The sequence below is a fragment of the Phallusia mammillata genome, chromosome 8 (assembly GCF_965637545.1).
Source record: "Phallusia mammillata chromosome 8, kaPhaMamm4.hap1.1, whole genome shotgun sequence".
Lineage (NCBI taxonomy): Eukaryota > Metazoa > Chordata > Ascidiacea > Phlebobranchia > Ascidiidae > Phallusia > Phallusia mammillata.
Genome location: NC_137259.1, coordinates 14,618,378 through 14,689,941, shown reverse-complemented (window position 1 = coordinate 14,689,941; position 71,564 = coordinate 14,618,378). Strand labels below are relative to the sequence as shown.

General features: G+C 36.3%; 5 protein-coding genes and 1 pseudogene across 5 annotated transcripts in view; 2 read left to right on the top strand and 4 right to left on the bottom strand.

Moving 5' to 3' along the window:
* The window catches only part of LOC145204673 (importin subunit beta-1-like), a 15,994-nt gene extending 3,230 nt beyond the window's left edge, over positions 1–12,764 (top strand). The window contains exons 6-24 of the mRNA XM_080077267.1: positions 1,930–2,082; positions 2,354–2,413; positions 3,108–3,197; positions 3,814–3,924; positions 4,722–4,823; positions 5,223–5,321; positions 6,025–6,097; positions 6,489–6,618; positions 7,039–7,153; positions 7,228–7,352; positions 7,433–7,580; positions 7,753–7,861; positions 8,869–8,976; positions 9,311–9,393; positions 9,796–10,047; positions 10,755–10,863; positions 10,996–11,110; positions 11,659–11,843; positions 12,164–12,764. Of these exons, the coding sequence (XP_079933393.1) occupies positions 1,930–2,082; positions 2,354–2,413; positions 3,108–3,197; positions 3,814–3,924; positions 4,722–4,823; positions 5,223–5,321; positions 6,025–6,097; positions 6,489–6,618; positions 7,039–7,153; positions 7,228–7,352; positions 7,433–7,580; positions 7,753–7,861; positions 8,869–8,976; positions 9,311–9,393; positions 9,796–10,047; positions 10,755–10,863; positions 10,996–11,110; positions 11,659–11,830 (2,154 nt within the window). The 3' untranslated portion in view covers positions 11,831–11,843; positions 12,164–12,764. The remainder of the gene's footprint in view (positions 1–1,929; positions 2,083–2,353; positions 2,414–3,107; positions 3,198–3,813; positions 3,925–4,721; positions 4,824–5,222; positions 5,322–6,024; positions 6,098–6,488; positions 6,619–7,038; positions 7,154–7,227; positions 7,353–7,432; positions 7,581–7,752; positions 7,862–8,868; positions 8,977–9,310; positions 9,394–9,795; positions 10,048–10,754; positions 10,864–10,995; positions 11,111–11,658; positions 11,844–12,163) is intronic.
* Positions 12,765–18,800: 6,036 nt separating this feature from the next.
* LOC145204864 (carbohydrate sulfotransferase 11-like) lies at positions 18,801–28,556 on the bottom strand. Its single transcript, XM_080077474.1, has 5 exons — positions 28,221–28,556; positions 21,886–22,040; positions 21,351–21,603; positions 20,174–20,345; positions 18,801–19,654 (listed from the first exon to the last, which is right to left on the bottom strand). Exons 1-5 carry the CDS (start codon positions 28,471–28,473, stop codon positions 19,471–19,473), a joined length of 1,017 nt encoding a protein of 338 aa, XP_079933600.1. The 5' UTR covers positions 28,474–28,556; the 3' UTR covers positions 18,801–19,470.
* Positions 28,557–32,438: 3,882 nt separating this feature from the next.
* On the bottom strand, positions 32,439–43,864 carry LOC145205562 (uncharacterized). The gene is made up of 17 exons (XM_080078296.1): positions 43,813–43,864; positions 43,353–43,493; positions 42,491–42,636; positions 42,039–42,192; positions 41,295–41,559; positions 41,053–41,186; positions 40,345–40,546; positions 39,599–39,778; positions 39,135–39,338; positions 38,465–38,623; positions 37,963–38,111; positions 37,410–37,548; positions 37,016–37,116; positions 36,261–36,481; positions 35,607–35,789; positions 33,880–34,471; positions 32,439–33,409 (listed from the first exon to the last, which is right to left on the bottom strand). Exons 1-17 carry the CDS (start codon positions 43,862–43,864, stop codon positions 32,829–32,831), a joined length of 3,603 nt encoding a protein of 1,200 aa, XP_079934422.1. The 3' UTR covers positions 32,439–32,828.
* Positions 43,865–45,819: 1,955 nt separating this feature from the next.
* LOC145205330 (uncharacterized) lies at positions 45,820–57,737 on the bottom strand. The gene is made up of 14 exons (XM_080078018.1): positions 57,628–57,737; positions 56,817–56,985; positions 54,226–54,359; positions 53,278–53,479; positions 52,850–53,086; positions 51,915–52,121; positions 51,628–51,786; positions 50,912–51,060; positions 50,461–50,599; positions 50,005–50,105; positions 48,998–49,218; positions 48,245–48,427; positions 47,139–47,736; positions 45,820–46,589 (listed from the first exon to the last, which is right to left on the bottom strand). Exons 1-14 carry the CDS (start codon positions 57,719–57,721, stop codon positions 46,012–46,014), a joined length of 3,171 nt encoding a protein of 1,056 aa, XP_079934144.1. The 5' UTR covers positions 57,722–57,737; the 3' UTR covers positions 45,820–46,011.
* Positions 57,738–63,045: 5,308 nt separating this feature from the next.
* On the bottom strand, positions 63,046–65,620 carry LOC145205249 (uncharacterized; annotated as a pseudogene).
* Positions 65,621–69,540: 3,920 nt separating this feature from the next.
* Positions 69,541–71,564, top strand: part of LOC145205511 (ras-related protein Rap-1b-like) — a 5,172-nt gene continuing 3,148 nt past the window's right edge. The window contains exon 1 of the mRNA XM_080078254.1: positions 69,541–69,703. Within this exon, the coding sequence (XP_079934380.1) occupies positions 69,612–69,703 (92 nt within the window). The 5' untranslated portion in view covers positions 69,541–69,611. The remainder of the gene's footprint in view (positions 69,704–71,564) is intronic.

Genomic DNA, 71,564 nt, shown 5'->3' with positions numbered 1-71,564 from the left:
ACCACATTAATTTTGTGAAGAATGTGCAAATGTTGGAGTTAAAATGTAAAATAAACTGCAGTTGGTTTGTGTAAATCTAATTTAGTCCCTTTTCTTGAAGAGTACACTGCTTAAAGTTATTTTTTTTTTTTTTTGGCGAAGTTTGCCCATGCACTTTTGGCATGAAATGTTTGATGGATTTGGATGAAATCTTTTTCTTTTTCAGTAGATGTGTTTCTTTTGACTCGATAGCCCCAGCAGTCACCTTGTTGGCTTCCAAATAGTAAAACATTTTTTTATGACGAAAAGTTTTTGGTGTTTAATTTTGATTTGAATGCGTGTTCAATTTCTAGTTTTGATAAAGTGGTAATTTACATTATGATCTAATTTGAAAAACCAAAAACCTAGTTGTCCTATACAAAAGTGTAGTCCAGATTGGCATATCAAACTAACCATAAACATTGTTGTGTCAGCTAAAAAAGGCTAGGTGTTGAAAAATTGAGATAAAAATGGTCAAGATTTTTAAGACCTCTGTGCTAAAAAACAAAACCCTTTGGTTCGCTCATCGAAGAGTTTCATGTTTATATCTGTTTTCAATTATTGCTAAAGTCAATACAAAGGCGCTGCGCATGTCTACAGCATGGAAACTTTTTAAGCATTAGTCAGTCAAGATGCACTGGTTTCGTTGGTAGTTGTAACATCATGAAAGTTGTGTCTATATGCCATAGTTAAATTACCGCCATTGAGTGGGTTTCACCTACTTGTATTACACATAAAAACAACCAGCAATACAAATGAGTTGTCTCGAATGTCATCCGGCCGGTGTACATGTTTCAAGGTATAATAAAAAAATGTGGCCATACAATAAAGCGTAAAACATCTTACTGATGACTATTATTTTTTGCTTGACAACTTTTTGCCAAATTGACTGTATGGGCGTAAATTTTTCATGTGACCATATCTAATTAGTAAGAAGAATATTGATTGTATTGCAATGCTATGTCGTTTTATTAAGTTATCACTCACATTTTTAGTTTTGGCGAAGGTTTTACACCTATGACATGATATAAACCTAATAAGCGTGCTTCGGTTTTGTATATGTCAAGCAAAACTTTGTTAATCAAAGTAAAGATGAAAAAAATAAACTTGACTTTTTTGCAAAATAAATGTTTTTTTAAATGCTCGATGTCAGGTTGGCCGCCGTATGATCACGGGTTACTTAAGGTCAACTAGTAGGTATTACAAACACAGTTCAGAACTTTCTTTCTTCATAACGTAGCGTTTTTTTTTTGACAATCAATTTAGGAATCAATACTCAAGGCATGTATAAATTAGGCTTAACGGTATTGTTGAACACTCAGGACGGCATGCTATTGAAAACGGTGTCAAAAGGTCAAACAGTCGTTTGGCGTGTGCACCCTGAGAGGTTGCTACAGGTCAATGGTACTCGTTTTGCGAAACAAAGTTAAATGAAAAACAATTTGTTATGTATACACTTGTAGCAAATTGCTTTTTAATTTTAAGTGTCTGTAACACAACTGTTACAGCTTTCTAAAAAAATTGTGTTCAAAACCCGACCTTGGACGACAATATCTGGGTCAAAGCAAGAGATTAAATTAAAGTATTTGTTACGTTTTTTTAATGTTTTTGTAATTATATGACAATAATAGTGCAAAAAGAATACAAACAATTTTTTTTATTATTGGGTTAATGTTTTCTAAAAATTTGTCCTTAAGAATCTAAAAAATCACCGCAACATTTGTTTACTGTCAATCCGCACAAACACACATGTGGGGACCCATTTGTTTTTGTTTACAAAAACAATCATACGTGTAGATCAAATGATGTGTATAGTAAATTGGTAAATATCATATAGAATATATATAAAATGGAAGTATATCAGAAAGCCACTCTTCTAGTTAGTTACTGTATCTATTTTAATTTACGCAGGAACCTGAACACCTAGTTTGTCATTCCAATGAAATTCTAACAGCGATTGTCCAAGGAATGCACAAAGATGAACAGAGCAACCATGTAAAACTGGCAGCTGCCAACGCAATGTTAAACACTCTCGAATTTACTAAAGAAAACTTTGAATCTGAGGTATGTTGAATTTTTTATCTGCTATGCTGCACTAGTGTAATAACAGTTTGTCCAGAAATTGTAAAAATAAAAAAATGTTCGGACCAACTTTAAAAAAATCTAAAACAAGCAATAATGCTTTTCCACGATGCCCAGAATATTAGGCATATCTTTTAACATTTTGCAGCACAAGAAGTGTATTACATTATCAGTGTTTTACTTACTTATTGGATATGTCTATTTTTACTATTTAATTTTTTTGTGATTTAATTCACTTTGCAAACATCTACAGACTGAAAGAAACTTTATCATGCAAGTTACATGTGAAGCTACCCAAGTAGAGGACACAAAGGTAACATAGTTTATTCATTTTCTCAGTTGACTGCTTTAAGTTGTACTGTAAACGTCAATTAAACCGGGTTCGATAAATCTGAATCTTCCCATAATTCGGACAAAATTTGAGGTTCAAATAATTTGTAGTAAGGCCTGAAATACTCAACATAATCTGAAAAATGCTTTTTGGTCTTCACAAGTTTGGATTAACCAAGTTTATGGTATTTATGTTTACTAGAATTATTCTGAACAATTTAGTTTACTTTAGTACATAAATTTTCTTTCCTTACGGTCGAGGAAAGAGTCATTTAAACGTTTTTAAATTTACAAAAATGATATGTTGTCCGATATTTTTCCTCCCAAAGTTTAACCCCTTATGACCCAGTGGTTCACCCACAGGCCCCTGAATTGTAAAATTCTATGCTTACTAAAGTGCATAACGCAGGAGATTCATACTTATTTGAATGGTGCAATGCAAAGCATTTAAAAGAAATTGTAACTGTTAGGTGTAATCCAGCCATGGAACAGAAACAAACATAGTGTATCAATATCTCTTATTTGTATTTAATAGTTTATATTAAACAGAAACAACATTTAAACATTCATATAGTAAGGAAACTTACTTCAGTTCATTTTTAAATTCTTATTTCATGTACATTTTCAAACATCAGTAGTGGTTTAATAACATGCTTCAAAAACATGTTTGTTTTCAGATTCAAGTGGTCGCCCTGCAGTGTATGGTAAAGATTATGTCTCTCTACTACAAGTATATGGAAACTTACATGGGCCCTGCACTGTTTGCAGTAAGTTATATGAAATTTTCATACCTTTACTATGGTACGATTTACAACATACATTATCTGTTGCAAACTTATGTTTTTAAAATTATGCTAGGGCTTTGTTAAAAAAACGGTTTGGTGTAGATATTGTAAAGGGAAATATTAGGTCATAAAATTAGCAGATGAAAAGACCTTCAAAATTGAATAATTTTGTGTATATATCTCATTAATGAGACAACCTGGCCAGTACATCATTACATGTGATGAGTAGGTATTTCTGATTATTCAAGATGATCACGATCCTTGTTATTATGCATACTGAATTCCAAAACAAAATATTCTATAAAAAAAAATATATATATATATAGATTAATGACAAAAAACAAATTGGCAACGGGGCTATTAACCAATATTCTATGTTTTTTTTACCATTGTCTCACAAAAAATATATGTATACAATTAAGTTTTTTCAAATAATCCAGGTGAATTGAGTTTAGTTTATTTTGCTTGCTGACACAATTGTATTGAATGTTCACCTCTTCGAAAATAACTGTGCAACAGTAAGATGTTATAAACGTCACAAGGTTTATGTAGTTATCTATTTTGATTAAATTTATTGATTAAACAATTTGGGTTTCAGATAACTGTTGGTGCAATGAAATCCAGCCAAGATGAAGTTTGTCTGCAAGGAATTGAATTCTGGTCAAGTGTTTGTGAAGAAGAAATGGATCTTTCTATTGAGCTGAACGAGGTAGTGCTTTTTTGTTTTATAACAGCACAAATTATTTTACCTGTCTGCCACTTACATTGACATGGCACCAGTGGTAGGATTCACATTTTTGTCGGCCGGTTCTATCACAAAAGTCATATTTTTCAGCCAGTTCTGTTACAAAAAGTCCATTGACAGTAATGCTAACTGGTCCGCTGATCTCAAAAAATTTTGTGAGACTGTTCTATAGAACCGGTGCGAACCAACTGAATAACACCACTGTATGGACCAACAATAAACCCATCTAAAGATTCGGTTAAAAAAAATTGGTCTCAATATCTAGTGGTCATGGATTTGAGTTCCACCTGAAGATATACATTATCTTGCTGTGTTGCAATGTTTCAAAACATTGTTCAAGATTTATTAGCTTTTATAGCTTTTTAGACTACAGTTGTAAGTTGGACTGGACATTTCATGGTGCTGGGTTCTAGCTTAGTTGCAACAAACTGGACTTGGTTTTGGCCTGAATTTACACATGTTAAGTTGTGCTACAATTTCACCAACTGAACTTAATCCAAAGTTTTTTTGTTTAAGGTTGGATTTTGGGCTAGTATTTTTATGTTTGAGTCCCAGTATTAGGTCCACTAGATACTTTGCCTTAGACTTTTCTATTATCTTCTGACAATGGACTAAAACAAAAAGTGCAAATAGAAGGAAAATCTTGTAAAAAGAACCTTGCCTGTGAGACTCTGGGTTAGCAAAAGACGTTGAGACAGTATTCATTTCCTTGTGATATTGAGTCATACAATATGTAAATGACCAATATTTTGACTGTTTAGGCTGCAGAGGCTGGACGGCCACCAGAGAATATCAGCAAGTTTTATGCAAAAGGTGCATTGCAATATCTTATTCCAATCCTCACCAGTATACTTGCACGACAGGTGAGATAATGCTCTTGTGTTTTGTAGTTCCTGTTGCAAATTGTTTCTGAATTTTAAAGAATCTATCTTACAAATGCCCCTTTGTCAAAGACATAATGAAATCCTTGAGTTTTTTAAACAAAAAATGTTATTTAAGTTACTCTAACTTATATATATATAAAAGCATAAAAGCCAACCGCTTAGCCCAAGAGAACGCAATCAGTTTAAACCATTTGTACAAAATACGGTTGGCAACCACTTCAATACTCATTTTAGGTGTTGTAATTGTAACATTTATATATGTGGAAAATCGAATGATTAAATTATTTAATGCTCATTAATATTATGATTGTGCAATTCATGCTGCCTGCAATACTAAATAGCTTTTCCACCATGATCTCTGGTTTTGCTTTAATGCAGGAAGAATTAGATGATGAAGATGACTGGAATCCATCGAAAGCAGCAGGAGTTTGTCTTATGCTCCTTACAACCCTTTGTGAAGATGATGTGTTGCCACTGGTAACTTCATATTGTACAATATTGATATCAACAACATTCTATCAGTGCAGAAATATACTGAGACAATATATTGACTTAAGCTGTACAGGCACCAGAAGTATGCGCTTTTCTACCATCTAACGCATTTTACGACTGTCATTTTCGGCCCATCCCTAGTTATTATGGAACCAACTCAGTAGGGGTCACACTAAGAGCCGAGTCAAGTTTATTTATTTGCATAGTCACTTCCTCAGACATATCCATATTATACCGTTTTGTAAAAACGCAAGGACACCCAAAATAACATGAGTTATCAAGTCAAGTGTCCTATTATTTAAGTGATGCTTGAAGTGTACTGGGTATGTTTGTCCACAGGATTTGTAACCGAACGCAAAAAAAGATATGAGGCAAAACTTTTGTACCATAAGTAGTTTTGGAACAGTTAATTATTGTGCAGTTGACATATTGCCATCAATTGCAAAAAAACAGCAAACCTTAAATTAGCTGTGTTGACAGTCTTGATTAAAACCAATTTACTTGCAGTGAGTAAAGTTCATTTTTTACCAAGACTTGGCATATTTCAAGTCATAAACCATTGAAACTCTGACTTACACCTGTTGTGTAAAATATATTTAAAATGAGTTGTGACTTGAAAATTAAGCTGAAAATGTTTTTTTGCAATGCTGTATTCAGATGAATGAATTATTGTGTTTGTGATTTTTAGGTTGTGCCTTTTGTTACCGAACACATAACAAATACTGATTGGAGGTTTCGAGATGCTGCTGTCATGGCATTCGGTAAGAAAATTTATTCAGCTTGTTGATAGTTGTAAACCATGCTACTTGCTTTATTAAGCACAATTGTATTACAGTAGAAACAGAAATAACTAAATCACACTTCGTTTTAGAGATACTAAATCACACCAGATGTTTTAAGCGCAATGATTTATGCCTACCTTTGTCGGGAATAAACATACACTACATTGTGGAGGTTTTGAATGTTGCGCATACTAATGTATTGTTACATGAATATATGTATGTTGTGAAATTCATTGGTGCAGCTAATATTTGAATAAACATAACATTCAAATACAACCCTACAACCCTACAACCCAGTTTTGTTGCACTTCTGCCAACCAAGCATGTTAACAGTTTTAATTACCATTTGTACTAATTTTTTTGTGTGTAGGATCCATATTGGAAGGGCCGTCCACTGAGAAACTAACAAGTATTGTTGAGCAAGGAATGCCAATGTTTATATCACTGTTGAAAGATGAAAGCGTTGTTGTACGCGATACAACTGCATGGGCCGTGGGAAGGTTTGTAATATTGCTGGTAGCATAAATATAAAGTTAAGCACAGAAATCATGCTTCTGAAAATTCTGACAAGACATGTTATAGCTATTTTCTTTGAGTAAAATATTCTTAAACTCGGACAGTGACAAAGGTTGCAGAAATGTTGAAAAATTATGAAATTCTTTTCTGAGTATGTTTAATGTTTTACTTGTCCTGGATAATAATGGTTGCAATCTTTGTTGGTGACAGTCATATTTTTGAAAGTTTTTTGAAAATTATACCTTTTTGATCTTTTAAAAGTAGTGTATGTTTCAATTTTCTGGTAAAATTTTTAAAAGTTGATTTTAATTTGGAATTAAAAATAATTCCTCATATTTTGGAAGTTTTTTCAAAAAAAGTGAACCATTTAGTTGTGAGGGTTTTGACAATTTTTCTTACAACAGGATTTGTGAACTGATTCCTGAAGCTGCTTTGAAAGAAACTTTCTTGATGCCTTTGCTGGCAGCAATGACAGAAAGTCTTACAGCTGAACCAAGAGTAGCAACTAATATATGCTGGGTAAGTAAAAAGTACAAGAAATATCCATTCAGCAAACATGATGTGGTCATTATTGGAACACTGTATATGTTCAGGCATTTTCATCCCTTGCTGAGTCAGCATATGATGTAGCTGATGTTGGTGATGAGGACCCAGAAACTTACTGTATGTCACAAGTTTATGAAAAGGTTGTAGAAAAACTGCTGCAGACAACTGACAGGTAAAATCAAAAATCATATTTCCACAACTAAACTGTCTTTATCCAGTAACAACTGCAAACTTCTGATTTTCCTTCTGTAGGAGTGATGGACATCAGAACAATCTAAGAAGTGCAGCATATGAAGCTGTTATGGAAATGATTAAAAACAGTCCGAAAGATTGCTATGAGACTGTGCTAAAAACCACTGGAGTAATTATGGAAAGAATTCATGCTCTACTTCAAATGGAGGTAAATGCCAATTTTAAACATATAATTAGACAGATTTTTAAATTCTTTTTTTTAACATGGCCATTGCCAATACTTCGCTTTTGGGCCAGATTGTTTCATAAAATTTTGTTTACATACCATTGAAATAGGCTCAATATTACTGTCAGAGAAATACTTATACTTCAATTTTTAGTCCCACATTCAGTCAACAAGTGATCGTTCTCATTACAATGATTTACAATCCCTTCTTTGTGCAACTCTTCAAAGTGTTTTGCGAAAGGTCAAAGAAGAACATATTGCAGGTATTGTTCAAAGATAAAAAACTGTACCCTAAAGTATGAACGAATAATATCTAGTCGTTTATTTGTTAGTGGTTCGTACCAGCAGATATCAATAATAAAGAAAAAGCAGAGTGTTTTGTGCATGTAAAGCTGAATTTTAGCACAATGACATGGTAAAAACTGTAAACAAGCAGTGTAATAGGTTAAATTGTCACTTCAATATAAACACGCAAATTGTTTGGCATTCCATGAAAAACCACCTCTTGCCAGGGGTTGCCGACCCTTGATCTAGATCAGTGGTCTTCAACCTGTGGGTCGCGACCCCAAGTGGGGTCGCCTAAACGTTTTGGGGGGTCGTTATATTCAATTTATTGGCGTTTACATTTATTAGCAAAAAACGGTACGTTTTTGTTCTAGTTCCCTGCCTTTGCTCATGTTTTGCTGTACAGCTTGGTACCTCATGTCCCAATCTAATCATTGTGGTGCAATAATGTATATAAACCACAAGTTGTCCAACCCTTTGTTACGCGATAGAGCCATATGAATGACATATTGTGTCCAAAATAATACAACGGGTACAGGGAAAAATACATAAATTTACTGATTTCTGCAAACTGGTGGGCTTTAACGCAAATTAGCTTGGCTAATTTAAACAAAATTTTAGGATCTAACATTGATCGTAATAATGCACTCGGAATTCTAATGTCTAAAGTCTACTTGAAAATTAAGCGGCCATATTTGCATGAAAATAGGAATAGTATGGGGTCCCTATCGGAAAAAATAGGGTCGCATGTAAATGCTGATTTTACTTTCTTTTAAATTGGGGTCGCTTTAAAAAAGGTTGAAGACCACTGATCTATATTATATTACTTGTGGTCTCTTATCAAGGCACTAATTGAGTGCTTCTATGAAGTTTTAGACACAGAAAAAGCAAACAATTCTAACTTTACCAATCACTTTTTGTTTGGTTTAACCTGTTGGTATGGATTGTAATTTATCTACTTGGTGCAACCTTCATATATTTTCAGATATTGCTGACAATGTAATGGCCTCCCTTCTTCAAATGTTGAAATCCAGTACAGGATCTGGTGGTGTGCAGGAAGATGCACTCATGGCAGTGGGAACTCTAACTGAAGGTACAGTTCCTTACATACTTAAAGTTTGCTAAGTCTGGAGAGGACTATATCACCAGTCTTGTAGGTCGGTGACTCATGAGTAGTTTTTGCGGAGATAATAGACTCTTTTTAAGTTGTGGTACACTTTACAACCTATAGCTACAGATTTCTGTCATTAAACACTATCTTTTATACTGCGGTTTATTGTGCATTTTGTTCAATAAGTTTAGCCACAAAGAACATGGAAATGATAGAAAATGTTTTTATAGTCTGATTCAAGCATGTTCTGAAATTTTTTGTAAGCTTCAACAATTGTGTCCATTTTGTGATATTATAAACGAAATTGTAATTACAGTTGTCAAAGATGGATTTATGAAATATGCTGATGCCTTTAAGGAGTTTCTCATTGCTGGCCTCAAGAACAAAGCAGAATACCAGGTAAAATAATCTCAACTTGAAAAATCTGTTTCGCCGAGTTGCAGCAAATTGCAAAACCAGAGCCTGTCCGTGTTGTTGAATAATGGGGCCAAGTTGCCAATACCAAACACTGCCATTTTTGACACTCAAAAGTGATGGTTGATTTTGGAGATTTCCAAGCATAACATTATGTAGAAAATCTTAAGTCATGATCAAACTTGTCTACAACCTTTGAGCATCGTGACACGAACCTGTATTGTTACGTTGTGAATGTGTGACATCATAATATTCAAACACACAAGGCCGAACGACGAATAACATGAGATGTTCGTTTTTCGCTCAAACAGAACATTTCGATCCCTTGCTAGCAAATCCCATAATGTGTAAATATACATCCTGTTTTAACTTTATTACGTCACACAGGTATGCATAGCAGCAGTTGGAGTGGTTGGTGACATCTGTCGTGCAGTGGGTCGCCAGGTCTTGCCCTATTGTGACGAAATAATGACTGAACTGCTGACGAACCTATCAGATGCCAGCGTACATCGGAGTGTAAAGCCACATATTCTTTCTGTGTTTGGCGACATTGCTCTCGCTGTAGGAGGAAAATTCTCGAAGTACTTAGACATTGTGATGCAGACACTGCAACAGGCCGCCAGTGCTCATGTTGATAAGGTAACCTTATGCGTTCATATCAAATTTTAGATCTTTGTTTCTCACCTGATCCGCGAACTTGATTAAGCCTCCAACCGCCTGATCACACACAATACACACTTTATTATTTAACATTTTCATTTAGTCCTTGAATAAAAATAAACTGTTTCAAGGCCTGTAGTAGACTGTAGATCAGGGGTCGGCAACCCCTGGCTAGAGGTGGTTTTTCATGGCACGCCAACCGATTTGCGTGTTAATATTGAAGCAACGATTTAACCTGTTACACTGCTTGTTTATAGTTTTTTGCCTTTGTCTTAAAATTTTGCCTTACATGCACAAAACGCTCTACTTTCTCTTTATTATTGATATTTGCTGGCACGAACCACTATTATTTAGAAAAACGTTGGCACGCGAGGTCATTAACACATGGAAATAACAAGTACATTGGCACGCGTCGCCTCAAAGGTTGCCGACCCCTGCTGTAGAGGCTGGCACACAGTGGTACAGAAGGAATTCTAGTACTGAATATTATTTCACGTCATACACTCGTGTCGTCATAGTCTGTAGTGAATTAGCTGTTAAACAGAATACTTTTAACCTGCGTTTCTTAAACAACAAACTATGTAGTTCACGACCAAACTCTTTGAAAACGAACACCAATTTCTACTTGATTCCTGTAGATTCCCTTGCGTTAATAGTGCAAAACATTATTTTTTTACTATTCTCAGACGGACTATGACATGGTTGATTACCTCAATGAGCTAAGGGAGAGCTGCCTGGAAGCTTACACAGGAATTATCCAAGGACTAAAAGGGGACAACGAGAAGGAAATTAGCGGTGTGTAGCATTAAAGTCTGACCCCATATCATTTCCTCAAAGATAGACATCAATATTGACTGAGCACCCGAAAACCACTCTACAAAAACACTGTAGTCAGATTTAAACTGTTACTTTGTTTTTGTGTTGCAGAGGACGTAGCCTTGGTGAACGATCACATTGTCTTTATTCTGTCGTTTATCGAGAGCATCGCCAAAGACGAGGATCACTCGGAGGGGACTGTTGCTGCAGCCTCTGGTCTGCTCGGGTACCGTGAATTTATTTCATACAATGTTGCTTCTGCTTTAACCTACAATTGCTATGTATAAACTACTGTTAATTTGCAGTCACAGTGTTTGGTATTCGTGTTTTGCAAGAAGTCATGGTTGACGAAATCGCCGTATAACCGCTAGATTATAAGTTGTAATCTTGTGCCGCCCGTTTGAACTAAAAGCATTATTGTCATTGCTTAAAACCACTGGAAACAGATAAAATAAAATTTTGGTTTGCGAGAATGCTAATGTCGAAAAACATTCTGATATTAGCGCCCTAAATACTTAACTTATTTGTCCCTATTAACCATTATAAAAGAAAAAAACCCAAAAATATGCTATATTTCTCAAAGTAAAAATAATGCCTTAAATTTGTGACCTGTTGGTTTTACAGTTGCTGTTCTGTAAATTGTCCGTATGTAACACAATTTCATTATTGTTTGATGAAGGTACTTCTTTACTGAAGTATCATTCTTTAAAAGCCTTTTCTGAGACAACAAACTTTCTGGCAATACGTTTTTTGACCTCCTTTGCTTATTTGTAGTGATCTGTGCGTTGCGTTTGGACCATCTGCTGGAGCAAACCTATCCAAGTTGATTCAATCAAAAACAGCCATAGCTGACTTGTTGACTGAGGGACGTCGTTCAAAAACGTCGAAAACGAAGAGCTTGGCAATTTGGGGAACAAAGGAAATAAGAAAGTTAAACAGGGAATGACCAAAACTTAAAGGTTGGGCGCTAATTTTTATCCTGTTATCACCAGTAAAAGTATTCAAATTTTATATTGTCCTTACACATTTTCTGCTGAGTTAGATGTATTACGTTTAATTGCAGAAATGTGTTTTACACTTTTTTTGGTCTAAAAAAACACTTTATTTTAAAACCTACCTCTAAAAGCGATATTATAAATTACAAATGTTTTATTGATTGTTAGATACAGTCAAATCGAAAAATTGTAACAATACGTTGTCCAAAATAAGTTTCTTGATTTCATTGTATATTTCCACTTGTAAAAATCATATCCATTTTTTAACACACACTTTTTTTCAGACAGCAAAAGCAGCGACTGTTCGCCCTTTCTTCGGCTGTGCGTGCGTTTGTGTTAAATGCCTGACGCGTGACCAAAATGTGACATCACAATTGCGTGTGTGACCCCGGCTGTGACGCAACAAACCCCCTTTCTGTGGCAAATGCGTGAGTGTGTATGTTAGCGGTATGCTGGTATGATTGACACTGTGCCTTAAGAGTATGTGAACCCCGTCTGCAATAAACTGCAGTCTCAATGGTGTTTCACCGAATAATGCGAGTGCTTGCTGTTTTGAATGCATTGAATGCGAATCTTACAAATGCCCAGTTGACTGCCATAAACCGACTTTTCTGTGTTAAAAAAAGAGTTTGTATCATCTTGAATGGGTGCTACTGTAAAATCCAACTTCAAGTGTGGATATATATCTTTTGAGTTCAGTGAAAATTGATGTCAAATGTACAAGTTCGTCAAAGTTCAAATCCTACTGATCCAACCATCTTTGTGTCTGTGTGAAAGAATGCGGCCCCAAATCCCCCGGTCAAAAGAGTTTCTCTCCTATTTGTCTGTTGTGTATGATGTACTTTTCATTTATGCGCCCTTTAATGAAGTAAATCCAAAACCTAAGTTTGTGGAATTTTAGCTTTGCAGCAAATCGCAATACTTCAGGCTGAAGAATATTTTTCATAGTTTTTTAAGAGCAAAAACGTTCGGTTCCTTGAAGACCATGGTGTCCTAAACCGGCTGTAACAAATACAATAATTATTTAACATGCCCCCTTCTTCAGAAATTGCAATTTATTCATAATTTCATTGCACAAATTTTAATTTTATCATTTTTTTGGTCAAAACTGATGCCGAAACCGGTACTGAAAAAGTCTCAAAATAAGAAACAGACAAAAAAGAACGAGACAGCGAAGAATATACGTCTTATTGTTTTGACCCAGTTGGATATATTTTTTTGTTGCCAAAAAATCGCCGTTTAGTTGTGATATACAAACTGGAAAAGTAGGTAGGTCGAGAGAGAGCAGCCAAAACCAGACATTTTAAGTTGTTGTCTCATGTGTAGCCTACAGAGCGTAGGCCTACAGATGTTTCGAAGAACTTGGAGAATGTTATATAAAAGTAAGGTTGCGGACTAAAAAGTGTAGATAGCCGTTACGTAACTAATTGATTTATAATACCTAATTAAGGTTTACAAACAGACCAGAAATGTTAATCTGGAATAGCTCAGGGTTTTTAATCGGGATTAATTTTGACTTTTATTGGCGGTGAAGGTAAAAAAATGCGTGCGGGACAAATAATTCGTGAAATTGTTGTCCAGGACCAAGTACAGTTAATGTTTGGTCAAGCAACCAGCTTGAAATGCTCGGTACTAATCATTCACCAAAGCAGAGCTTGACCAATTCCCGAGAGCATCCCAACTGTCACTCACTTCTTTCTTGGCCTATAATCAAGCAGTGTGCATAAAAATAACAACAACCAAAAATTGACAGCAGAAGTAATAATGCTAAAAACACAAATAAAACGGTGCGGTATTTAACATTTGAAATATTTTTTTATATTTGTGTTTCAAAGTCGCTGTAGCGATTGGATAAAAATATTTTGGGCGCGATAACTAGATAGCCAACCTCCAATCTTGATTTCGTTTTTGGAAGTTGTTTTTTAAAAAGCAAGCATTTTTGAAAGGTAAGTGAACAAATGCAATGTTACAAAACAAACATTTCTCTGAATAAAGTTTAGTTTAGATGCACACAACAGTTAATCTACTGTTTGATTTACATTTGGACCAGCTCCATCCTAAATGTCAATATGTGTTGCAAATATGAAAATTTGTGGTCATTGTCCTTTCTCAAACAAACCGAAAATTGCAAAAAGTAAGTCAAACAAGGTATCAGTTATTTAAGCTACATGTTTTGAGTTGTATATTGTTTAAAATACTTTTAAAACATAAAATACAAAGTAACTATAATATCATGTTTGATTTTGCCAAATCATGGAGGAAAATCACTATGAAGTCTTAAAATTCTCCAGATAAAATATTTTGCTTCACATGTGGATTGGATGCAAAACTATTAAAATGTTTACAAGATTTGTTTACAAGAAAAATGTTTACAAGATCCAAGGTTCACCTTCAACAAGCATCAACATAATCCATATGTGTGTTTTTACAGCAGTATGTTTAAACAATTTAAAACAAACATTTTTCTCACATTCAGTGAAAAAGGTAATGTAAACAAAACAACTTTTAGTTGTTCTTTAATACTATGAATTTGACATAATCTACATCTGTGTGTTTTTTTACAACACCAGTTTGCACACCCTGTGTTGCAATTTGAAAAAAAGCATGCTTCTAACATTCAGTGAGGGGTACTGTGGACGGAAATCTTGATGGTTCTGGAGTACCACGAATTTGTTTTTATTCTTGAAAGGCAATGTGGACAAAACTAAAACTTCTGTAAATAAAAGACGGGTAATATAAGATATCATACAAGGTTAATATAACCAAAATAGGCCTAAGCAATACAAATTTTTATCAAATGGTTGCATTGCATCATCTGCAAAAAACGGTTTGTCAAACTCGGAGATACGCCAGCTCATTGCTATTACTGTTTGTATCACTGGATCCTAAATTTTGCTTTTTTGTGTGTGAATTATTATGAATCTATCAGAAGCAAAATATTCGACATATTTTTTTGCTTGCAAACACTCGTTGGTGTTTATTTATTATTGGTCAGAACATAGTCCATATCGCTTGCAAAGCAAATATAAAACACAGACTTTGATCGCATGTAGTGGCTCTGGTCAGACAACCAATGATCACCCACCAGAGTAGTTGCAAATTAAGATTTGTTTTGCTGCGAGAAGCCGATTTACTTTGTTATTGCGCTGCTGGCTTAAAAAATTGAAAACTACTGTTATGAGTTGGTTGATAAAATTAACAACATGTTTTCCCGCTTCCTTTTAACTATTTATGACGTCACTACACTTGTTGTGCTTTGTGTCGTCTGATTTTTGGGCTTCACCCACCTCAATCCCAAAGTTTACAAAGGCGAGTATCATTAGTTCTGTCATCCATAAAACGTTTATAAGAACCCAACTTAGTTTATAGGCGACAGGACAATGTTTTAACCTAAAACGCTGTAACCGACATACAACTTTAGTTTTATTTCGATGGTCTTACAAAATCTGTTTCACTTGGATCGATGCGTTTCACGACGGTCAAACGACAGTTGTTTAAACAAGAATTTTACAGTAAAAATCCCCCGTATTTATGTTTTTAGTCCCTTGGTGAAACTGAAGGTATTGACTCTTTTTTCCGTTTCGTATTGAAACATTTGGAAGTCAGTTTGATAAACTTGGTAAAGCATTTTGATCTGCTCCTGGTTTAAAGTTGGGATCCACTTGAACAGGGGTCACCAAACTACGGCCCGCGACCACATTTTTTGGTTTGTCAAATCGCATTGATAACTTTGTTTGTACATTTAAAAATTGATCTACTTCTTACGAAAGTTTTCCTGTCGCGATATGTAGAATTGATATTACCTTGTTTCATGGGATTACAACACCCAGGATTGACCCAAAGCCAGTTTGTTACGTCACAAACAAGACTAAAAGTGTTAATTGTGCGCAAACGATTGCTTTCTTTGGTCACTTGTGACGTAATATACAAGCGTTGCTTTTAAGATGAGACTAACTATGCAATTTAATAGTCGCATCACCAGATTTTAATGAGATTATAGAAAGACCATATCTTGGCGCCCCTATCAAAATCGCCTTGCGGTCTAAGTTCGCAAAGACGGCGCTAGGGCATGTAAACTATCCGGCTTGCACGAATTATTATTAAACTATTATTAAACTTATCCGGCCCGCAGTGAAAAAAGTTTGGTGACCCCTGCACTTGAATATCAGTTTCGCTTTTTGAATAACTTTTCTGTATCCCGAGGCTGTCTGGTGCACCGTGTAGCTTCAGTAAATACCTGAATATTGAAACAAAAGTGTGAATAACAAAAAAATAACCGAAAAAAATTTTTTTTTAGGGAGCCTCGCCTTGTGAATTCTTTTATTACTAGGACCTATAAACCTGATCAGAGTGATTTTTTTACCGGGCCTACAACATCAAAATTGGCTGTGCAATGGGACCATAAGCCTACAGAAATTGTCCTGATCCACGGATGCTCTACGGACTATTCCAGTTACACATAGGCAACAATTTCAGTACACCCAAATCAGTCTGTGTGTCAGCCTTTCGTTAACAAAGCAATAAGCCACTTTTGTTGAAGCGATTTGCTAAAACATTGATGGCGTTTTTTTTGTAGTGATTGGACGAGGTAGCCTACTCGTATCGAACGATTTCAGTGGTATCGAAATATTTTGTCTCAGTTTTCGATACCAACGTGCGAGTAGCCTACCGAAGGCCGATGTACACCATAAGAATACGGGCAACTTTACGCCAATATTTGCTTCGGACAGCACAAAATTGGAAAAAAGTTCCGCCAGGTTACGTATATCTTTTTCGCTATCACGTGGAGATTACATTTTTGTGAGTGTGCATGCCTGTACCCGGACCATGGCATGTGAGTGTGCATGCCTGTACCCGGACCATGGCAAATAAATTAGCCAGTGATATACAACTAAGTGCAGCACTACACTTAAGTACTCGGTAATCGTACTCGATATCGAAGGTAGCCTATATACATATGGTAGCCTACTCGGTATCGGTACTCGCTTGAAAACCTGGTATCGTCCCATCACTAGTTTTTTGTTGGATTAAAATTCCGCACACATACCGTAACGCGTTCTAGATATCTCCCTAAGTCAGCGCTCAGATTTACCACAAGTTATCTTAGCGAGATGTTTAAAACACTAACCCCAAGACCTAGACTGGGCGCGAATCATAGTTTTCGATCATTACAATGTCGTACCGCTACCTGGCGGTGTGCGGTTTTAGAATTTACGAGTAGCCTACGCTTTAGCCTGATCGTATAATATACTACAAAAGCTTTCTAGATATCAAAAGTCAGTGATTTAGCACAAGTTATGTTAGCGATACGTTTAAAACACTAACCCCAATTTTTCGCCTAATGGCATCTTCATTTCCTATAAAACTAAAGATAAAACATCAATAAAGGAAGAATAAAAGTATCTAAAACACAACAAAGTGATACGAAAACACTAAACTGAAGCAAAGCACTGGAGACTTTGCTAACACTAGTTTGACAAACAACATCTGACCCAAAAGTAACTTCTTATCATTTAAAGGCGCGCACGTCAAAGCTTTTGGCACAAAAACCCAGATTAAACAGACGAAACACCGGGCTAAAGAAAATAAGCAATCAATAATACAACATGTATACAAGTCGTACATCAGCATATTTGGGGCAATAACATTTTCTTGATGTTAATTGAAGTACTGGTAATTTTAAGCTATTTCGCTTCGGCCTGATCTGATAGATCCACGTCAGGGCTTTCGACGTAGGTCACTCGAAGCACTCTGCATGGACGTTTTTTTTTTGTATAAATGGCGGAATGCTTTAAAGCGAAATGTTGGCACAGCGATGCGTTATCACTGTGATGGTTTAAATTGTTCGATTGAATTAAGTGTTCCAGATGGTACGGTGAATTGACCAACGCGCACATTTTTTTGTTTGTTTCTCCAATGTACTGGTACTTAGACAACAAACAGGTTGATTGCTTTAGTTCAGGGGTGGGCAACCTGCGGCCCGCAGAGACACTTGGATTTCAAATGTACTGGCAAACAAGTCCAACTATTACATTTTTTTGAGCAGATTAGTGCGCCCGATGCTGTTTTTCTGCGACCCGACAATATGCAGTTAGAATCAAATGCGAATGTTTCTTGTAGCCAGGCATTTTTGGTATGCAACAAAGTAAAATCACCTTGTGCTATATAAAGTTGCGGCCCGCGATTCAATCATAGCAATTGTATTTTGCCCCACAGTGACAAAGGTTGCCCACCCCTGCTTTAGTTGAATGATTTACCCCAGCTGGGCCTTGATCTGTTCATGTACGGGCACAATAGGTATCTTTTTGCCGTAATGTCCACACAGAACGCACTTTCCACTAGGGGAGATATGCCGCTGTGGCTTCCAGCATTAAGTGCGATTCGCTTGTAGTTCGTTAGTGTGTTCTCAAGCGTGATTGTCCAACTAAATCAAACATTGGACTGTAAATCCTTATGGGATGTACGTCGCCACCTGTTTACTGTGCAAGTGGCAGTACGTTGGACAAACAAATACATAAATTCGTACGCGTTGGTCGGGTCATCGTACCATTTGAAACTCTTTTCATCTGGTCAATTTTAGCCAACACAGCGATAACGCATCGCTGTGCCAACATATCTCTTTCAAGCATTCCGCGAAAAAATCTTGCAGAATGCTTTGGGGTGACCTTCGCCGAAAGCCCTGACGTTGATTTATTACATCAGGCTGAAGCGAAATCGCTTAAAATTATACTACATCATCAACCGACATCCAGAAAATGTTATTATTCCTAACCCGCTGATATACGACTTGTTGTATGTGTTGCATTAATGACTGCCCGGTTTCATTTGTTGTTTGCTATTTTCATTTTGTATAAATTCCAAGATACTCATCGACTGATTTTGTTACTAAAAAACTGTGATCGTCGATGACCATGCTGTCTGTTGAAGGGCCCGATACTGTTTTATTTAAACACCTTCAGTTCAAATAATCAACGCATAACTTTAATAACAATAATCAGGAAAGACTAGAATTTGTGAAAATCTCATTGTTGTAACTACATCTGAAGTTATTCAACGAATGTTAAATAACAAGTAAGTGTCTACTGAGATGCAATTAATATTTCTTTGTCTACTTGTTTTTGTAAAAAAGTGTTATTATGTGTGTCCGTAGTTGACTTTGTATTTCTTTTTAAATGTTTTTCTGGAAACAATTACACCACTTGAAAATTAAAGTGAAAATTCTCTTGGTTGCTTAACGCGATTACTTACAGCAAGTTTATACACGGACTGCCATCACATATATTTAAACTTCAATAAAGCTCACATTTTCGTTGTTGATGAACTTAAGTAATGAGTGTTTCATTGACAACCACCAAATAAAATAGCAACTAAACCGATTTTATAAATATTTTGAGCATATATGTTTCAATAAGGCACTACAAAATATCATCAGCAGAAACAATACTGTGGTATTCGATTTTCTCAATTCAAGAAGGGCAAGCGAAAATGTTTTCCATTCAATATCATTTCACAGTGATTTTTTCAAGACTCTCCTGGTACGCTTAAAGTCTCTTTGAGAAGCTGGAGGCACCGATCGTCTTTTAGACATATTTTACGTTTCGTATTGAAACATTTTGAAGTCAGTTTGGTAAACTTGGTAAAGCATTTTGATCTGCTCCTGATTTAAACGTTTGAAGTTGGGATCCACTTGGATATCAGTTCCACTTTTTCCGCTTTTTGAATAACCTTTCGGCATTCCAAGGCTGTCTGGTGCACCTAGTAGCTTCAGTAAATACCTGAATATTTGAAAACAAGCGCAAATAAAAAACAGTGACAAATTAAAAACAATAAATAAGGACAAGTGTAATGTCATGACAGATTACAGGAATTAGCCTGTGTAACAGGGTGGTGACCGACAGATCTGTCTTCACGTATCAAATACAAGTCGGGCCGGGTTCGGGCTTTCAGTATTTTTTAATTAAATTTATCTAGCTAAGTAACCAGTTGCTGGACCTGACCTAATTTCAAACAGCCCTAAAACGCCTTGTTCAAGACCAATTGCTTATTGTGTTTGTTGTCATGGTCTTTCCTGGTGCTTCAATGTATAGGTCTGTCAATCAAACAGGCCTAAACGGTCTTCTCAAAAACGAATCAGGTTCGGGCCGGGTTCCGATGCCCGTTTACAATTTTGGGTCAATTGATGGCCCATTTCAAGTTGAGCAAAATCCAAATTTTGAAATCTCGTTTTTGTTTTATATGGGCCAGTCTATTCGTCACAAAACAATACTAAAAGGCTTAGAAACGTGTAGTCTTACCGTAAATCTTCCTCTATTGTTTCGATCTTCGCTATAACGTCAAACTGATTCTGGCAGGGAAAGCAAATAACGTTAACGCTGTTCCAGTGGTTGTCCTCTCCATTAATGTTGGTGTTGTTTGCGTCGTAAAGATATTTAACGAATTCTTCAAATGTTGGACTTTTCTCGGTTGCTGTGAAAAAAAAACAGACTTATAGATAGTCATGCAGTAGCAGGCTGTGCACTCCTGGTGTAGTGTAGAATAAGTAAGCTTTATCCAAGATAGCAACCTCCAAACCATTTGCGGATCTTAAGTTAATGATTTACAGATCTAGGACAAAGATCATGTAAGCGCTAAATTTCATACCTATATGCTAACATCCAAACCGCAGTAAACGTATGTATTGTGTTGGGTGATGCCAGTTTTGCTAAGCCTAAACCATGAGATGCTCATAAGCAGAACTATTAACCATCATGAGCAATAAACACTACTGGAAACAAATTGAGTAGTTTTGACTAAAATTACACAAATAGCATATGTGGAAAACAGAGATTTTTCACACTGAAACCAAGCACTTCTTAAAATAAATAAAGTGTTTAGACAAATATTTTTGTTTTGCTCAAATTAGATGAAATTATACCCTAAGATTTCCAGACAAATAAATATCCTTGGTGTCTCACTTTGCTAGCAATGTTTTGTTTTGTGAATATACATATGACATGATAAAGTTTTTATTCATTGTGGCAAAACTCCTGCAGTAAAATATAAAATTGCTATTTAACGGTATTGACAAAAAAATATTTAACGAAAAAATAAATAAAAACGAAAGTTAAAAAGGTGGTTTTGTATTTCTTCGATGAGTTCATTTTTGAAGCACTACACACGGATTTGTTCATCAGTTTAATGACGACCTCTTTATCAATCTGTTAAATGGCTCAAGTGGTTATAAACGGATGTAACTAAAAACGGATGTAAAAGTGGCTCTTTATATCACTGATGGTGGCATTAGCATTTGCCGAAACGTTTGAATAATAAAGCATGTCGCTTTTAGGGTCTATTTGAGATGTTGTTTTCCTCAATTCTTTTTTGATGGCTTACTTTCGAACTCAGAACAGTATGGAACTTGTTTACAAGTAAAATAACAATCAATGATCAAAAATATAAAATGTAGTGTTAGTAAACCAATACGAGCTTTACCGTTCTTTCTTTCTGGACTCCCAAAACGGAGCTTTATGTGATCAGCCTTTTTCATGAACTGGGGTGGTTCTCCGTTCCATTGTTTCGTCAACTTATTCTTGTATGCAGAAAGCGCGCGTTCAAATGGGTGACGAACAACAATGAACGTGGTGTATTGATGCTCCACAACGAATGGTGGGAACCCAGTACTTCGCATTGTTAAATTCTGACTTATGGCTTTGTGTAGGAGGTTTGTCTGGCCGATAACGTTTTTCTGCGAAAAAATGCTGAATTACACGTACAGTTCGACTTATTGACTTACACAGCATTTTAAAAATCACTTGTTTTTTAAATGGGTTTGACTTACACAAGCATTCATTTTGTCCTCGACGTTCAAGAATATATACAGTATATTTGGGCCACTACATTATTTGTGGAAAAAATCCCTATCAATTTTCAAAATAGCAAACACAACATTGCAATCTTTCTCCTTTGTAAGAAAAAAACCCGACAGTTCTAATACTTAAAATGTCAATAACGGATACAACACACTCACTGGAAATATTTGCTCTGTGTCATTTCCGTATCCGTTCAGTCCAAGCATAACCCGTTTCATGTTGGAGCAGCCTGTTTTCGGCACAGGACAATATGCCAAGCGATATTTCTTTGACGTTATCAACTCGATTCGGTCGAGAGGTTCGGTTGGCAAGCCTGTAAAAAAACAACGAGGGTATATTATTACTTTTATAAACCAGGTTTTAAAACATTGCCACTTGGAAATCAGGTACCAACTAGCGATAGGCTATATGTGCACTAAATATGGGTAAAAATAATGTTAATTCTAAAAGACTTTTACTGTTCATGTAAGCATTCAAAACATTTATTAGGTATCAATATATTACTTTTGTTTCTCGTTTATTATGTTTTATCCTGTGGTTTTGTAGCAACTAAAGATACTAGTTAGGCTAAATATATATATTCCATGTAAATTCATTGACTGATTCTGTTACTTGGAAATCATTTTGCATTCTCAGTTATTTATTAGGCATATATGTATTGAGTTTTGTATCAACTATAACGAAATATTCACTTCTGTATGTCATAGTTGCAAAGTGATAGTACTATAGCACCAATAAGGTTGGAAACAAGCAGTGCCGGATTAACCATTAGGCAAAGTAGTCATGAACGTGCCTACAGGCCAGTCAACATTCCAGGTCACTTTAAAATCAGTAGAATGATTTGGCAACACTGATAATTCTAATTTTTTAGTTGGCAATCCCGATTTTCGGGCCACTTATAAATTGTGCCTACAGGCCAACAGACCCTTAATCCAGCACTGGAAACAAGTGGTCTAACTGTATTGTTCACTTAAATATTGTTCACTATAAATTTTGGGCATTTTGTAATATTGCTTTTAGTATAGGGCATGTGCCTTTCCTTAAAATTGTCCTACTCTTTTTGTATTGCTTTTTCGATTGAGTTTGGCTCAATGCTTAGTAGTCGATTTGATTTAAACTGCATTTGTTGTAAAGGGGGTCCCACTTTTAGGTTGGGCTCGAGTTTTATCCGGCTTAGGATTAGATAACAAAACAAATGTTTGTCTGTAGAATTGGGTCTGGCACAGTTTGGACGTCATTTTACTCTCTCTATACATCAGTTGCCGTTATCATTTTACATTCCCACTCTTTCGTCTGTATACTCATAATGCCAATATGATGACATACGAAATTCACAGAAAAAAGAATTAGTATGAAAGAAAACAGACAAAAGACAGATTTGTGTTGATTTGTTGCCTACATCTTAACATTCCATTGATTTGTTTGTATTGATTTGCTGCGTTTGGTCGCACATTTTATTGATCTTCAGGTACGCCGCCCTCCTTGGAACATGGTATCTTTTGTAGTTTTACATTTCGGGTTTGACAAGGCTTTACGAAAATTGTGCCCTTGAATGTGCGGCCCTGCTGGGCATGTTTGTAAGTTTTACTCTTACATTTCATTTTAACAAGGTTTGTTGTATTCCTTGACACACTTTTTAATCAACATAAACGCAAAATACAAAATATGCGTACACAAAACGGTAATTACATTTTAGTCTAATTTCAGTTTACTTGTCGAACAGACACTTTACTGGAAAACAAAACAAGCTCTATCTGTCGTGATATCGGATACCCACAAACAACATTTGATACTATGAATAGATGGTACCGAAGCTAAGTGGGAGTCACGTAAAATGCGTGGAGTTTGTAATTGCAACTGGATTAGGTTGGTTTTTGTCCTAAATATAACTGAATTGGATTGGTTGGGATAAATTAGTGAGTCAAGCCATTGCTATTCAACATACATTATGAAAATTTCCACAGTTTGTCAATTTCAATTTTGAAATGGTAAAATTAACTAAAAAAAACTCAATTCGAACGAGGTTATAAGAAATCATAAATCATCCAATTTTATGGTCAGTATTTTTGTCTATCCTTAAAAATATGTGTACTGTACACCAACGCAACAGCAGTACTTATGATAAAACTGGTTCTAAATTATAGAAAACTGGATAATCATGGCGTTCGTGGATAGGACCAATAGTTTTAATTAGAGCCCTACCCGACCTAAAAGTATGTTGTAGCCTTACTCATGAAGACCCCGTTTTGAATTTCAAGCCTGCTTGGACCTTTTTTCGAAAAAAACCCTGAAGAATGCGAAAGTTTCATGCTATAAGAAGTGGATTCGAAAAAGTCAGTGAAAATCTCAACAACGAGTTTAACGATGTGTGCCTTATTTACGTATCTGGTGTTGTTTGATAACCTCTGCCGTTTTGCTGCTTTTCCAACAGAAAAAACGGTACATGTGATATGTACATGGCTGTGTGGGGATTTTTACATTGTGGACGCTCTTCTACTGCATATATTTTATGTCTACATGTACATACAGTCAAATTTCGATACTATGCCACCTTGCTGTTATGCCACCCTCGCTACTATACCATTTTTGATCGTCACAACTAAATTCAATAGAAAATATATTTACTATGCCAACCCTTACCCTTGATACTATGACACATGAGAGAACAGTACTGTATTTACGTACTAACGGTCTGGTTATAGATTGAAAAATTGGGCCTTCTGACAACTTTCGGTTTGAGCTCATGAAAAAACAGAGAAAACACGAAAAACAAATCGTTGAATAAACTAACTTGGTCATGTTAAGAGGTTTCACGGATTTGCAGCGAGTAATGTAAACGCCGTTCTGTGCTTGTGTCACGGCAAAACTAACAGATCTTGTCTGTTCTAGGCACGATATATTCGTATTTTTGTAATAAATCATACTGTACTGTAATAAATTACAATCGTACAACACAACGTGGCGTTACAGTACATTGTCACGTCACAAGGCTATGTTTAAAAACAACCCTCGCTATTATGCCACCCTTGCTATTGTGCCACTTTCTCTCGATCCCAAAGGGTCGCATAGTATCGAAGTTTGACTGTAATTACTTAAAATATATAAATCCTTCCATGTTAATATGTATTTGTCAAAACTTGACCGCTCTTGCAAAATTTCTGCCAGAGCCCATGCCCCTACTGGCTTACACTCCCAAACTACTTTGTTTGCATTTCGGTAAACTCAGTCATAACAGTTTGGAGAGCATGCCTCCCAGCTCTTAAACATGACCTTTGCAACAAAGATTTTCAACAACTCTTAAACGTTTTGTTGAAGAACATTAAAAAATATGACCAGGTTTTTGTAAGTTGCTAAATCAATTCTAAATCATTGCATCAAAGTTAAATCGGTTAGTGTTGAAAAATTAAAAAAAGACATTTTAGTTTGTTTGTTTTTTCAGAAAAACGCACGTTTACACACATGTTACTGGCTTTTGGCGCACATTTGCACCTACAGTTGTATTAGAGGTTAGAAATTTTATGCTTGTAGTTTTCCAAGAAAACTTCCTGTTGTGCGGTTTCATATTAGGGCCTAGTTGTATACACGTTTACAAATCGACATTGGCAAGTTAGTTTCGTCGTTCTAACAATGTTTTTTTCATTCACTGCAGTGAATGCAGTACATGTTACAAACAAGGTGATAAACTATAATTTACATGCAAAACATGGTGTAATGAACATTTTTTTAGCTCTCAATAATTATACCTACTATAGATCGCTAATCACTGTATAACAACTAATAACTTATCTAGTAGAACGGCACGTTTTTTCAGACATGTGATAAGAGAGGCAAAAAGCGTTCAATTTTCGCCTTATGTATTTGCAGAGGTTCAAATGTTTTTGTGTCACTTCCATGAGCAAAATCTATATTAATTATATTGTTGGAAGGCTAAATTGTACAAATGATGCAGCCGGCTTAGAATACAAAATTTCGGAGACGAATTTTTGACAAAAACTTAAGTTGGAACCCTATGCCACAGCTTGATTAATAACAAAACTTCCATTGAGAAGTTTGGTGTAATATGCATTGTCAATGTTTGCTAAAAAACGCGACTAAACAGTCTACTATTCCACTTTTTGCCTTTCATTGGGGTCACATTGGGACTTCTGATCAAACCAAGCTAAAATCAATAAATGACAAAGCTGACAAAATTGTTTAGTTTTTATCAATGGCAGAAAAGTCGCATATTTAATGTTTAACAAACTTTAATGAATAATAAAAGCGTCGTCTTTTAACTGCTATTTGTAAAAGACTTAAAATCAAAACAAAAAACAAGCTAAACAAAATACAAAACTACCATTAATATGTTGTGCACAGTAAACTCATTTGGCAATGCCAGTTGTAAAAACGTTTGCAGTAGAGAGTATTCACTATTGACATGCTTTATCTGGCAGATTTGTTTTTCTTCAAACTATTAGGGAAAAAGTTGGCGACACAATATATTATCAATGTTTGCTTCAAAACCGCTATAGACTGATATGAGCTTTTCGTAACATTGTTTACTACACAGTAACTTTCCTTCCCTACGTTTTTGTGAGGGTCATATTGGGTCTTCAGATCAAAAGTACGGTTAAAATCAATTAATAACAAAGCCGTCTAATCGTTGTACAATTTTTTACCTTTTTCCACCTTTTAGGCTTTAATCAACCCTATGTATTAGTAACACTGATTACAAAATATAAACAAAAGTATTGAAATTTTAATAATGTCCACACTAAGTTAGTTAAAAATCCAAAAATATATTTAGTTTTTAATGTATACCAAGTGTTTTAATAATATATCTGTGAATTTATAGCCATTGTCGTGATTAAATAGAGACTACTTGAAGCAATGATTCGCAAACTATGTGCCGCGCACACTAGTGTGCCGTGAGAGATTAAAGCGCGTGGGCAACAATTGAGTAGATGAAAAACGGAAACTGACTGGCACCAATTAAGTTACGAAAGGTGATAGGCCGGTAATAGTTCAAACAGTTTGTTTTCCAACTAGATTGTAAGTTTTGTTTGTCCTCTAGGTTTTAAATTAAAAACATCATTACTTTCGTCGTTTCAAAGTAGACAACATAAGACTTTTGTTGGATTTTGCACTAAACATAATCATTGATAGGTAAAATGCGCCGGGTGTTTTGCATGCTTATAGATAGTGAAATATACACATCTCAAAATCTTAGAGCCAGAATCCATGACTGACTTCACTACAGTCTTCATTCTCTTAGCCAGTGGTTCCCAAATTTTTGGACGCGACCCAATAAATACTTCTAAAAAAAATCTTTTGGGGTTTCTCGCCACTCATGGATGTGTATTATCACTATTTTAGTTGTATTGTTGACTGGTTTTAATGAAAATTGCTACGACAGATATTTTTGGTATTTTCGACCAAACATTCTTTCCCATTTAAACCGAACTTTAGAGCGGGTTTGATGTATTATAGTACATTAATTATGTAATAATTATCAGCTAGACCAGGGGTGTGCAACCTTTTTCACCGTGGGGCCAAATACAATTACCATGATCAGATCGCGGGCCGCACCCCAAGCTGATTTTAATTTGTTTCATACCAAATATGCTTATATTGAGTTAACAAGTAAAAGTCGCATTTATTTATAGTCACATTATTGCCAGGTCGCATAGAAATACCACCGGGCGCACTAATGAGCTCAAAAATATATGAGAATTGGACTCTTTTGCCAGTAAATTAGAAAATTCCAGCGTCTCCGCGGGCCGCACGAACTTTATCAACGGGCCGCATTTGGCCCGCGGTCCGCAGGTTGCACACCCCTGAGCTAGACAACAAACAAAACAAGCCAATAGTACGTCATACGCCACGATAAGTCAGTTGTCATGTAATTAGTTTTGCGCAACAGTCTGAAGTGGCATAAGAATGCTACGAAACGAAGTTAAGAAGTAGATGCTCTTGCTACAAAAACAGGCGACCCAACTTTAGGTCGCGACCCATAATTTAGGAAACACTGCTTAGCTAAGCCACGTTGTTGGTGAATCTGTTTTGAAGTTTGAAGTACAAGTACGGTCGTTTTTTTATGGTCATTTTAACCAAGGGCAACGGTAATACGACATAATGTTTAATAAGACAAAAACATTCCATTTTTGTGTCATATTGGCCAACCTAACTATTCTCTGTATCGCTATGGGGATTTTCTCCAGTGGACTATAATGTAAACTGTTTATCCAGGACTGGATATTGCTTTTGCGTCAATCGTCAGTTATTCTGGCTACCGCAACTCACACATTTCCTTATTCATGACACAAGTCAGACAAAGCAGGCAGGCTTTGTGCTGGCCGTTTTAAACGTTTTAGATTTTCCACTAATTTTGTCAACTTTTGGACAACATAAAAACCCGAAAGAGCTGTTTTTTCTCTTAAAAATAATAAAACTAAGAAAAACCAAACAAAACAACGCATATAGTTCTCAGTTACATAACACAACATAAACTCACCCATTTTTCTGCAAGCATCTTTGACACTTCTTCTCCTTGACGCCATTCTTTCTTTCATTCTTTCCATAAAATCCAATTCCATTTCCACAGGGGCATTTAACTGAGAGCTAAGATCCACAACATTGTTCTGGTCCTTTGTGTTCGCAATTTTGGCATGTTGAACAATTGAAAGGCGATAATGCAGGACTGCTGCAGTTATAACCAAAGATACCAGCAGAAAAATCCGGCCCTTTCGAAAAGCCGCCATGACCATAGCTATCTACTTACAAGTTTGATTTTAACACCTTACTGCACCAAGCGTATATAACCCTGTTGAACACTGAACGGTTAGTTCACATCGATTGTTAGCTTAGGGAAACACATTTAAACATGACGCCTGTAGGTTATTTCAGTTAGGTCATACACAGCCAAGGCTCTTTCAAAAAAGCATGTTAATTTTATTGACTTAACCAAGTCACTTCGCCTGTCTCATGTATCTTCGAACTAAGTTACAATCATGTTACAAACCGATAAACCAACTTCTACGTTATCGAAAAACAGTAACCAATTGGCACACAATTCACGATTTTGAAATTCTAACAAAAAACAAACAAGACAATATTTTTGTATGGAACATGTAGTTTCGACAGCAACTTGTGACATTTTCACTTGCTGCTTAGTATTTACATTCATTTCAAAATGACACAAGTTGCTGTCCAAACGCCATGTTTTATACAAATATATCGGCTTGTTTATTTCTCAGTAAGCTATCCTTCCGAACAACTACTAGTTCATTTCTTTTTGTTCTTCGACGTTTTCAAATGTTGATCAAAATCTACCAAGAAAAATGTATGGTTTACACCGATGTTACTCGTTACTGCTTTAAAATCAGCCTAAATACCAGAGAAACCGTCTAAAGCAGTGGTTCGAGGGCTCGCGGTCCCTGAACCTGAATGTGTATTTCAGAATAACGAAAGTTGATTGCAGAATTTTAGCTATAGTTATGCAAAACTGCGCATAACGATGATCCAAAGACAGCTTGTGACATCACAGACAAGACGCGAGCAATTGCATTTTTCTTAGTTGTCATACAATAAAGCGTATTGTTTAGCAATGAAAACAGTCGATTCTCAATTCTACTTTGATTTAAACTGATTCAGTGGCACAAACTGACGCCAAATAAGATTATAGAAGTACGTCAACTTTTTCGCGGTCCCCCAAAATTGCCTCACGGACCCCTGACGTAGCAGCACCCTTAACAAGCTCACTCAATCATCTACGACCAGTTACCGCAGCATTAGTTCTTCGACCAAGCTTGAAAAAGCTGGATGACAGAAGGCACAGCAAACTGATGAAATACTTGCACCTAAAACTCATTGATAGGGTGCTATTTATTTCCGCCAACATGTCAATTACCTTTCAAGTCCAAACTGGCTGACTTTACGCTCATAGAGTAAAGCTTAGTATATTGAACTAATAAGAATTGATGAACTGGTTTATGAGGTCATTTTCCTTTATTTTTTGACCGCACTCTGTACGGGAGATGTTCACTATTACATACCGTTTTAAAAGTTAAAATAGAGCAGTGTTTCTTAACCAAATGGCTATTGAGATAAGTTTAGCCACTTAGATAAAGTCCCGCAGAAAACTATGACCTTAACTCTGACTTTACCTGTTATTTTACTTTGCTAGTGGACAGACAATGCAGCAAAGATTCTTTAAAGTGAGCAGACCAGTTTACAAAAAGACAAGTCCTGCGGCAGTTGCATATGTGGCAGTCTTTATATCTTTGTTTGTGCTAGGGGTGCCCAACCTTTTCGCTACGATGGCCACATCGCAAAAAAGTCTGACGCATAGGGCTACAAGGCTGGTAATACACATTTCAGCCCAACAAAATAGGTTCAGAGCTGTTTTCAAGTCCAAATATTTAGCAAAAAGAGTTATATTTACGTCATAGAGTCGCAAGCACCATTGTGCTAGCGCCTTTGCCAATTGAGTTGGTGAAGCACATATTTTCGGCGCAAGTGGATCAGCCGCGGCCAAATAGGTTGATCGCATGCTGAACATTTAATATTGCAATCCTTATTAGGCACTATCGCCTTGCTATGCAAACTCTGGACAAAGTGCTGATTCTGCGATCATCAATTGAGCGATCATAAATGGGCATGTAGGTGAAATAAGAACGTCTCAATTGTCTTGGCTAGGCGTGAAAGGATTTTTAACAAAATGAGCCTAAGTGGCTTCTAGTCCTGACATATGCATTAAGTACGAAAAGACTTATAGAAAGGTAAAGTTAGACCGTATGTGCTCTTAAACATTTTGGAACGCTACCAAGCTGTTAAAGAATTTTTACACCCCTTATCTAAACACAATGGGTTGACTCTATAACAATTGTCGCAAATACTTGATATCATGTTACACGTCAGAAACTTCTTAAAGAAAAGAATTGAACCGAACGCTTTTAGTTGCTAATGTTCCAATTACAATAGTAACACAAAAATGTTGCACCTTATGATATTAAAAGTGCCTATTTAGTTCTTTTCCTTTAGAGAATAGATATAATATTAACATAACAACTCAGTTTGTTGGTGGTAGGTGGGTTTTAGTATTGTGTTAAGCCTTTGTCGTTATCTTCACAAACAAACAAACAAAACCGTATGCTTTTCAGGACGCTAAATAGAGATCTGTTTATAATTCCTATGCTGCATCATATCATGCAGACATATCTCGTGGTAATGTTTAAGCAGCCTGGAGAGTTCTCACCAAACTAGCTGATCTATGCTCTGAGACGCTTTTAATAGTCACAATTCTTTTTTATCTAATTTTGAAAAATAACGTTGTAACCCAATTGCATCACAAGTAATGCCAAAACACGTTTGTGTGCCGTTAATGCAGTCAGTTTATTGATTATGGGAGCAAGTGCTAGTTGTTTCGTGTGTAATTGTATTACATCTTAACAAAAAACACTTTTTCCAACTGTGTTAAATAATTCAGTGTTGTTGGAATTAGTTCATACATGGGCAGTTACACCTGTTTCATCGCTATTGTTAACGCATAAAGCGTAAAGGTGCTCGTTCAATAACAGTTACTGACATTGTACCCAAACAGTTTGAAAGATTCAGACATTGTACCCATACAGTTCGAAAAGCCTACATCATTAAACGTTGTGCTGACCAAAACCAGTACTTGCAGCATCTACAAATCCTGTGTTTTTGCCACGTTTACTTTCTGTCCTGTAGCATGACAGACTGACTACACCGTGACCCATACTTTAATCAGACTACCTACTCAAAAAAATATACTTGCGTGTATCACGCAATACCACATAGTGACTTCATACGCCTTACAAGCGGCAATGTACCACTTTCATGCCCAAAGGCATTATCAGCCCATTGTTCATTTCTGGTCAAAACTCGCATCTAAAGAAGTGTATGCGTCCGATCTGGATCAAAATTGCCACTTACGTTTCAAAATGTTCAAAATGCGCTCACAACTGAAATCAACCTTGAATTTAACAAAAGCTTGTCACATTGAGAGTGAGACTCTATAACATCCATCACCTTAGTGAACTGGTCATAAAACCCATGACTTCAACAGCTACTGGTCACGGTTCGATGAGTCGTCATAATTGCTCTTTTCATTACTGCTACCTAGCGGTTGAACAATATAGAATACTTGTACGTTAGGTAACAAAATAAGACTTTGACCCTTTTGTATACTGCACCTGTTGGCTAGCTAGTTTTACACATTGGTACGTGGAAAACCATTGGATGTTAGTTTTTGTTGGCTATATTTTGTAATCTTAAAACACAATTCAAAAACTCAATACTCAATATAACCATTTTGCAGTTCTGGAGTACCATGATTCATATATAACTGGTCTACATTAACGTTTAAGGGCTAAGTCATGAAATATGTTATCTCACATAGAGTGCTAGCGGTGTATACGTTTCTGTCTTGGGTTAAAATTTCATCTAAATTTCGTTTAATTTTAATAACCTGCGGCCTGCTGCATCGAAAACCAACTTTAAAAACCTCTCATAAACCCCAAAGACCCGGAGTACTGCGTTTAAACTTGTTGAATATACCCTATAACATATATTACATGTTGAGGCTTTTTGCTGAAACAGACAACTGCTTTTTTACCCAGAAATGCCGCCTTGATTTGTCCACTAAAACTGTTGAAGTCTGTCAGTGCGACAATTTGTAAAAACAGATTTTATACGATTTAACCCGCTTCTGTGGTGTAAAATAACAAACAGTGTAGGTCATGCGTTCGAAGAAAAAAGTTATTTGCAAACTGAAATTGGTTTGTTGTTAACATGCTGTTATCAACGTGCACTGATAAAAGTTAGTTTGCAAACTGAAATTGATTCGTTGTTTACATGTTGTTATCAACGACCATTGATAAAAATTGGTTTGCAAACTGAAATTGATTTGCTTTGAACATGCTGTTATCAACGACCATTGATAAAAGTTAGTTTGCAAACTAAAATTAATTTGTTTTTACATGACTTGTTTGATTTTGAAATCTTTTCAAGAAATTACCCTCGAAAAATCATGGAATAACTTTTTTAACATAAAACAATGAAGTTTTACCTGTACAACAAACGTACCACAAAAACACGATTAAGTATCTAAGTGTAATCCGGCGCGGTAGTCTAAGTCTCGCGTAAATATCCAGGACGGTGCAGCATGACATTGTTGACAGCTTACTCTCATATCGGTATAGGTCGTTGAACTTCGTTTTAACGGTGTTGCGACCAATTTCTTTCCTGTGATGATCAAGTCGTACATGACACTCATACACGTTTTCATGATCTGCTTATTTCCACTGAAAACGTCTTGAAGACACCAAAGCAACCTTGTGTACTGTAGGTTAAACTGTCGGTCTAAAACATATGCATCAGTGTTCTTGTCATAGCTATGGGGGCCAGGGTTAGGAATAATGGGCCAAACACCGTCTATGTCAAATGGAACTTCATCTCCAACGAAGCAATGTGCTTGGTTACTTATGGTGTCGTTTGGTGAGCATTTGAATTCGGTGTAATCAATGCAAGTTGGAGGGTTTGCGTAGGAAGAAAGGTTTACTAGTTCTAATTCGCGACCTCTTACAATCTCCCAGAACTGAGCGTAATGTGAATTGTCGAAACTGAGGAATTCACCGATGGGGGATTTTCGGAAAGCTGAACAAGCACTTCCACCTTCACCTAAACATAGAAAAGCAAACGTGTAGTCCAATGGCGTAAAATCATTTTACTATCCCAGTGTTTTCAACATAACTTTTGAATGTGACATGAAACTATCAGAATGTGAAAGTTTTAGTTGTTGTGAATTGTGCAACTAACGGTTAAACTTGTACGTTTCGATAAAGTTGATCTCATATGACCATCAGTGACTTTCATACTATTCTTTTTCTTACCAAGAAATACCGAAAATCAGTAACAAAAGGATATCATCGCAAATGCTGTTTCGCCACATAATATTTTAAATTTTACCGTGTTATGTTTTGCTAATGTTTTCGCCACATAGACAAGTTTATATTCGCAAACCTTTCAAGGACCTTGTCGATCCCTTCCGAAAACACTGCTTTATTTGTTTTGCCTCCCAGAACGAATTAGCTTAGCGTTTTGAAAATTAGCGATGATATATAGTTAATTAACGTCGCGTTTTTACTTACCTTGATAAACAATTTCCATGACGGCTTGTATTGCAGTTTTAAGATCGACCACTTCAAACAACGGTTTTGTTAGATTTGTTTTTATGGGAAACTTTCGCTCTTTGAATTCCTGCACCACAAAACTGGACTTTGACTTGCTTAAAACCAATGTCTCTTCTTTCATTTGCCTTTGTATCATGTCCACGTTTTCTTTTAAGGCATATTTTTGAGCAGGGTCATACCACTGACTCATATTTAGCTGTTTTTTAACATCACCGGTGAAGACAGTGCCGCCATCTATGTTTCCTTCTAATGTCTTGATTTGAAGGCAGGATTCCAGGTATGCAGTGTGAGTTAGGACTTTGCTGTACAAACCACCAATTGTGGTAACTATGTTACTTTGGGGTCGCATATGTTTGCGTGCAAATGCATTGATGGCTTTCCACATTTTTAGCTTTCCGCCTGCACCCGAAAAGTGCTCGATGTCAGGAAATGTTTTGCTTTCGCCCCCAGTTGCTGCTTGTTCATCCAAAAGCATTTGCATATTGGGGGACGTTGCTACTTCTCCAGGTTTCGAAAGCAATTTCCAGAGCTCGGCCATTTCCAAGTAAATCTGTAACAGTAATTTGAATAGGAAATTTAAATACGCTATATTCAATACTATAGTAATGGTTCGCACTGTCTCCTCAGTGTTATGCATGTTGGTGTCATGTTTAACGATCGCTGAGTTTGACTGATAAAAAAGGTAATAGCAATTTAATGCTTCCGACTCAAAATCCTCCAACAAACAAAAGATAAATAAATACTTTAAAAATGAATTTACAGAGAGTGACGACGCCCTCAGCGCTTGGTTAACATACACCAAAAATTGTTTTTTAGACACAAAGTTTTTTAGACAAAAGCACCATGTTTAAAAAAATAAAATTCAAAAAGAATAGTGTCGGGAGGGAAAGCTGGACTGGTGGGATTCTATTACTTTTTAAACTATGGAACCTTAAGCACGGTATAAAACAGGGCTTCTCAGGGCTATAAAACAGGAATATAATTTTGGGGTCGCGAAACATTTTGCGTTATTGTGTCAGTCACAATAAATGGCATACGTGCGTACATTTATTGTTTAAACATTATCCCCGTGTAGAGGCTATACCAGGGATGTACAACCTTGTACAACCTGGCCGTACAGAGACCAGTTTGTGCGGCCGTGAACATGTTTATTAGAATATATGCACTGGCGGCCGTGACCTAAATAAAAACTCTTTAGCCAAATATTTTGATTTTCAAACTGCTCTAAACACATTCTGTGGTACTTAAAAGAGTGTGGGCCAGACTTTTTTATGCCTATTGTGTGCAAATAAAGCGAAAAAGCAGATACCACAATCGTCACAATATATATCATAAAAGCTAAGACTGTCAATTTGTGTATCAAGTTAATAATACAAGTATTTCTTTACATCAGTTATTTTAAAACACAAGCAAGCAGGCATTAAGCGGCCGTTGGTGAAATAAAGATCTGTGATGCGGCCGTCATAGCGAAAAGGTTGTGCATCCCTGGGCTATACCCATCAAGGGGTCGCGTAGAAATCTCTGTTTTAAAAAGGTTCGCAGAGCAATAAAGTTTGAGTAGCCCTGGTATACAAAACAATACTGCCAAAGAGTTTAATGGAAATATATGTGTTATAATATATTAAATATATACAACCACAAGGCAATTTTGTTGTTGATCAACATTAAAAGTCCGGAAACATTACCTTACGCTCCTTCGCCGAACTTGGCGACTCAATCCGTGTGAAAACTTCGCGAACGAGTCCAATAGAAAATCGTTCCAATGGGACCAAGATATTGCTCAACAAGTTGTAAAACGCACCACTGCCTAACTGTGTTGGATAAGTTGGTAAGTGGTTCATGTTTGTAAGATTCACAGTTCCTCCAACCTGCAGGTAACAATAATTTTGCAAGTTATATATTCGCCTTAAGAAATTGTGGTAATACACACAAATTATTACTTCAATAAGAGGGAAATATTTCGAATCCAAGTATTGGTTTGTACTGAACCATTACAAAATAGTTTGGTAAAAAGCTTAGTATACCTGGTGGATACCCTTGTTAAAAATCAACAACATTTTAAGAAGACTTAAGACTTTTAAAACAGAAAAATTACAAAAACAAGTAGACAGAAAAGGCTTAATGTGTTTTTTTTAACCCCAATCAGTTTTTAACAACCTCAAAGAGAAAGCACAAAAACAACCAACCAAAATAGAAGTCCTAACAAAAGATTACAGACAAAAACGTAAACCACTCAAAATCAAAGTTTACAGAAACAAATCATACAAACTACAAACAGACACGATAGCACTAACAACCAAACACACAACAACAATTTTATCAGCATATTGTTATATTACCGCGTTGAGTAAGTTTGCAGCTAGTGACATATGCAACATCTCCTCGGTGTAAATGGTTTTGATAACACGGGCAATGCGTAAGTTCCGAGCATCTTCTGTCTTGAGGCTCAGCCATGCTGTGAAGTAAGGTGGAATTGTGGCCCACTCCACAATGACGGCGTTTAGCAAAAGGTCTTGTACCTTCTTTTTCATGGTTTTTATCTCGCTTGCTGAACATGTGTCTGCAAAAAAAAAATGTTGCGTTTGAATGTTAATACTTACACACTTACGACGTTTTTTATGTCTTCTGGCCACAACGCGATGCAAAAATTGGGTAAAAACTATCAAAATAGAAAACAAACACAAGGCACGCCGGTGAAAAGTAGCTTTAAAAACAAAAACTGTGCATAAGAGTCTGCAAAAAGTCAATGCATGTCATCAACAAAAGTTTTTTAGCTTCCAAAAAGTGTGTTTGGTTTGAGCAGTTTTAAGTTTCTTTGGAAATTTTTGGGAATATTTTTGCGAAACGTTTTACATTTAAATTTGTGCTACAAATTTGTTCTACATGTTTACACGTTTCAGCTGATACGTTGTTCATCAAACCTAAATAAATTTGGATTCTGGTCATGTATTATGCTTGTTAAAGGGGTGAAGGAGAATTAAAGCCAAAAAATCACATCTGCGGTGAGATTTGAACCCACAAACTAAGGCTTAAATGAAACCTCTGACATAAAAAGCGGTTAAACACAAATAAAAGTTTGAAGGAAATATCTTGCCTTGCTTAGGACGTGAGGTGTCAAATTTCATTCCACATTCCATCCAGTTCCATATCAGCTGTTGTTTGCTTAACGACAGATCACGTGACGCAGGCATATATCTAAAAAAGGGCGTTACGTGACAATTGCATACGACGGTTAATAAACTACGATATAATGTTAATTTAACAAGTCGATGACAGTATTTTAAGAATACGGGCCTTTATTTTGCTATTTTATCCCTCATACAATGAAATAATGAACCACACTTTGTTCTGATAAACACATCGTGAACCACTAAAGGTAAACACAATGCATAGCTTAGCATAACCCGCATATACTGAGAATGAACTATTTCCAACGCAGTAACTTTTTGTTTCAAATATTTCTTTTACAGTAATAAGCTGCTACCTACTTTGCGTGGCTAAAGTCGGTTTCAAACATGGCAGTTTTAAGAAGTCTAGCTTTCTGCTTGACTTCCTCGTATGAATGCATGTCGATAATTCCGTTTCTCCACATTACAGGATACAAGTTGTAATACTGCTCAAATATATCTGCAAAATTGTAAACAGCTTTTGATTAGTACTTCTCGCACCATAGGGGTCTGCAAATTAATTTGGGCAATATTAAAAATACCCCCGATTCTATATCGAAATAGTTTTGGGGTGTCGGCAAATACAGTCCCCCGTTTAAGCGGGATCCGTAATTCGAGAGGTTTGTTTTCACTGGTCTTTACTGCAAGTTTGTAAAATCAATAGACATAAGGTTCATTATAGCTTTCATAAACCAAACAACGAGCCGGGTGACTCTTCTTTAGGTTTGATGTATCTTTGCTTATATTATTAGGTATTGAAACGCAAAGGACTTTTAATCAGTTTGGAGGCTTCATTTTTATGTTTTAGCCAGCTTACCAAGTTCAATAATGTCTTACCAAGTTCAATAATGATGCCTAGTGGTAAAATATTCACCTTCTATGTCCAGCCACCCTGGACATTTTTTCACAGTAATTTGGTTGTAGATTCGAGCAAGAGGGCGAACCGTGCTAACTGGAAAATCCGCGGGTAAATGCGACGAGTCAGTATTTGTAAAAGTGAAAATTGTTCCTCCCACGTGATACCTGTGAACAGGAAAAGACTGGTTTGAATATTTACATAATTTGTTTTTTTTAAAGAAAATTATTATTTTTTATTTCAATGCCTTCGAACGCAACCATCACCAAAACGAGACTGAATAATCGCCTACTACAGCTTTGTACTTAAAAAGCAGTAGTAGAATTGCAAGTTAGCTTTTGGCTTTCGCTTTCTGTACAGTCTTTGAGTACAGATTTAACAACTTAGGTTTTGTTTGTTTGTGTGACCAGTCGTTAGTTGTTTAAGACGAGTTTTTTTTACAAATTTGCAGTTTGTTGAGTTTGTTGTCTTTTAGGTATATAAGATGGATATTATATATGGGTTAAACTCGTATTCTTACTTTAGTTGTACGGCAAATACGTAGAGTTGTCCATCGACCCCGCATCTCAGATAACCTGGATCTTTTACAGCTGTGAGTTTAAACGAGTTCATACCCGATGCATTTGTGTGTTGATGTTTGTTTCTGATAAGCAGGGCGTCCTTTGGTTCCGAAAGAATGCTATTAGAACAATATTGTGTAAGTGTATAAATAAAAACATGCTGAGTGCCTTCTAAAGTATAATGTATTTGTTGAACGCAGTCCATCGTTGGGTCAAAATTGGATTTTATTATTAGGTTAGAATTTTTAATGTGAAAAAGGTCCATAATGGCTGAAAGGAAAACATACGTTAAATGAAATTACATATCATGCTTCTAGAGTCGTAGACACTGACATGTAATGGCCTTAAGAGGTATTTCTATTTGTTCCGAATTTTTTTAAAAAAATTAAGAAACATTTTCTTTATTGTTTAACGTATTTATGTCCTAATTATGTCGTTTTATTTAGTTCAAAGGTATAACAATTTTGTTTATTTTTTTCTTATTTATTATTTCTTGTATGGTCTATACATAAAGATAAATTTTATTTATTTATTTGAAACTTTTGGCTCGCAAGCCTATGCAAACATGTGTACAACTAGGCTAAATATTTGATTTGTATAGATTTTAGAAACTTTCACACAGCAGCTTACGTGCTACAATTCAAGTTGCAGTCTAATGTTGCTCTGTCTGGAGCGATCACCATTTGTAAATCCGCTCCAACTAACGGATGTCCGTATTTGGAAACAAAAGGCGTGTAGGTCTCTGATTGGCGAACGTTGAGACGCTTCACAAGAGCACCCATCACTCCAATGTTGATTCCAAACTTCAGTTCTTGCAGATGGACTTTGTAAGTTCTGTGAATTGCGAAAAAATTATATTTTGTGTAGTGGAATGTGGACTAGTTATGGTAACTATGCACTTGTAGCGATAAAATATGACTATGTTTACTGAAAAAGTAAAACACAAAATCATAAATAGTTTACATATTATTATTTTTCACAGATATATCTTGTTGCGTTCTTGGTTTTCTGACTTACACAATGCTACTTCAACTTACGTGTACGTTGTATATCTCACGCTCTTCAATACCGCAATCCTGTGATTGCTAAGTAACCTAGCGACGGCCTTTGGGACATGGGATACATCAACGTCCACAACTCCACCCAAAACTTTAAACCAAGTTTCCATAAAATCAAGATACTTCAATGAAATGTTTTCCAGGATGTAAAAAGTTTGACCAGACGTTGAGGTAACAACATTGGAGCAAATCTTGGACTGGTAAATATGAGGGAATCTGAAAATCATTTCAGTTTTGTGTCGGTTTAAACATGTTACCTAAATCGTGTAGTGGCGCCTTTTTGCTACCAAGAACAGTGTTTGAAATAAGGTTATACATATGGGCAGGAACTTGGCCGAATGGCCTGGCGCGCATAAAAACCTTATTTCATAAAAAAACTGATCGGAATTCGTCCCCGGGAGGTTCCTGGGTTCGAACCCCGTGAAGAAGAAAAAAAAAGTAAGGTTATAAAATACATCTTGGAAATGTTAAAATTGTTGCAAAGATATTTTTAAGGACTTTTTGAGGCTTTACTAAAACCAAAATTGCCAGCCATGTAGAATAAAACGTAGACATTTTTTTAAGCGAACACTTTGACAAAAAAATTTCATCATCAGTGATAAATGAATAAATGATGCTATATAAAAAAAATATAATGTGTTAACTAATTCTTATTGGTATTTTTATGAACAAAACTAGTGTCAATATCAGTACCACAACTATCTAAATTAAAATTAGGAAGTTGGTCCAAAAGACAAAGTTCACCGTAGCTGGTCTAACGTCCCTGTATGTTATTGTGTTACCTGCAGTTGACTGTTACTGCCAGCCATAAATTTTTCGCTTTTAATGTTCCGTTAAAATACGATTTGACGCTTCCCGAAAGATCCAGTGTGATAACGTTCTTGTCGCTGTGTAGATATATTGGTGCGTGAAGAAGACTGCTACCGGATGCTTTCAAAATTCTCGTGGCTGTTTGTTCCACAGGGTCGTCACTAGATGTCGGACCTGAGCAGTAAATTGCTGATAATTTGTTGTTGTTTTTCAGCTGACAAAAGTGCGATGGTCCGTGTATTCAACTTTTTTTTAAGTTCTATAGGTTTTTAGACCAGAAGTGCCTCTGAATTTCCCACTGCGTCACAGGTTGTAATTTGTTTCTTTTGATGTTACTTAGCTGGCAAATTCAGCACCTTAATCAGTGTATTTTTTATAACGAACCACTGCGGACATCAATTTCCCCTATAGAATTTTGTTTCTTTTGATGCTTTAACCTTGTGCATAATAGCGCTCCATTACAACGTTTAACGCTTACGGCACCAGCAACAACCATTTTTTTCTGCGTCCTAAATCACAGGGTAAAACACAAGTAGTTTTTAGAGGGCTTTTTGTCTGTAATGCGTGGGGCACCAAGCAAGATAAAAAGTGGTATTGCCATACATACCCGCATTTATTATCAAACCGTGAGTTTAAAGTTGCAGTATACTCTTTCTTGAATGTTCGTTGATGTTACTTACCTATCGTCCCAGTCAGTCTCCCAGTCCTGGCGATCTGGTTGTATTTATCCATCACAAACGTCATACTGAGTGACGTTACATTTTTGAAAAGCTTTTGGTGGTGTGAGCTGTACCATGTTATGTTCTCTAATTTGCTGTCAAAAAGTAACTTGATTACTTGTCAATATATGCAGCTAAGCATAGACAACACTCATGTAAGTATATTACCAGAAGGCAAAAATATTTACAGCAGCTTGTTCTACCTTTTGAATCTTCCCACTTGTCCGTAGGCATAACCCTTGGCTTCAGATCTCGGTATAGCGTTCCTATGGCCGTCTTGCTGACTGCCTGACACCCTGTAGTTTGCTTGCAACACACCCGGCATGTGCACAACCAGTCCCCAAATCTCGCAAGCCGATTGTTTGTCAGGGTCTGGTGTTGCCATCTGTGCTCGATCGTTTTCTGTTGTACAAGTAGGATCAGATAGATTTGAACCCATGCTCACCGAGTACGAATCCCGACCAGGTTAAAGGTTAGGCGACCAAGACCTTTAGTCTGTTGTGTACGAATTTGGCTAATGGGTGTCTAAGTAAAGCGCTACGCACCCTGGGGGATTTGCATTAGGTTCAGTTGATTGATACGACCAATTAGCGCTTTTAATACCCAATACAATGATATGGTCAAATGGTTTTGTTTTGTGGTATTGACCATTTCTAACATGAAACGCTGTACTGACATACGGGTCATAAATTTTGCAAAAAGTGTTTTGTTTTGCTTAAAAAATTCACAGAACTATTCCACGTTTTGGCAAAAATTAGGCGTCTGATTTTCAATCCCCAGCAAATACATAAGTTTTAGTTTGTTCGGAAAGTTGTTTTAATGGGCTTAACCTAAAAAAATGTCAATGTACTGCAAAATCGGCAAATTTTAGTGGACTAGAAAATGTTACATTTGATTTATTGTCATTTGTGATTGAAATATTTCTACAAAACCCCACTATTGCTTACCTCGAACCACTGTTTCAGTTATAGTGGTGGAACTATCACAATTGTTGTATGCAGTACAAAACGAGGACAAAAAAGTGTCAAGAAAGTATACGTGTCCACTTCCCATTGGATTCCAATTATACTGAGCGTTCTTGTACCGAAGTATGTCGATTTTCTAAAACATAAGATAGGAAAATACTGCTAAAATTGTAACTTATAAAGTGTTGAAAGTGTAAATCTCAAAGTCGGGAAACTTAAATAACCACATGAAACGAAACTCAATCTTAATATAACATAGAGTTATTAGTCGGGCCGTGCTTTGCATTCGGGGATTTGCTTAAGTTGCAGTGAAACGGTTATTGGCCTGAAATACACTCGGCTTCATTTGTACCGCAATTTCCTTTGGGTGTCAAATTCAGATTTTGTTTAAAAGTAATTTGAGTCCATGGAAGGATTTCTTAGTAGATTGTCACCTGTTTTGCCACTTCTGATGTAGTAAATCGGGAAAGGTCAGTTGTGGTAAAGACGCGACTGTTGTAGTTACATCTGATATTGTTCAGTGTGCTGGAATCAACCACTATATTTCCACTGAAATGAAATCTTGGCCAGTCCATATAACCTGTCAAATGATACACGTTAAGACTAAACATTTTCAACATTTACGGTTTACGGTTATATTCCGTTTCCATAGCCGTTTCAAATGGTGAAAAACGGCAGGACCGGGCAAACTGTTCGTTTTAACGGATCTCCTCTCGAAAGAGTTAAGATACATGTTTGCTTTTTGTTTGTATCAAAAGCTTTTGCAGGGCGTCTGTTTGCAACCGTAATTACTACAGATATCTTAAAAACGAACTCTGGAATTAGATTACTGCATGCAAATATGAAAATACCATTTTGTATTTTCTTCTCATGCAAGGTAATTTAACTGGCATCTGTTCGCGACGGCAACTGTATGGGCCTAAACTACCACCCAGTCGCCCCAAATACGTGTTTAGAAGCATTGCATGGGACCACAACAAAAATGAAATGCTTATTTGGTGTTTTTCGATAGGATCTTAACTAGTTAAAAGTCCGATCATACCAAAGCCCTGTTACTTTACCTTTTATGTAAGTCTCTGGTAGGCTTTTATGCTGTAACTAATTTCGCGAATACGTGTAACTTATTGTATTTATTTAGTTTCCGACGTCTTTCTCAAACCAAATAAGTGGTATAGTACCATTTCTGATCGTATGGATCGTTGAGCGAGTTGGTTTGCAAATACACAGGCATCGTAATAAACCTATCACTAATCATGTAAATTTGAATATTTATTTTAAACCGCAAATTTAACTAACTTGGACAAAATTTTCTGAAGCAAATTCTCGTTTCCACGCTTGACTTATCACGAACACGTGACTGCATTCCTTGTCCACACGTCACGCTGCAAGTAGACCACGTGGTCCAATCGTTGACGTCATTTCTCGAGTGGGAATACCCTACAATGGGACAGTTACAGCACTGACTAGAGATTTTGAACAAACGTTAAAAGTGCAATAAAGCATCTCGAGTCGAAACTTAAGTGTTTTCAGCATAGGTTGATAGGATACTAATGAGAGATAAAAAAAAATTCTTACTTTCATTTGCGCAAAAAGTTGTATAGAAAATTGTTTTTAGGATTATATTTTAAGTGGTGATGGTCAGATTTAACACTTTTTTCGACAACTTCAGTGCGTTTCACCACGTTACTCTGTACTTGACATAAAACAAGAAAATGGCATTTATTGTAATTGAACTACAACATGGTGGTATACTTACCTAAACAGCATGGCAACATCATACAAATTAAGACAACGTCAAGCGAAATCATCGTGGCAAACATTTTTGGCACCAAAATTATATAATCAGCTAACAAAGACACAGTCAGAAAGTTTTTATTAGTATATACTGTCTTTGCTGTATATAATTTACATAACAGTATAAGTTTTTGTATGTAACCTTAATTGCTGACACAATATATTTCTTGCACTTGAAAATATCTTGACTTTTATTTACTGTTCTTATACAACAACTCAAAAAAGCATACTGCTAATAAGTTATATTTTCCCAATAGTGTGTTGAGTAAAAACTAAGCTTGCGATCTTTGTGCTGTATTATGCCTTTTCTTACAGTTCTTGCACAAACTAACTTTACAAAAAAACATACACAGCTTAGACTACATACATCTGTGTAATTGTATTTAGAAAAATCTTCAAAATGGTTTTGCGCAGTGATAAACGACTGATGCTACAACGCGCTTGTTAGGTTCTCCCTCTAAATCGGTGCTTGCAGTTTGTGACTGTGGAAATTGGAATATTGCTTCCGTTTGTGTCATTCTTCCCATGGTTTCGTTTAAATTCCAAAGGACGCGACTCCAAGCCCAATCGAGCTAACAATCACTCATTCGGTGAATTATTTTCGCAAAATCTGATAGTGCTACATACGATTATGGTTAATTTATGGGACAATACTTCTGATGTACGAAAAACATTAGCAGTTTTTTTTCAAACTGTTTTGTTAATGCCGGATTCTACTAAAGAAGGATATGTGTATGTGTTCTATTCAGTTTTCAAATGCTGGTTTCCCAACAAGCTAAATTCAGTTTCAAGCATTGTAGGTCGTTCTGGTTTTTTAAAAATGGTAAAAATGCACGACTTAGTAACTACTGCGTGCCATTTAGGACTCGTGTGTTATTTGTTGGTGAGCAAACGTTTTCACTTTACTTGCTTGCTTAGGACGACCATTGTTTTGCGATCAAGCTTTGTAGTTCAACGAATGTTCTTATTTGAGATGTATGGGTTCTTTTACCAAGTATAATTAAATCCTTGCAATTCTGCACTTCTGGTGTCATTTTCGAACATAGCTCAAAAATTCATGCTTAATTACATTTTTTACTTGCCTAATTACAATTTTGACGGATTGGACTGGCATCTAAACTTTATCCGTGGGTTCTATACTCTTTACGTAATTTCCTTTGAATTGTGTTGGATTGAACCGGGTTTAAATGTTCGTTTACTGCGGATGTGTGTATTATACAGAGCTTTCCAAGCACACTATTTTGTTTTGTGCTTCGAAATATTTCTTGAAATCAACTTTTGACTTCTGAGGCCAAAAGGGGCAAACAAAACAAGCTACTCTTTATTTTACCTTAAAATAAACACAACTTTGGGTTATACTGTGTACGCCTATGTAGTTTATTGCACTTAAGGCTTCAAACAACAACAATTTCCAATCCCAAACTTGCAATACAAAATAAATATAGTGTAAAATAAATAAAACGGTTTGCAGTGCAACAATAATATCTCACAAATAAATGGTTAACAAAAACAATATAACAGATTCTGAGTAATAACCGACAAATTAAACCCTAAATAAAACAAAAGAATAGCAAAATGAGCAGTATCTCTTTGATAAGCTACATATTCATTAATGATCGCTTGTTGTAGTTTTAGTTTTTTTCTTATTTTTGATTTGTTTTTTCACTTATGTTTTTTACATACGATGACATTAAGCATATGTTTCAAAGTTTCCAATCAAATCGTTTTGTTTTTTGGAAACGTGTCACCATGTAGAGCCCAACAAAACAAAACAAATTACGCTTCTATTCAGAAACACTTTAATCGGTAACAAGTAAGCGCATTAAAATAGCATTTTGAGGTTATGTATAAGTTGTCATTCGAAGTTTGTTTAAAATAACATGCATCATATCGTGCATATATAAAGTTTCTAATGTAGGCCTACCATGAAGGACTACACAATGTACTTTATATCAATTTGTTAACTTTCTATGTGTGTTTTTTTTGTCATTTCAAATTTTGCAATTGTTTAAATCTGCCTCTGCGATAAAAATGATCCTTTTTTGTTCAGACATTTAGTGGCAGAAGATCAGAAAACTGCATTTAAAAACCTAATAGTTAAAAATAGGTGGGAAAATGAAGGAAGGTTTAAAAATTTTGTTGGATCACACAAAAAATTATTTTACTCCCAATCTATACATAATCCGGACGTATAGGCTGCGTCGCGGACGAAAGTCCAAGACGGTGTGGCATGAAAGACATTAGCTTGTGTAAACTCGTCTTTTAGGGGCCAGACAGGTCTGATTGGGGTCGCGACCAGTTTTTTTCCGGCAATAACTAAATCGTACATATTGCTCATGCAGGTCTTCATTCTATGTGGTCTTCCGCCGAAAACGTCTTGCAAACACCAAAGCAGTCGCGTGTATTGTATATTGAACTGCTTGTTTAAAGTGTATGCTGCTGAGTTTTTAGAATAAACGAGGTCGCCTGGGTTAGAGATTATGGGCCAAACGCCATCTTCGTCAAATGGAACTTGCTCCCCAACGAAACAGAACTGCTTGTCTAAACCTTGTTTTTCATGGCATCCAAAATCGGAGTGGTTTAGGCAATCTGGTAAGTGCGAAAACGTTGTAATGTCAACCGCCTTGACCTTTCGCCCGTGGACGATTTCCAAAAACTTGGCGTAATGTGAGTTCTCGTAGCTCAAGTCGGTACCAATGGAAGATTTTCGAAACACTGAACAGGGACTCCCTCCTTCACCTGAAAAATAATGCCATAGCTTGATGATTTTTCGCTTTTTCAAGTGTGTCCATGTAAAGCTTTAAACATACAAACTCAATAGCTTATATACGCATGCTGGATTCCTAACCTAGTCATAGTTGTTATAGTCCGGTCGGTATGTTTAAACGCGTTCAGATTGGGGTAAAGACTTAAGTTTGCATAAAACTGACTTAATTTGGGCCTGACTTTCAACTCGGCTATATTTATAAATTTTTTGGCTCAGTTTCAGGCCTAATTCGAGCTTTATGTAAAAGCTTGTTGCAAGCTCGGATCGGGTTCGGAGCCTATAATTTCGGATCCGCTACAACTATAAAACTAAGACACTGGTCTAAAGTGCCTGGTAATATTATGGCAGTATATTCATCCATTCAAGTCCTAAACCCAGTGTTATTTTATCTCAAATATGCGTGTATATGCTTTTACATTTTTACAGTATTTCTACCCGATAATTATAGCCATTTTGGCATCCATGAGATTTGGTTTCTGCCTATCTTTCGTCTTTGCCAAAACTTGTGAAAAGAAACTTACCTTGGTATACGATTTCTATAACGGCTTGAATAGCTGATTTCAGATCTACCACTGGAAACAAGGGGTTCGTCAAATTAAGGTGTTTTGAATATTTTGGTTTTTTCGTCTTTTTTACAGTAAAACTTGTGCCAGCTTCGGTCATAATCAATTCTTCGGAGTTCATTTCCTCGGTGATGGTTTCGACATTTACATCAACGTTGCTACTTTTTGATGGGTTATACCAATGACTCATGTTTAACTGGTGGGTAACGTCACCAACAAATAGAGTTTTTCGGGTTTTGTCGCCTGAGTCCAATCGTTGCAGTTGCAGGCACGACTCTAGATAAGCAATGTTGGTAAGAATTTTTGCATATAAACTCCCTATCGTTTTTGTAAGCTTCGACACAGGTTGCAAAAGGTTGTGTGAGAACGATTTTACGGCTTTCCACTTTTCAGCTTCTCCTTTGACGTTTTTTAAGACCTTTGTGTCCAACAATTCATCTTGATCGTTTCCAATTGCATCGTATTCATCCATAAGCAACTTCATTTTTGAACCTTGCGGCGGTGGTTCTCCGTTTTTGGACAACGTTTTCCAGAGCGCGGCCATTTTGAGAAAAATCTGGCAACACAATCGGTTTCAAAAGTGTTTCACCTCGACTGGTTTAACTTTAGCAACTTGGACTTAGTAAAAATTGGTTGGCTGTGTTGAGACTCAACCTACTTTTGACTTGGCTTAACTTTATTCCATGTATGGACCTCTAAATTGTTTATCTGACTTAAAGGCTTAATTTATACCATGTAAGACATGACATATTACCCAATAACTGTGACTTGTTAGCATCTTATACTCATTACAGAGGTGTAAGTTGGATCTGGCCAACAAAGTGGGCTAGATTCGGGCCTGACTTTACAGCGCCTACATTTTTGTCCTAACTTTATAGTGTAAACATAAAAATTCCCAATGGGCTAAATTCGCACAGGTTTTGGCCCAGAACAATGTTGTATTTAATTAAAAGTCGAATGTACTGTTTTAACGTGTTTTAATTGTACAAATTCCGTTAAATTTTCTTACCCACATCACTAACACAGTTTACTGCAACTGTGAATTCCTAATCTAGATATTTTACCTTTTGTACTTCCGGTGGACTTGGGTTCTCAACTTTGGTGAAAACATCACGCACAAGACTAATAGAGAACTTTTCGAGTGGTAGTAAAACGTTAAGGGCCAAGTTGTAGAAGGATCCGGTTCCGAGTGACGTAGGATATGCGGGTAGTTGACTCATGTCAGTTAAATTCACAGTTCCTCCAACCTGAAAAGACATCACACTTTCATGCATGTCTTATAAAATTTGAGATCTTGCAATATGCAATTCTTTTCATTACCAGACATCACACAAAAGTGTTCAGACCGCGCTAGGGTTACGGCTGTGAAGTTACAATAAAAAACAATGATTTGGTTTTAAATGTTGTAAAAAGTATATCTTTAGTAAACGTTCTTATGCTCTTTAATAGTATAGCAATGCTTGTGGAAATTTACAGTGGAATACAGTGAAAATTTGTGGCACTGAATCAAATCAATCGATCCTTACTGTTGTGATTAGGCGGACAAAATAACATGAAACAAAGAATTTTAACATTTTGTTGGATTATACCTTTTTTGGTTCCAATCCACGCACAATACATTTACGGAATATGCCTATCCTTCAATAGACTAGCAGTGTTTTAATTTAAAACATTTTTTAAATAAATAAAAAACTTGAGAACTGACTACTGCTAATTTCCATTGCGTTTTTGCACCTGGTTCAAACAGTGTTAAAACATGGTCAACCCGCAACTGGCGAAGAAAAAATATTCTGTCAAAACTATTTGTAGTTGCTTACTGAGTTAAGTAAGTTTCCAGCCAGTGACATGTGCAGCATCTCTTCCGTGTAGATCGACTTAATAAGACTTGCAATTTCTAAATTGCGAGATTGCCCTGTCTTCAAACTGAGCCATGCAGTGAAGTAAGGAGGTATTGTGGCCAACTCGACTTGAACGGCCGCCTCAAGCAGTTTTTGAACCCGAACTTTTCCATCTTCTATGCCATTGACTGAACAGGTTTCTGAAACGAAATATGATGATCACAAGTTTATAGAGCTCTTTTGGCAAATGTATGTTTATTCCGACGTTCCCACGTTCGATGCTTTCAGCGTGCTACAGGCACCTGCTAAAAGATTAGAGACCCAATCATTCGTTATCGCGCGGTGTTTTCGTTGCGTTGTGACGTGCTTGCGTTTCATTCTTTTTTCCTTTGTTTATGGTGCACTGTAGTGATGCACCGAAGGTGCGCCATCAATCAGTTCATTCGCATTAACGACACAAGGTTCAGTTGAAAACATCCATCAGAACGGAAATTTTAGGTTCTCATGGCCGAATATTCGGTTTCGGCTCGAACCTTTTGAGGCGGGTTCGGTGCATCACTAGTGCACTGTACTAGTCCCATTCAGTGTTATTTACCCTGATGAAGGCGGCCTGTATGGGACGTCGAAACGGCGGAATAAAAATACATTTGCCAGAAGTGCTCTACAAACTTGATATTATGCCTGGCAGTATAATAGCTGATACATGATAATCACGTTTCAGTTATTGCACATTACTGGGTTGAAACAAGTTTTTTTTTAACTTTGTGGTGCAGCAAAGAAATGTGACTACAGAATAGCTCTTGGTCTACAAGTGGCTGAAGGCCTTCTAAAGCAGTTCAATATGGTTTTTGGTAAAAACATCCGCTAGAGGCGGAAACAAATATTTTTATTTTTTAGCAATGACACAGACAAAAACCGGTTGTTGCTAGGTGAAAAATCGTAAGAAGCTGATTTGAATAAACACACGTTACGCAAAATTGATTTACCCTGTTTGGCGGGTGAGGTGTCAAATTTCATTCCGCATTCCATCCAGTTCCATATCAGCTCCTGTTTGCTTAGCGACAGATCACGTGACACCGGCATGTATCTAGGCATAAGTGTCACGCGATTTAATTTTTTTACCAACAATTTATGTTGATAACTATCCATTATGACTTTTTTAGAAGTATTTTGGGGTTTTTAGATCATTTTTTTTGGAAATATAAATGGTTATGTATATAATTCACGGTTTTAAAAATCCTCACCAGGAACAAACAAGCCCGTATATTAGCGTAAAACATACCGTTCGACAGCAACTTTATTTGAGAATGACATAAGTTGCTGCCGAAACGTTATGTTTTGAACTAATATGCTGGCTTGTTTGTTTCTGGGTATGAATGGTTATTTTTGACTGTTTACAAAGTAACATGTTTTCTATTTGTGGTTTTGTGTTGCTCACTTACTGCGGGTGTCTAAAATCAGTTTCAAACATTGCAGTTTTCAGCATCTTCGCTTTTTTCCTAACGTCGGTGTAAGAATGGAGATCTATGATTCCGTTTCTCCACATCACAGGGTAAAGGTTATAGTACTGGATAAAAATATCTGCAGCGCCAAAAAACAAGATTCTTTAGAACCAATTAGTCGAGGCAACAACGTAATTTTGGGTTTCGATGGTGACTAATTTTACTGCAGTCAGTTTAGTTTGGACTTATACCACTGTAATTCAAACATCCGTTGATCTTCTGAAGTCACAGAGTTTCAATTTTTCATGTTCTTAAGTAAAATTGAGCTACTAACTGTTATATACTCGCATATAGTTAATGCAGTGATCCCAAAAAATCTTGTATTTTGACTACAACAATAACTTAGGTACAATTTCGTTTAAATGCACATCGCAATACACTTAATTGGCACCTTGTATGTCCAGCCATCCGGGACATTTCTTCACTGGAACCTTGTTGTATATTCTGGTCACAGGCCTGACAGTCCGTACACTGACATTTGTGTCTTTGAGTGGCAGGTCAGAATTTGTAAAAACATATCGCTTTCCTGCCACGTTGTATCTGAAAAATATCATAATTTGCAAGAAATCACTTAATAACATCAAACCAACCAAACAACGCATGGCCATGCCGCCAAACCATTCGGTTGTACCATCCAATCCAACACACCATTGCAAACAGCATGTTTGAAGTACCATAACCACTTTAAACCAAACAGCCTTAGCAAAACTAAGTTAAAGTAATCAAATCGCACAACAATTAAAAGTTCTTCCAGCCAAATACCATTGTACCATCTAATCGAAATACCATTACACAACCACTCAAAATACCATTGCACCATCTCACCAAAATACCATAATACAACCAACCAAAATACCATTGCACCCTCTTACCAAAATACCATAATACAACCAGATAAGATACCATTGCACTCTCTAATCAAAACACCATTACACAACCAACCAATATACCATTGCACCATCTAATCGAAAAACCATAACACAACCAGACAAAATACCGTTGTGCTATCTAAATCGAATCACATTGCATGACTGGTCAAAATGCCATTATTTTACCACATCATATGTTGTTGCAACTTTATAGAATTAAAGTGAAGTAAATAATTACGTTAAATGTACAGCCATGACGTAAAGTTGACCATCGATTCCACATCTTGGGTATTCTGGATCTTTTAAAGCTGTCAGATAGAACTCGTTTAATCCTGATAAGTTCGAGAAAGGTTGTCTTGCTTTGACAAGAAGAGCGTCTCTTGGCACGGAAAGATTTCTACAACAGGTAAACATGTGTCCATATTTCTTCACTACAGGTCAACACCATTTGATGCGATAAATTTACTATGGTTTATGTACTACAAACTTTGTTACAACTAGTTTGCAGTGTTTGAAGTTACTTACAGATTGCAATGTTTGAAGTTACATTGGACAGATGCATTGGCTGGAGCCACGACCATTTTTAGGTCAGCACCAGAAACGGGTTTTCCATATTTGGAGACAAAAGGTGTGTATGAAGTTGATTGTCCGACGTTTAACCTTTTCACTGCTGTGTCAATCACTCCGATGTTAATTCCAAACAGTAGCTCGTGAAGAACAATTTTAAATGTTCTGGAAAGTAACACATTGTTACATGCTGGATAAAAATTCTGTTGTAAATAAATTGCTTGTGTTTTTCTAATAAAGAAGCAATTCTTCTCATCTCAAAATCAATCAACTAAAAGTTTGATAAAACGGAATATACATCACGTTAATCTCTACAAAAACTTATTCAAATAGAATCGATATTGTGTTGTGGGAAATGTTACAGTTATTGATCTTCATGCGTTTTAAAGGCAATATTCATATTGATCTTAAGTAAACCAATATGGACGTTTTGGTAACATCATTAATTAATGACAAAAATTTAGTAGTTTTACAAGTGATTTTGCAAAGTGTTATATACTGCCCTATCCACATTATAGGCCGTGTTCCTTTGTTAGTCACAACAGAGTTGTAAGTCGGGCCGGGCTTTTCGGGACGGGTTCAGGTTTAGGCTTTAGGTATTTTTTTAGAAAACGGACTTAAATCGGGCCTGACTTATAGTTTTTAATGTTTTTTTCTTTTTATTATTATACTCTGTACGTTTCGCAGGTTTTCGTGTAAACGCCTGTCAATCAAACTTTCGGGTCTAAACGGGCTTCTCAAAAACGTTTCGGGTTAGGGCCGGCTTCAGACTTGTACTTTTGGGTTCGGCCTTGTACTTTCGCGTTCAGGCGGGTTTGAGCTAGGGATTGAATTTCGGATCCGCTTACAACTCTGGGTCACAGGTTAACCATCCTTATTAATATTCCACTTACTTGATTGAGCTGTGTTCCACCATTCGTAACACTGCTATTCTGTGGTTATTAATCAACCTGGTGACACATTTTGGCAGGTGAGCAACATCTACGTCTACGACTCCCCCTAGTACTTTGTACCAACTTTCTTGTAGGTCAAAGTATTTTGATGAAAGTGCTTCCAAGATAAAGAAGGTATGACCACTTGTCGAGGTGATGACGTTGTTGCAGATGATGTCAGGATAAATATACGGAAATCTGTTGTTAAAAAACCACTTTTGTTTTAAATTTAATTTAAAAGACCAAAGTTGTTTCAAAAGTGTTTAAATTAACAGTTGTGGTGGTATATTTCTTCATTGTAACTCAATGCGTTTAAAGCATTTAAAGAACTACAAGTTTTCTAATAATTTCAACAAATATTGCTTATTTTAAATATCTTTTCCACACACCTACAGTTTATAGTAATAGCAAGGTATAGATTCCTGACTTTCAGTGTTTTGTTTTTGAATGCAGGTAAGCTTGCAGATAAGTCAAGGCTGATCAGTTGTTTCTTGTCGTGGTAGTACATCGGAGCGTTCAAACCTCCAGCGTTTTTCGATCTCATGATTCGTGTTGATGTGTGTTCCAATGGATCGTCGCTAGATGTCAGGCCTGAGCAAAAGTTTGGATTAAACTGATAAAAAAGCAACAGATGACAGTACTTTCATCTACAATTACTTTAACAACAGAAAAATCGAATCTCTCTCAAGCAGGGAGTCGAACCGGAACTGAACCCGAACCCGCGAACCGGTTTGAGCGGTTAATTTCATTAAACCCGAACCGAACCCGAACCGAACCCGAACCGCTAATTACGATTTTCTAAAAACCCGAACTGGAGTTGAACCCCGTATTTCATTTGGCGTTGAACCCGAACCGGAACCGAACCAGTAAAAAATGCAGTCTGTTTTATATTTTGCGAATTTTTTTCAAACACCGCACTGAAAAATACAAAAGATAACACTTATAGGGCGTGTCAAAAATAACAGTGCACGGGCCAAATTGTTTTGGAGTTTTATAAGGCCACGTAGATGATGGATAAAATCAAATTAAAATGAATAAAAATTTGAACCGGTTTAAAAACCGCAAACCGGTTCGGACCGGATAATTTGGCCGAACCGGAACAAAACCCGAACCCGAAAATATACATTTTTAAAAACCGGAACCGAACCCGAACCCTTAAAAACAAAACCAAGTGAACCCGAACCGAAACTGAACCCGTATGACAAGCGGTTCGACTCCCTGCTCTCAAGCACTAATTTACTGCACTATTAATTGTGCTACGCATAGTGTGCCACATCTCACGCTTTTCTTGTGCAACAAACTTGGATTATTTCCTTCTATTCAGTTCATGCACATACCTATTGTCCCTGCAAGTCGTCCGCTTTTCAAAGTGTGGTTGTATTCATCGATTACCATCGTCATACTAAGTGTGGTTTGGTTGTTGAATGTCTTCTGGTAATTGGAACTAAACCACGTGATGTTTTCAAGTTTGCTAGAAAAGTGAAATACACTGGTCAACACCCGCACACATTTTTTATTTGTTTTTATTTTGTACAATTTAGTTTTCAAAATTTAAGTTTACAGTATTTAACGCATAGGTTGTCACGTTTTGCTCGTTTACCTACTTTAGGTATTCAGGATAAAAATTAATTGAGGCGTTTTAACATACCAATTTTACACATACATGTAAAAAATATAAATATATATATATGTAACGATTTTTCTTTGGATTTAAAATGCATGAAAACTTAACACAATGAGCCAAGAATAGGGGTAGCCTAATGCAAAATGGGCCTTTTTAATGTCTTCTAAAGTTATTCGTTATCAAAAGAAAAACATGTCATCCAAATCCAAACAAAGGACATGTGATAGGCCTATACAACGATTTTGATGCGTGAAAAGAATAATCGTAATCTTGGGACTAATTCACTGGATATTAAAGGAAAAGTGCGGTTTTCAGTCGTAAAGTTGATTGTATTCAATACCAAAACTGACGTCATTATTAGCAACTGATTATTCAGCGATTATGAGGAAGTTTCGCTTTCTAATGGCTTTAGAATTCAATCGTTACTAATATTCTAAATTAAAAACAAAACAAAAGTGAAATCTCGTTTGTGAAAATAAAAAAATTCACTTCACAGTTTCGTATGAAAGTCCAAGGTTAAAACGTGACTTGCAAAGAAACTTGATTAAAGACAAAACAACAAAAAACTTTGCGATGATAACCACAATATTGATTGCCTGGTTCGCATACTATGTATTCTCTATACAAGCTCTTTACAAGTTTGTTTTTGGTTTAGGTTTAGTTAATTGGACAAGGAAACCGGAAATTACTGTTTAACATCAACAATTAAGTTATTGGACGTTGAAGTTTAAACGCGCAGAAGCTGTACCTTGTTGAAGGCATCATGGCCTTGTATAATATAGTTTGCTTATTATGTGCGATACCGAACCAATAATTGTCGTCAAACTTTAGGTTATAATTGTAGTCAAATTTTGGGCAATTGGTTTACATACCCCTCTTGAAATGTGTTGCAATTCTTTATAATAGCCCAAGCCGCCCAAAATTTTTACATAAAGTGCATTTTACATATTTGCAAATGCTATTTACGTAACCTAACGGTATCTAGCAACTATATGAGTTCTTACGTTAGTAGCTCTACCCAAAAATATGTGCCAATATCAACGGAACACTTCAATTCAGTTTGGTTGTCAAACAAACAAGTTTAGATTATAGTATTACATATTTAAACGCATGTAGGAAACTATTTTTTTAAATGTGTGCATTCACCTTATGAAACCATATATTAGTCATCTGTCAACAACCACCACTAATATAGGCATTGGTTTTGAGAATGAAACTTTCGATTAAGGCTAAACCGAAGTCCAGAGTTTGGGCCGAAGCCGAAACGTCGCTAAAGTGTATATTTGGCTAAACGAAACTTCGGTGCATCTATAACTAATCACAACAAACAAAAGCAGTCAACAACATAAAAATAGGCCGGGAACTTTAAAAGAGTTGATAACCTAACAGCAACAGCTAAGGCCATAAACAAGATTATAAATGAGACTTTAAAGAACATTAGAACAGCCTAATATAGCACTTACTAACTTTTTTGAAAGCGGACCGGGTAACTTTAAAATTGAGGAGCAAAGTGCCGCATTATAAGCCCTAATGTAGGCTTTAAAAGAAAGACGGAAAGTTAATTGAGATGCAGCAAATAAAACATTGAGATTTTGGTATATTTAAGCAAGTATGATATCCGCGAATTTTCGAGCAAATAGTTTTTGTTGCAATGTGTTTCGCATGCTTTTATTGAACAAATTCGGTTACAGTCGGGGGCCAATGAACTGTTATTGCGGCCACCTTTGCTTTGTTGTAAATGCGCAAGAAAGAGTGTTAAGAAACGCAAGAAAAAAAATGGTTCAGCAGGATGTCTGTATGTTTTTGCACTTAACGGTGTTAAGCAAGGAAGGAAAAAGACGAATTTGGTTTGATTTTTTCAAGTTTGTTTCATAATAGCTTATTTCGGTGATTCAATTTTAACATTTTTGTGTCTGAAACTACGTAATTATGTCTTAACATACCATTCGAAGAATGAAAAAAGGTGATCAGAATGGAGTCACAGTGCTTTTTACGCCAGAGCCTTTGAGGTAATTCGCGAGCAGCTTTCTGTAATACTCAATTTGAGTAAAATCCATAACCGTTACCCTTTTGCCCCTACTGATCTGCCCTGACTTGGGAAAAAAACTTGCGTTTGGGACATTCTTCCAAATTTGCTAACCTTGCCAGTTTCGGAAATATGCAAACCTTGTCGAGAAAAATATATCTTTGTTCAACCATTCAAACAGGGTTTAGTTGGTACATAGCTATGGAAAAAGTAGTCAGGTGGTACGCGATAATATTAGTTTGAGAACTGTTTAAATCAAACAATATTTTATATCATACCTTTTAAACCTTCCCATCTGCATTTTGCTGTATCGGTATCCATTATATTGACTGCTCGTTGGCTTGTATCTGCCTTCCAGTATTCCTGGGATTCGAACCGTCAACCCCCAAATCTCGCACACAGTTTGACGATCTGGGTCGGAAATCACGATCTGCGCTCGCTGTGTTTCTTTAACGTGACAAAAATCATGTGAATTGTATTCTAAGCTTAACAATACACAGACTTATACAGAATACTCTCCACGAACAACAGTGCAACGTGGGTTCGAATCCCACTGCCGATTCGAAGTCTCCATTTACTGTATTTGTATGGAATAATGTTGCAGGTCTACGTACCGTACTGTGACTTGTTAATGACTCTATCTTTATCGTTATTTGTCATTGAATATTTAGGGGATATGCAAATTGCCTATTTGTTGTGGTATAACGGTCTATAGTTCTACCAGTAAATGCGAAAATGCGAAAAAAAATTGAAATTTGGTGCATAGCCTATGTAAAACCAAACTAATCAAAAAAGTTTTGCACTATTAGCGTACAATTCGAATAGGAACATTCATTTCAAATATTTGCGTTTAGCGTTGTACAGAGCATAGAAATCGATGGGATTCGAACCTACGACGGACCACATTATGATCCGGTAGCCCGAAAGTAATAATGTATTTAAAAATCCCGTATAATGCAGTCGGTTTTTTCCAACTGGGCTAAAATGCACATTGCTATTTTAGATTGCCAGAAAGTTTGCTTGTTTTTTTCATTTCATGACTTTGATTACACTAAGAAACCGTTTGGAACCTTTAAAATAGGTCCTTACCTCTGACTACATTCTTCATCGCCGAGCAAGAATTAGGAGCTGTACATAGGGATGACACATGGGTGTTGACAAAGTACACGTGTCCACTTCCCATTGGGTTCCAGTTGTATCGAAATGTTCCGTAAATAAATCCTTCATCAGTTTTCTTAAAACCATGCCAGATTGCGCATAATAATGCAAGATATTACAGCTAAAAAACTATTTTGGGATTATAACTGGTACCGTACAGGGTTCAATCTACAGCGACCAGTAGCGAGAGTTATACCAAGTTTTATTTTAATCATTTGCAAAATATTGGTGAACGAGTCAATAGCTTGTTATTTAGAAAAAAAAAAATTTTTGGTGTCTGAATTTCGGCAAATTTTTTGCATTTTTGGTAAATTTCTTTCTTTGTTCCTGGCGTTGCTGACAATCTTTAACAAAACTAAAGCATTTTAACCGGATATGAGCATTTTAGGATCATTATTGTTTGCGTTTTCCAAAGCCATGCATTTAAATGTGGTTGTATTTCAGACATATGAAATGAAGATTTTTTTGTCATTCTTTTAAATATTACAGTGTGCGTATCGATGCATCTACTAAATCGTTCAGTAAACGTTTAAAAATGGTCCTTCTAATAATTTCAACTAACCGGATACAACTAGTGGATAAATATGTGAGCAATCTACTGAAAGCGAAAGCCGTAAAACAGTTTTGATAAGAATTATAAATACTCGAAGATAAATGTTCAAGGACTGACCATAGGCACAAGATTTGATGGAGTATATGGTGAAAGACTGGCCTTTGTAAAATGCTCGTTGTTGTAGTTACATCTGATGTTGTTCAGCGAACTTGAATCAACAACCAATCGGCCGATAAAATGCAGACGTGGCCAGTCCATGTAGGCTGATAAGAAAACAAATGCTGTGGTATAAACAAAGCCCTTTCCTATATTTTAGGGCTGTGTTTCTCAAACTTTTTACCTCAGATTGCACCTGCGAAATTGACAAACGCACCATTGATAAGAGCGCAAAAAAACTGGTATGAAATTTGAAGATCGTTTCATACACAAACGAGTTTTCGGTGACTACCTTCGTTTAAGAATTGCTATTTAGTGCAGAATAACTTTTCGCTTTCAATTCCGTTTCATTGACTGTTTACCATTTTGTTGCATTTATTGAATTTAGCTCAATTTCTTTAAATTTGTTGTTGTTTATCTACGTTTTGTTAACATTACAAACAATTGTACATACATTCGGTTAATTTGAGTTAAAAACAAACACAAAAATGTCAACTCACATGTTATCTCAAATTAAACTTTCAGAAAGTTTGTGTATAGTTTACGCAACTTAAAATACCTTACAAGGTGAATATATTGAAATTTAATCAATGTATTCTACTTACTGGGACAGAACTGTCGTGCACAGGGTCTCGTTTCGTAATTTGTTGGAGTCCGAAATCGCACCTGCTTTCCTTGGCCACAAGTCACACTGCAACGAGACCATGGCGTCCATTGATTTTCAGAACGAGAGTATATGTAACCTGGAGACAGAAAATGGTTAAAGTTCGTTCTGATATAACAGGTCAATGAGAACAGCAAATGCAAAGAAGTGACATTACACTTACCTAGACATTGATGGTGTGACGACAAATACACTATACATAAGCAAATAAACAATTTCATTTCGTGTTTAGTTGATTCTAAAATTGCGGAGTAATATTGATAGCACAAAATTTATTACCAATTACCTGACAAAATAAACATATCATTTACTCATTAGAACATCTATGCCTAACACAAGATTTCAAAGTCACATTGTTTTTAAGATCTCCAGATTAAACTACAATTCACAAATACCGGGTACTTTCAAATTTTATATACTTAATATACCAAAAATATATGACAACAGAAAAAAACTCGCGCAGTGTCCTGCCTGTAGAGATTTCAAACAAATGGGCTATAATTCACACAAACTAGGATACAAGTCAAAATAAAACAACGGAGGCACGTTATTTTAGCAAACACAACAAACAAATTTTGCTTAGTTTTAAGTGACATCTCCGTAGTATAACCTAACTCTACTTCAGCAGTGATTTTGGGGTGATAACATATTCCTAAGCCAGGGGTGGGGAACCTGCGGCCTTTTAGGGCACTAAGTGCGGCCTTCGATGTCAGAATACAATTTAGGATGTTGATAATACACACTGCACCAGGCGCTAAAAACTAGACAGAAACGTATTTTTTTACCTTTATTCCACATTGCTATTTGATTGGTTCTAGGGCAACGGTTTTCAAACTAGAGCCAAATGTTTGCGTACTGGTACACAAAGCGATATCCGTAGAACTGTCAAGAGACCAAGGTTCTACAATCCTACTTGTGTTGCAAAAGAACAATTGTTTGCGCATAATCGAATGTCTTAAACTCGTCTGTGATGTCACAAGCTGCTCTTAGATTGATATTGATAAACTAGCGAGTTTCTATGTTAATAAAATCCTGAATGTGGTAGTGAGGGTGGAAATGTAGTGACGAATTTTATTTAGCTTGGACCGTAAGTCCAATAGCACATGAACCATTCTGTAAGTCAAAAAGTTTGAGTGCCACTGTCCTTGGCCTGAGAAATAGTCCACCCCTGTCCTAAGCCTTTAGATTTCTCAACAATTAAACCTATCTTAAAATTCTGATCCAGGCAATATTTTAATTGCGGAAATCATAGGTTCTGAAGCCTGATGTAAAAACAAACAAAGAGTTATAACCTGTCAGTATATAAAACAAAAGCTTTGCGTCATCCTAGTTAACCAGAGCGGATGTATTGGCGACTTCCCTAAATATTATTCGATTAAATGATGGAAATTTTCTTTTTGGCTTCCACAAGCGTTCAGCTTCACCGAAACGATACAACTAAATGAGATAATGTAAACTGTATACACCAGTGGTTCTCAAACTTTTTTACCCGCGACCCAAATCTGAGTTTTATGAACACCTCACGACCCAAACCTTAAAAAAATTATTTTTTCTGATATGCATGAAATAGAAAAAGACACAGACAACCATTTGTAGTACACAGTTCTATGAAACAATGAGTGGTAATTACAAACAAATGGTTTATATATTTAACTGTGCTGTTCAATAACGAGACGTACTGCAATTTCGAGGCCACGTCGTCGCCGCATAGTAGTCTGACCATGTAAAAATGGCTGCAGGCTGAACGAGCTTGATTCATTCGACAACACTGCATAACACTGCACACATTGCGGCTTTACAGCACCATGATCGTTGATAGAAGTGAATCCCAAATCTAATACTTACTCATCCTTAAACGCTGACCATTACATCTCCACGTTCGGTTTCGCATCATTACCTTGGCCTATTATTTCCCGTGCTATGACGTTACAATCTCCATGTGCGTAACAGTACAGTTGGAAGGCTATTGTCTGTTTGTGGTAATAATTGGTTCATTTTACTGTACAACGTGGTCGAGTGAGGTGAATTTATTACTGCATTAAGTAAATTCGCTTGTGTTTACTTAATTCAGTAATAGTTCGTTTGGGCAGAATTGAATTACCGTAGCGCGACCCATTTTTTGACCCTGCGCGACCCATATTTGGGTCGCGACCCATACTTTGAGAACCACTGCCATAGGCGGATTCATTGTTAACGTACTACATTCAAGCGTTGCTCACCCACCGAGGATTAAAATTAAACAGACAGCAACAGCATGCGGTCATTCACTTAAATCTATGTATGGGCGACCGTACTTAGGTATTGGACTACTGAAACAGATCGAAAAGTTTTTCTTAGTCTAGAAACATACTGGATTTTAATATTACGGGCCAATTCGGTTCACATAATGGTTGCGTCCGTAAAAGAGAACATGTTACGTGGGGAAAAATTGCGAAAATGCTTTACTTCCCTGTGCCAAATCTTGCTATTAATTGGACTTGCAATTGTTTTTTTGTAACCTTTAAAACAGTGTTTCTCCAAATTTAACGACCCTAAAATATAGTGTGCATCATGGGCAGGGTTGCCATCGACTTGAAACCAAAAATAAGGACAACCGAAAAATTAAATTTTCATGCGAAACGAAACAAACGTTTTTGAACAAATCTTTGCATTTATACGAGCCATGACATAATATTTGTAATATTTTGGCCAGAAACAATCTGTTCCAGCAACTCCTTGTTCGTAGAAAATACTAAGTGCATCTCACAACAGGCCAGGTCTAGGTTCACTTCTACTTGTAGCAGGGATTTGACTATGGTAATTGTTGAAAATAAGACAAAATAAGGACTACAGTTAAAAATAAGGACATTTCTTAGAAATAAGGACAATGAACTTTTCTAAGACATAGCCCTTCAAAATAAGGACAAATCTTAGAAATAAGGACGGTATGGCAACCCTGATCATGGGTGTTGTTTAAATAAATGCGCGTTTGAAAAGTTGAAACTGTTTTAACCTGCTGCGACAGCATGTTACATGTTACGACACAAAACAAAAAACACAGTTCATATTTCATTTCTGGCCTGTGCTTATAATTTCTAACCCTGCGCAAACGTTCTGCGTGGCGGAATGAATACGAGGGCGGATGTGACGTAACACAGAGGATGTGCTGTGATAAACAACGTTGTGTAGGGACTCAGGGCTAGACAAGCACCGGGTAGCAAAACTCACTAGATATTAGTTGTTGTTCATGATTCAAGCATCCAAGTTTAGTAATATTGTCTACACAAGTATAGTTGAAGTGTTGTTGTTTGTTCTTGTTGTAGTAATAATGGCAGGTAGGGCTGTAAACTAAAGTATTTAGTGGACATAAGGCAAGCCAAACGATAGGAGTGGATGCAAGTACAGGATTTTCAAAGTGAAAAGAAGCAATGTGTGTTATTGCTGCCAGGCATAACATCAAGTTTATAGAGCTCTTCTGGCAAATGTGTGAGTAAACATGGCTTTTTGCAAAATTTTCATTTAATGTTTGACCAGTCCTCAGGCTTTAAAACTTCTGAGACTTATGCTATGTTTTTGTCTGTAATGTGACTCGTTTAAAGAAAGCGACCAACCCGCACAAAAACTTCAAGTCGTAAACTCCTCTCGCGGTTCAACAGTTGGTAAAAATCTAAACAATGTGGGTAAAAAGTGCAGAGTTCCAACGAAACCGTAACTGCACTTTAGACACATAAGTAGGGGAAAGCGGGGTATAATGGGACACTTAAGCGGAAACCGTCGTAGCTTCGTTAACACTGGTAATATTGAACCCAAACTTACCTGACAGGTAGTTTAATCTATCTCCTACAGAAACCAACCCAAATAGCCAAGCTTTACTTTACAAACAACAAGTTATTTTAAATTTCCCAAGGGTCCATTTTTTCCCATTTTGCCCCATGGGTGGGGTAAAATGAGGTTTTGTCAAACTGCACTAAAACGAAAAAGAACAAAACACACAAAATAGCAACAAATTGTTTTTTTGCATTTATAAACAAAGTATTTGCGAAAAACAACAACAAATCCAACCAATGAACACTTTTTTTCAGTAACAGGCCTAATCACTGACATAAATCGCAAATATAGCGAATACACCTTTCACACTCATCAACTCCAGCACACGAGTAATGTGCCCACCTATGACAGATACAGCAACAAATCCATCCTTCTGTAGAAGTGGAATATAATTCCTCACAAAATAAGCAGGCTGCATCTTCTTCCTGATCAACTTTCACATTGTTTGCAGCTTTTTTATACTTCAAAGACTTCTTGCAGTGTTTTCCTTTTTTAGGTTGTTTTTCTTTGTTTGGTGTTTGTAACTTCAGCTTTGACAGGTAAGGGGAGCTAGTTAAAATACTTGTTGAACCTCTCTTTCTTTTTTTTCTAATAGTTGTTTGTTTGACTTTTGGAATTGGCATCACATCACAAATAGATTGGGCAAATGACAAATCAAGATTTGATGTAGTATCAGTGATACTGGCCGCATTGTCCATGTTTGGCTCAGCATTTAGCACTAGGTTATTTGAAGGCAGATCTTCTAGAGGTGTTGTGACTGAAGGAGTGGTTATCGTAGATGGGATAATATCAGTGGTTGTCGAGGGGGCATAATCTGCCTCATCGAAGACATTTTCATTTACTGGCCAAATACCGGTTGTTTTGAATCCATTAATAGCAGTACGCATAGTTGCTGCTTGCAAAAATGCCTCACTGACCAGCTTTGCTATTTGAAAAGCAGATACTACTCTACCCGGATTGCTTCATAACCACTGTTTGACCATTTGAGCATAATAAGTGCTCAGTGGCTTCATAAAGCTCACATCAAGAGGCTGCAGCCGATGAGTGCAATGCGGTGGAAAACAAAGCATTATGACTCCATTGTTCTTAGCCAAATCAATAACGTCAATGTTCATCGTATGTGTGGAATGACCATCAAGTAATAACAAAACTTTAGAGTTCAGTGAAGCATGACTAAATATAATAAATTTTTTCATCCATTCAACAAATAGATCTGACTGCATCCATCCTGAGGGGTGGCATGTTGCCCATGCCCCAGACATTGCACCATCCATAAGCTCTGGTTTCATCCGCTTTCTGGGGAATATAAACATGGGTGGCATGTACTTTCCATCTGCGCACATGCATAATTCCAAGGTAATGGTTTGGCCTCTTTCTGCTGATGTTAATGTACCGACTTGGCGTTTACCTTTAATTGAAATTATTTTGGATAGGGACTTTGGTACGCTTGTTACACCTGTTTCATCACAATTATAAATTGAACCAGCCGTTAACTGATTTTCTTCAATAACTTTAACTAACAATGCAAAAAATTTGCCCACAACTACTTTGTTGAAACCAGCAGCACGAGCAGCAGATGTAGCTTCAGGTTTACGAACAGAGAGGCTTTGGTGTCTTTTTAAAAATCCTCGAAGCCAATCTTTGCCGGCTAAGCCAGTGTTTTGATTAAATTTGTTTTCTATGTTGTTTCTTTTAGCAACTTGAAATGCTAGTCCACGAAGTTCTTTTGGAGTAAGACCAAACAGTGATGCTTCCAAAATTTTGACATATTTAACCAATTGCTTTTCTTGTACAACAGAAAAAATTGGTCTGTATCTTCCAAGTTCTGCAAAATTTTAGTATTGGTAACATTTAAAAAACACAGTGACAGTGAAAAGTAACCTAACATTAATCGGTAAATGCAGCTGATATACTGAAAAATCTGGGACAGTATGTCTAGATCTAAATATCATGATCTGTTACAGTCATACCTTTCCTGCATGCTGTATTTAATGTCTGGCTTTTTCGGAACCATGACACCCTTCTTTCAAGTGTACTTTTTGGAATATGGAAACTTTCTGATGCCTCTCTGTAGCTCATATGTTTGTTTGTCACCTCTAATACTGCTGATTGCATGGCTTGCTTGGACCAGTTTTGCCTATTAAGTTTTCTTTTATATATTCTTGCCATGGTGGTTGTCTAATAAAAATACGAACTGCAATAGCTTACATTTAAATAAAAAATAATACAATTTCCAAATCCTAAACCAATTCTTTGTTTCTCAACTGTTTAGCAGCTAGCCAGCTATGCTATACCAATAAAAATACTACATTGCTTGCCATTGTAATAGCCGAAAACAATAAATATGGGTTAGTTGTATTGCAATACCACAGTGGGGTAAAATGAAGTGGGGTACTTCATTTTGCCCCCCGCCTGTACTGAACAGAAAAAGCTTTCACAAAAAATATTAGTAACTGGAAAACTTTTTGATTCATTACCAATTATTTTGTCTCAGCACTAACCAGTCCAAAATAAAGAATTTTTATTTCTAAACTGTGTATGTCTTGGGAAAAAAAGGATCAAACTTATGTCACTCATTTTAAGAAACAGGCTATTTTTAATTTTTTTGCTCCAAACTTTTTAAAGAACCGCCTAAATCAAAATCTTTCCTTGACAAGATTGATACTCAAAATGGCCGCCTAAACACAGATTCGGCGCACGGTGGCGTAAGTAGGTCGCCTAAAAACGGTCAACTTCATTTTACCTCACCACCTCATTTTACCCCGCTCTCCAGAAAAGTTTAGGCTGCAAATATGGATTGTGCAAATTCATTCAGTATTGTGTATTTTCGAGTGCTTTAGGTACGCTGTTTCAATTTGCAAATTTCAGCAGTATAGAAGTTACTAACTAACGTCCACAACTCCACATAGCGCTTTAGATTTCTAATTTTTGCTTTAGTTTCTGCCAACAACACTATATGTAAATGAAAACATTACTGCATACCATTGGTACGCAAAAATTGCCCCAAGACAGGCCTTGGCGGAAATGAAACACAATTTGAATCTGTCAACAATATAATTTTGCTGCGCGCATGATTTGAGCAAAACGCACTGTTGTGCAACAAACGGACATTCAGCAAGCAGTATTATGTCCAGGAACTAACCTGTTTTGCTATACTAATGCTTCTAATCCTATATGTAGTTCGAAAGAGTATAACTGAGTTTTACTTTTTTTTTCTTAAAGCAGCTGTCATTTGAATTTAACAGTAAAGTTAGGTACATAAACAAACAAATAGGCAACCATATGAAGTTAGATAGTCCTAAAGTTAACATTTTTGAAATCCCTTGTACATCTAATTATTGATATCTTTCAGCACAATGGGTAGATTCTTCAAGAAACAATGCTATTGTGTCTGTAACAAACAATGTGCGTTTTTGAGTCTCTGTCAACACCTTGGTTCCTAACAAAACAGGCTGGCAAAAACTAACTGTGCTAACTAATACTAACTAATAACTAACCTAAAAATGTAAAAACTAAACTGTGGGGCGGTTGTCTGATGTGCCGAAAATATCTTTTGAAGTGCAACTCATCGCTCTGATGGGAAATATCTAGTTACTGCGTGAGGCAAAGTTCCCAAGGGAATTTTGATAACTATTGCTTTGCACGCAAATATCGGTTGTTGCGTCCTGATTGAAACTATTGATGGATTTGGCAGTAGATGTAACTTCAGGATAAACGTCGTGTGGATGTGACAACCATACTTTCGTAAGCACAGCTACCTAACTTAGAGAATTGTAGTTTAGAATTTAAGTGAAGTAATCAGACCAAGTGTTTTATAGTTTGGTTATAAAAAGGTTCAAAAAGGAATTGAAAATCTTTGGTGTATACCTGTAAAAAAAGAATTTAAAATAAAATTTAAAAACCCAACGCTACATGCGGCCACTCAGACCAGGGGTGTCGAACACGTTGCCCTCGAAGAACTAGACATCTAGATTCTAGAGCAGTGGTTATCGTACTGTGGTACGCTGGAGCTTTTAAGATGGTACGCGAGTAGCTTACTACTATACTTATTTCAATTCAGTTAATGAAATGCAACTTTACTAACCCAACTGATCAGCCTTGGCTTGGGGCGAAACTCATGTTATTGACAATATTTTCTAATTGCTAACCTTGCTGGTTTTAGAAACATATGGTCTTTGTCAGAAAGAACAGGCCTAGCTCTTAGTTTACCCATTCAAACAGGGTTTAGGTTTTAGGAGGTTGTACGCAGCGATAGAAAAAATCGTCAGGTGGTACGCGACCAGTACTGTATATGGCTGAGAACCACTGCTCTATACTAGGGTTGCCATATTTTAAGATACACAATCCCTGACAAAATTTATCTCGGTTGCGTTAACCCAGTTTTCTCAAACTTTTTCGTTATTTTTTCTAAACGGTCCCTTTGCCATTATTTCGAGTGCTCGCGGTCCTTAAGCCTGAATGTGTATTTCAGAAAAACGAAAGTTGATTGCAGGACTTTAGCTAATTATGCCAAATTGCGCATAACAATACTGATCCAAATCTGACATCACATCGAATGCTGGGTTTTCTCGAGACGCGGATTTTGATTTCTGTACTTAACGCGTACTGTCAGACAACTAGTAACAAACAGGTATTGTTACTCGGGTACACACACTGCAAAACGAAACAGTAACTTTCTGCGTTAACTTGCGCGCCGCCAGTTTACCTCCTTACGTTTCATGGTATAGACGCGGTTGTAGCTAACTACAAGAAACTTTGTCCGTTGGTTCATTACGTGACTTTTATTACTTGACTTCCTGACTTTTAAGTACATTTTAACATTTTTTTCTCTGTTGGTACATTAATTACATAGCATATATATATATATTTTTTTTTTCTTAAATTCCTGACTTTTAAGTACATTTTAACATTTCTCCCTGACGCAGATTTAAACACTAAATTCCCTGACATGTCAGGGAAAATCCTGACGTATGGCAACCCTACTGAATACAGCAACAACGAGAATTTTTAGTTATATTTCGTTTTATTGCATCACAAAAGCAGTGCTGAAGTGCAATTTTGAACATGCAAATTATGACTTAAATTGCACTTTTCGGTGTGAGAACTTTAAATGTGACTTTGGCATATTTTGTGTCGCAAGTGCACGTTTAACCTGCTCTCAACAAAGAATATTTTAACCATATCCTTTCATTGTCTCTTCGTGCATGGAAACAATAATGGGAATGGTTCTGTGCAAAAATGCCTGCAATGCAATCATTAACAGTTTTACAGCCGAAAGATATGCTGTTGTCTTATTTTGACAACAGGTTTTCAGGTGTTGTGCAATTTTGTCTTTAAATTTAAATGTGCAAATATTTACTTTACAGTACATCAGTTTTCAATGTAGATGCTAAAGCATTTTATGCATACAGAATGCTATATAAACACTCGACCTATTCATGTGCTGTAAATAGTGTTTTTTAGGCTGGTAGCATCTCTCATATCGCGGCTAACGTCAGTGCATGACCGAAAGTTGGAAAGATATTTCGTTGTTATAGTGCAACAGAAGAGTTGTGTCAGAATTTACGCGTAGGTTTTTAGAGTGGGAATCAATTAAAAATTCAACGCCTTCGCAGTGATATTACTTAGTTAGTACCGTCATTCATTCAGTCAAATGTGTTTGTTTGTCTAGCCCAGTTTGTGTGAAAAGTTAGTTTAAAAAGCTTGTCCTGTGTTAGGTTGCTTTTTAACCAGACATTTTGTTTGCTGTTAACATTGTCAACGAGTTTTTATCAGTAATCAACAATTTTCGGGAGTGGTGCAAATTTAAGCAGAAATGCTTCAACGGAGAAGGATAGAATAACAGCAGTTTGTTGAAACGTTAACATCATAGCTTTATACAACTTTGATAATTGGTTTGCGGGTAGTTTTGTCCCCACGATTTTCTTTACCAAATGATTTAAAAACTGAACTTATAAGGGCATATTGCTTTCAAAACAATAGACCAATTTTAGATGTAGTTTGCAGACAGTTAAAATTAGGCAAACCACGTTTAATTAGCTACATCAACTTAAAAAGTTTTTCAATTAAAACTGGCTAAATATACTTATAATTTGTTCAAAGACGAATGTTTAGTAATTGAACGTTTCAAACACTTGTAGAAACTGAACTCGTTTGTGATGTAATAATTGCGTCATGACGAGGCAACTGAAGAGGTATGGGTCATAATGCGTTTGCTACATAGTTACTGGAAACAGGAAATAGTCCTGCAAGACATCTGTGACGTAATAAACGATTCGGCAAGTGAATCAGCACCATTATACGAGTTGCGTTAGGCAATGTGGGCCTTCTATTGCAGAAGTATAAAATTGCTTCCTAAAAATTCGTTTCTGTTTTTGTGATGATAACAATCGCCTTCAGTGTACATGAAAACTTGCACTTTTTGTAAGGTTACTAATTTAAACAATTTCATTTTTTACATGTAAATACAAAATCGGTGCAAATTTAAAGTGGAAGCATTTGCATGCTACCTTAGCTTTAAACCACTATTTGCAAACAATATTTGTATGTAAGTTTGCCCTTTTGCGTGCGAAAAACTTGTTGTACACGTTTATTTGTAACGATTTGTGTTTGTACAGATTCCGACCTCCTACCTATACTTACAGTAACGTGTATTTTCAGGTTGGGTTATAGGTTAAAATTTTATAGCAAGTGATAAACACGCTTTTGAAGAAGAGAACAATAAAGACTTTGAATATGCGGCACTTTAAGGTAGTGCTGCTTGGTGCTGGAGGTGTAGGGAAAACCTCTATGACTACACAATTCGTTCAAGACAAATTTGAAGAAAAGTAAGTTAAACTGTAAACTAAGAAAAAAATACCAATTTTGGACGATGTTGGTGCTCATATTTAGGGGTTGGTTTAAAAATAGGTCTAATCCTGATCTCCCAAAGATGCATAACAATCTTATGCATATTTGCAAATTTTGTGTTGTTTGTATCATTAATAGCAAAATTCTGCTCAAAATGCGCCAAAACATATTTTGTTTGATCGGTGTAAAGTTTCTTAATTTTTTTCGTAAAACATTTGTTTAACAATTATTGGGGTATTGTTTGCTGCCTAGCTATTGGGCATTTGCCTCTGATCAGGTCCTTATGACTTTTGAAGTCTGCAATTCTATAATGTAGGGTCATAGATTCTTTCTGCGTCTATATATGCGTATTTTGATATTTTAAGGAGCGTTTAAATGCCATCTACCATGCTTTGTTTGAATACACAACACAGTGCAAAGTTATTTCGAATAATTTTGGCTGAAACTCAAACGCCTGTCAGCTGATATCCGAATGAACTGCAGTTACCCTCATTAGGGAAAACGCACATCTTTTTGGCTATATTTCGCTAATGTCCTAAAATGTTACGAACTCCATGAGGGTTTTCGGTGCAGCACAATTTAAAACTGTTTCGCACGCAATACATGTATTGCCTTTGTTTGAATAGTTACCAACAAACCAATTTCAGATCATGTATGGACATAAGATTTGAACAAAACAGGTGTGACTTAGATCCTCCTACTTTACTGCATTTGTGTCGTGATTTAACATTGTGAGATCTAACTGTCTGGCTTAATTTGGACCTTTTCATGAAAAACTCTTTTGGGCCTGTATTTTTGGTTTCTAAGGCCCTCTTAGATTACCGCTTGGTAAACTGTAAAACTTTATGAGTCATAATTTGGTGACATAATAGTTTTAAAATTACCCAGTAAAGGTTACCGCTTTGTTAAAGTGTACGTGTTGCCTTATAAACATCATTTCCTGTTGTGATGAGACGTATTTTCCAGCAACTATCATCCCTTCGGTCATTCTTGGGTCGCAAGGCCCTGGCATCCATCAATCAATAGTTTGACCTTATTATTGGAATGAATCCTCTTATTCGTGGCAGGGCGCAAGGGATTTGGTAAAATGCGTCCGTTATTGCATTCGTGACTAGCAAAAATAGCTTTACATTGTAGCTGCTACTTTTGTATGTCAAGTCATGCTTTGACTAGGCTGTATATATTAAGTTGGGTTTTCAATCAATACGCCTGCGCTTGCGAATTTCGTTTTATCGGCCCATTTCTTGCCAATCTGGATCTAATTAAGCAATCCAATCCAGTTTAATACAGTGGCTCTCAAACTTTTTCATTATTTTTGTTTCAAAACGGTCCTTTTGTCATTATATCGAGGGCTCGCGGTCCTTTAGCTGGAAGGTGTATTTTAGCAAAGCAAAAGTTGATTTGCAGAATTTTAGCTAGTTATGCAAAATTAAGCTTAACAATGATCCAAAAACAGTTTGTGACATCACAAAAAAACACATTTAATATGTCCAAATTCAAATAAAGAGATAACATGTTGGTCTGGCTGAATTATTCCACGATTAAACTAGTAACATTTAAACACAAACACGGATAGAGGTGAATACATTCGCATGCGCCTACAATGTATTGACGTCTTCGAATATTGCACGAAACTTGACACTTTTTGTTATTCACACCCAACACATAGGTCCATTATCACGACAGTTGTATTTGCCTAATCCAATAAAGTTTAATAAAATTCACATGTTTTCTGTATATTTGCTCATTAAATCGATGTTACTTTCAACGCATATGCAACGATTTTCCCTTAGGTTATAATGTATCGAAACCGATCCTAAAGATTCTGAGCGAAACCAA

Bases quoted from the DNA above. Each gene is read 5' to 3' on its own strand.
- LOC145205330 (XM_080078018.1), bottom strand. From the start codon at position 57,721: ATGGGAAGTGGACACGTGTACTTTGTCAACACCCATGTGTCATCCCTA. The intron at 54,360-56,816 runs GTATGATATAAA...TCACTTTTCTAG, and splicing joins CAGATGGGAAGGTTTAAAAG to CAAACTTGAAAACATCACGT. The intron at 49,219-50,004 runs GTAAATCAATTT...ATTTCGTTTCAG, and splicing joins CACCTCACCCGCCAAACAGG to AAACCTGTTCAGTCAATGGC.
- LOC145204864 (XM_080077474.1), bottom strand. From the start codon at position 28,473: ATGGTCATGGCGGCTTTTCGAAAGGGCCGGATTTTTCTGCTGGTATCT. The intron at 21,604-21,885 runs GTGAGTGTGTTG...ATTTTTTCGCAG, and splicing joins ACACAGAGCAAATATTTCCA to AAAAACGTTATCGGCCAGAC. The intron at 20,346-21,350 runs GTAAAGCTCGTA...TTTTTTTCACAG, and splicing joins GAGTCCAGAAAGAAAGAACG to CAACCGAGAAAAGTCCAACA.
- LOC145205562 (XM_080078296.1), bottom strand. From the start codon at position 43,864: ATGATTTCGCTTGACGTTGTCTTAATTTGTATGATGTTGCCATGCTGT. The intron at 40,547-41,052 runs GTAAGTAACATC...TTTACTGCTCAG, and splicing joins GAGACTGACTGGGACGATAG to GTCCGACATCTAGTGACGAC. The intron at 36,482-37,015 runs GCAAGATATTTC...TTTTTTTTGCAG, and splicing joins CACCTCACGTCCTAAGCAAG to ACACATGTTCAGCAAGCGAG.